Source organism: Cyprinodon tularosa, unplaced genomic scaffold (genome assembly GCF_016077235.1).
Source record: "Cyprinodon tularosa strain WSP-4 unplaced genomic scaffold, ASM1607723v1 ctg145, whole genome shotgun sequence".
NCBI classification, from domain to species: Eukaryota; Metazoa; Chordata; class Actinopteri; order Cyprinodontiformes; family Cyprinodontidae; genus Cyprinodon; species Cyprinodon tularosa.
Window position 1 is genome coordinate 380,867 of NW_024038276.1, and position 72,089 is coordinate 452,955.

General features: G+C 39.0%; 2 protein-coding genes across 2 annotated transcripts; both read right to left on the reverse strand.

Moving 5' to 3' along the window:
• Nucleotides 1–282: 282 nt before the first annotated feature.
• On the reverse strand, nucleotides 283–13,961 carry ednrba (endothelin receptor Ba). The gene is made up of 8 exons (XM_038278852.1): nucleotides 13,715–13,961; nucleotides 10,011–10,480; nucleotides 9,113–9,225; nucleotides 6,985–7,189; nucleotides 6,278–6,427; nucleotides 4,922–5,055; nucleotides 4,703–4,811; nucleotides 283–2,802 (listed from the first exon to the last, which is right to left on the reverse strand). Exons 2-8 carry the CDS (start codon nucleotides 10,413–10,415, stop codon nucleotides 2,668–2,670), a joined length of 1,251 nt encoding a protein of 416 aa, XP_038134780.1. The 5' UTR covers nucleotides 10,416–10,480; nucleotides 13,715–13,961; the 3' UTR covers nucleotides 283–2,667.
• Nucleotides 13,962–52,821: 38,860 nt separating this feature from the next.
• Nucleotides 52,822–66,836, reverse strand: LOC119779277 (kidney mitochondrial carrier protein 1). The gene is made up of 9 exons (XM_038278853.1): nucleotides 66,609–66,836; nucleotides 66,372–66,519; nucleotides 66,058–66,152; nucleotides 65,766–65,851; nucleotides 62,487–62,582; nucleotides 62,272–62,396; nucleotides 59,426–59,549; nucleotides 54,278–54,358; nucleotides 52,822–53,955 (listed from the first exon to the last, which is right to left on the reverse strand). Exons 1-9 carry the CDS (start codon nucleotides 66,670–66,672, stop codon nucleotides 53,914–53,916), a joined length of 861 nt encoding a protein of 286 aa, XP_038134781.1. The 5' UTR covers nucleotides 66,673–66,836; the 3' UTR covers nucleotides 52,822–53,913.
• Nucleotides 66,837–72,089: the final 5,253 nt, after the last annotated feature.

The window sequence follows — 72,089 nt, forward strand, 5'->3', positions numbered from 1 at the left end:
GATGAAAAGTCAGAAAAAATAAGAAAAAAAAGAAATGGGAAAGATCACAGTAATGTTCTGTGCTGCCGTCCACCATCACATGATGCTGCCTGCTGTCACATTTTAGTCAAGCTAACAAGCACAAAACCTCAACCATTAACACAGGAACAGCCACAAACACACAACAGCATCTGTACACAATGCAGTCAGGGACAGTGACAGACAAATATAACTTTCACTGCTATGATTTAACCGATTATCATCACCCATCCCATCACATATTGAGTAAAAGCACTCAACACATTTTCACTTTTGTAACTGTGTTTTTCTCTTTATTTGTCTGTGTTGGAAGAAAAACAGTTAAAGCACTGCATACCGGCTAAGGTAAGCAGTCCGATTAGGATAACAGAAAGTAAGATCAGCCATGGAGCAATTAGAGCCACATCAGCAGCCCGATAACTGTACACAATAACATAACATCAGTAGTTTAAGAACTGGTGAGACAATGCACATGTTTAAAGCATCAGTGTAGGGGTGTAGCGATACGTTCAACTCGTGAGACCAAAGAAAAATGTTTTCTTCAAAACAAGACAAGATCTTTACCCCTCTTTAAAACCAAGAATGCAGAATTAATCTGGGGAAAAAAGAAGTTATATGATGCATTTTTGGGTCAAGGTCATGTTTCACCCTTTGAGATGTTGGTTTGCTGCTGCCACTTATGGACAAATCTTTTGTGGCTGTGTTAACAAATCCTAACTCCTCCTAACATTGTGGCGCAGCATTGAGACCAGCCTGAAAGTCATTAGAATAAGTAATGTTTTCAGATTAAGATTATGGAGGTTACACCCCTAAGATGCTTTTACTTTCTGGATGTTTATACACCTGGGGAAATTAAGAAAGTTCAGTTCTTGTTTCTCAGAGTGTTTCTCAAACACAGGTCGGTATAATTTTTACAATGCAGAATCCCCTTCAGCGAGTGACACAGCAAAACGCTTCCAACCTGTTTGATTCTGAATTATTGATATAATTATTTAAATCTGGTGTTCATTGATCGGTTCTGATTCAGGGCATTTCAGCAACATAGCATCTATAAACCTTTCTGAAATTATTTAGAATACAGTAACCTCTCTGTATTTAGTAAGGTGTGCAATGTTTGTGTTTGGTGCTTCCAAAGTCAATATAATACTGATAAAAAAGACCCTATAATGTTTTTATATATTTAAAAACCTTTAAAAAAACTCTTTTTAGGGCAAAACTTTTTATTTCAGGTTGGATTAGTCATCTTATTTTATATTTAGGAGTGAAAAAAAATCCCTTTAGTTCAGTGCTGAAAGTGAGCTCTGAAAGAAAATGGTTTTAAGTTCTGCAATCCTCTCACCAGTTTAGCCAATTTTCAGTTTCACCTCCAAAATAAGACAACACAAGAGCTAAATTCCGTGTTTTTCCCCTCATCATTCTTCAATAAGCAGTAATTATTTATTATTCATAGTAAATGTGTATCAGAAGAGAGTTCCTTTTAAAAAATTTTTTCTTTTTTTTAAAGAAAAGCCAAAATAATAGCAGTTTCAAATTGTTACATTAGCAACTGGAGCATTTAGTTTTGCTAGCATTAGCCAAACATTAGCCTCTGGGTGTATTCATTACACTAAGACTGACAATTAAAAAAGACTACAGACATTTTCTCCAAATCCAGCACTTTCATGACTAACAGAATGAAAGTTAAAGAATATGCAATATGTTCAGCCTTCTTGTTACTTGCTGAAAGTCTTGCTCTCTCCCACTGCTGGAAATGCTGTAAATGTATACTTTTTGCTTTTTTTAAAGACCTGACAGCAACTTGAAATAGCTTGTTTAGAGTCTTCTTTGCTTATTCAGTACCAATGTAGCCAAATGTGTTAATGGCATGTATCTGTTGACTGTAAACAAAACACAAGGAGTCCTTTGCTCTTTCAAAAATAAGAGTAAAATCTAAAAAAGGTTAGTTTAAAAGCTCTTATCTTGATGTCTTAAGCAGATAGGAATAGTTCATGCTTACATAACCAAACAAAAATCTGATACAAACAGCAGCTAGATGCTGCAGAGCAAGACAGACATCATTCTGACAAAAAAATATTGCAGCATTTCAATTTTGCAAGAGCTCCTGCTGTGATCTCGTTACACCCCCAGTGACAAGTATGCAAAGTATGCAGAAGGACTGACATACATTCGTTAATTTGAATATACATTATACAAACAAGTGCAGCCTTAGAGCCACTGGAGAACCTTTCATGATCGTGTGTCGGCTACATACACACAACCGTCTATAGAATAAGAGATTCTTTTTTTTTTTAAAGTTACAACCTAAATCCATAGAGTGAGTCTGATTTGCTCTTTCAGCCTACTGAGCCGTAACCCCTTTTAAAGCAACACTCTACAGTTATCTTTTTAAGATTTGTTCATATTTACATGGTTCTAGCCTTTAAGAAAATAAAATATAAACTCACATCTTTCTTTGGTTTAAGAAGGTGTATAAGTTTCTGTTTAAGCTGATTTCCAAAAGGCACATCTGGACCACTTCATGAGAAAAGAATGGGGCTTGTTTCACTCAGTCGTACATCGATTCCTTTTTTTCTTTTCTCTCTGCTTCATTTCTTTTGTTTATTTTTCTCCTTGTACCACCTCTAGTCCCACCTCTAGGTGTGTGCCTTTTCAGGCCGTGCTGGACTTGTTGGTGATGCGGGAGTGGCTCTGGTCGGAGGCTCGGTCACTGACTTTGAGCTTCATGCATGACTGCTTTTCGTCCATCAGCATTTCGGCAGGTAGGCACCAGCAGCACAGGCAGGACTAAAACAGAAGAAGGGGATGCTCATGAAAAAAAGAGAAATACATTTTTTGTATTTTTTTTCTTGAAGAGAATAACTTTTGTATTTTATTAAGGAAACACCAAAAAAGTGTTCTATATATAAAACAGTATATGCAGCCCTTTGACTTGTTGAAATTTCTCCACATTAGAAAATGTCAAGGTATTGCAGTATGTGACAGACCAAAACAAAGCAGTGGTAAATTGTGAAATAAGGCATAAAGCTTAAATACTGTGAAATTAAATCCAGCAGAACCAACTTCCTACTAAGTAAACCCAGAGTGAACGGTGCCGGATGTTTTTTTTTTGTTGTAAAAGAACATTAGTGAAAAAACAGCATCAAGAAGAACAATGATCGTATTGAATCGGTCAGTGTATGAAGTGGTGGAGAATTTAGAGCAAAGTGAGATTGGAAAAATAATCCCAACTTTCAAAGATCCCACAGAGCTCTGTTCAACCCATCATTTAAACATGGAAGGAAGATGGACCAACATTTCCGTCTCCAAAATACCAGTCAAGATGGCCAGAGTTACTCCACAGATCAGGATTGACAAATTCTGGCCTATGTGAAACAGTGGGAAGATAAAGGCTGTTGTTTAGAAAAAGTGATGAAACAGCACATGCAAATTGGCGGAAAAATAATGCAGGAGACAGAACAAACGAGAAAGAAGAGATAGATAGTCAAATTAGGACCAAAGTTAACCAGTTGGTCAACAGATAGCTTCAACATCCTAGATTTGCTTGTCTGACGTCATGACAAGTCTTTCTATCTCTCTGTCTGACTCTCTATCTGTGCACATGCATGCATGTATCTATGTATGTAATATTTCATTAAAAAAAGCAAAAACCTTACAGGTATAGTAGAGGATGTTCTTTTTCCGGGTGGATCATCAAAATAAGTGGTTCTCCTAATTGTCAGTCATTCTGGTGATATGTTTATGTAAGCTGTCCTACGTGCTCGTCCCCATTTTTCACTTACCGGTGGCGAGTCTTTTGAAAAGTAAGCTTGTATGAGCGATGCAAACAGAAACTTTTAAACTGAGCGTGCACAAGGCTCGTGCATGCTCTTGCACCCGTTCAATAGGTGTTCCCTCTCATTAGCGGGTACAGGGTTGTGCATTTGTATTTTTTTTTTAAGTGGAGAGGGAGGGGTCTTTTCTAAAATTTGTGAAAATCATCCATGATACCTTTAAGCAACCCATTATCAACCTTCAGGCTGAGATGGAAACATCCTAAAATGTGAATGATAACTCAACATAAACTGTGTAGTACAACTGTTACTGCTTGAATCAAATATGGCATAAGCATAAACAATATATACTATAACCCTTAATATTTATATGTTATCCAGACATCACAATTTATCACCCGTACAGCAGAGGCAAACACAGTGGGAGGTCAGAGAAAGAGACCACGGAAATAAGCATAATCTGGGCAGATTCAACAGCTGCCCCACCCTCCTATAGAGCTCAGACAGAGAGAGCAGATCATTGCAACATCCCAATGAAAAGATAAAATATACATTTCAGCTAGCCCAGTCTATGATTATAATCAAAAGTAGTTGGAGGGATATTAGCAGGAGCTCAATTCAAGCAAGCTAAAGAAGAAAAGCTAAACATCTGAAACATAAAGCCAAAGTTTTGATTAAATAAATATATAATGGAACAGCCTAGGAACAATCCTACAATCCTACAAATAATCTGTTGAGGGAAAAGGAAGAGTCAGTTATATCAGTCTGTAGATGTGGACAATTGGTAGAAAGAAGCTCCAACGGACTATCATAAGTCCTTCTAACCCTCACTGCTGTTTGATATCAGCTCTGCTGCAAGAAAATCTAAAACAAAGCTAAAAACAAAACCCTGTTGTTTTAGAGACAAGACTTACCCTGAAGCAGTTCTTAAAGCGTTTGCTGACCATGTAGAGAGCAATGGGGTTAATACAAGAGTTGATGGAAGCCATGTTGATGCCAATGTAGTCCAGCACCAAAAAGAAACTGTAAAGATAAAAAAAAGAAAAAGAGACAAAAAAACATTTGATTGTTTGATTGTGTTTTGCTATTCTGCAAATCATAATTGATGGTGCATGTATTCCCTTCTGCCATACCTGAGCAGCTCGCAGCGGTTCGGGTCCTTCTCGTCGTAGATGGTGAGCTTCAGGATACGGCTGAGGTGTAGAGGGAGCCAGCACAGAGCGAACACCAGGACCAGACAAAACACCGTCTTGGCCACCTCCCTCCGCTGATTCCAAAAACACACATCAATCATTATAAGGTGTGGAAATAACTCTACCTCTATGGAGTTCTAGATATTTACATAGATATTCCTCTTTCAGATCAAGTTACTTTTCGAGAATTTTGCTGGATATACAAAAAAAAAAACAATATTTTGATGCATTCTTAAGGGTTTGATCAAATGAAGTCTGATTATATGATCTTTTTTTTTTTTTTTTGTTTAAGTTTTTACTTTTGGGTTCTCAAGTATGCTTTTTTTTGCTCTTTGTTGTCTATTTTAGATCCTTTTTTTTAATTCTTTGTTTTGCTGTTCCTGTTATCTCTTTTCTACATAACTGGTATTGTTTGTTCCCTGGTCTAGTTTGAGTTATTTATCCTTAGGTCATGTTTTCCATCTTATCTTGTCTTTTTCCCCTCTGGCCATTTCCTATGTTTTAGTCATTAGTCTTTTTTCTCCTCTAGCATCATTTAAGTGTTTTCTATTTACCTTTAGTTCCTGATGTTTCCTCTGGTTATTGTTTTTTGCCCCAAGTGCCCTTTCCTTTTCCCTGTAGCTCCTTGCAGTTGTTTCTGTCTACACCTGCTTTCTATCAGCTAATTAGTCCTCCTATTGTATCTGACTGAATCCCAAACCGCCCCCTAACCACTAAACCTTAACTATCAAGTGTCACTCCCAATGAAGTCTCACTCGCTGCTATGGAGGCCTTGATTAAAGGTGGGGGGGTGTAAAAGATAATGGGATGGCTTCTTCCCTCCAACGGAAAAGGAAAGCAGCCGTTGCTATGGCAACACGACGATGCCCAATGTGTGTGGCTGTAGCTCTGTGGTTCACGTTAAGATAACATCAAAAAAAGGTAAACCAAAGCTATTTTAAAGAGGACCTTCCATTTTGGAAATAATGAAATTTTTTTAATATAACTAACTTGTGATTTTCGGTCATTGTGATGAAGATGCAGTAAACCAGAGAATTTACAGGTGTTTCCTTCGCCACCAGGCCGCTGTTACACCTGCTGCTGAATTCCAGCAAGCCTGCAACTGATGCAGACTTGCTATTTAAGGACTTAACGTTCCACTGGCCGTACCCACTACGTGGCACTTAATGTGGCGGAAGAAATCAGCTCTGCCTCCTTAGCTCTGCATTTCGGTCCACAACGATATCCACCAACCTTAACAGTAGATCTGTTCAGATTTCACACACATATATCTGAAACTGATTTTAGTTATCAGACCTGTTTAATGTGGTCGCTAAGGGCAATCTGCACCCCGTTCTTCTTCCTTAGCATCTCGCAGGTCATCAGGGTGTAGAAAATGGCTGTGCAGGCAAGCGGCAAGCAGAAATATGTGCTGAACAACCACCAGTCCTTGGCTGATTTATAAAACTGCAGAAAAGAACAGAGGAACCAGTTTCTGTTGTGCTCAAACATCTGTGTGGGAGAAGTAAGTAAGTAATAAAGATCAAACATATAAGAAGCATATTAACTGGAAAGTGGCCTCCTTCTGACCTTCACTCAAGTGGAGGAACTTAGGGGTGTGCTTGGAGTTGTTCATGACATCTCTTTTTAAAATTGATTTATGAATAGTACTGAGTGGAGTAGAAGTTTTTAAATTAGGTAATGATGGAAAAACGTGGGACCTATATTCCAATAAGCTCTCAACCCTAAAAAAAAAAAAACAATCTTGCATCTGTGTTGTATGTTTTTTTATAATCTATGACCTCTTTCTAACCCCATAGAGGAGTCATGCTGTGGCTCTACCTGGTGTGTGCTGCTACATTAAGCAAGCTTCCATATTTTATCACAGCATGCACATCTGCGCCTTCGTCTCTCTGCATATTATTTGCACATCTGCACGTGTGCTGTCTGCACAGCTGAGTCAACACACTCATTTCTGCGTCAGACCAAAAAAGGCCTCAGAAGGTCGACGTGTCCAGCTTCACCTTCATAAATTCAGTTTTCTGCATGGGGTGCAGCAGACAGATCCTAAGGTGGTCTCCTTTGTAGGTCATGGTGATCATGTCAAAGGCTATTGCCTCTGGCACGGCAAAGATGATAGATAATATCCAGATGAGAGCAATCTCGATGGCCATCCACTTTGGAACTCCGATGCCTTTGATTCGACTCCAGGAGGCCACGGCACGATACCTGGAAATCAAACCGATATGCAATCCTTAAACAAATAAAATTTAAGGCAAATAAATAGCTTGATTCTTTAGGGAAACTCATAATGTGATCTCATATTTAACGCAGATGCCAAATGTGAATGAAAGCAGTTTGCTTTCACTGTCACACCTTAATAATGTATGTAACACCATCAGCTATTCCAAATTACGTCATGTGATAAACAGACATTTCAGTGTTTCCTGAAAGGACTTTACATCATGGATGAAGACTAACAAAAACCTGGTTGCAGCTGCAAGTCTTTGAACAGTTAGATCAAGCTCAGTCAGACTGGATAGCATCCGTGAGTTTCACATCTTTAAAAATATTGCTACATTTCCTCATTTAAAGTTTGATGGGGGGGGGGGGGGGGGGGGGGGGTTAGGGGCTATCCTAGCAGAAGAAACTGTGATCTATGTCATTCTGTAGCAGCAGTCTCTCTTCTTCAGTCTTAAGTTCAATCAGGTTTTCATTTCATTCAGGCTCTTAAGCCAAGAAAACTCTCAACATTCACACAAAATGACACTGCCACCACCATGTTCCGCTGCCAGGATAGTGTGTTCATTTGCACATGTCTTATCCTAGCTAAAAGCTAAAGCATCATCTTCCACATCTATTTTGTTTCTTCTACATGACTTGGTGCAAACAGAAAAGCTGACTCATTTCTTTCTCCTTTCCATTCATGCAAAGTGACTATTTATTCAGGATGCACAAGTTATAGGGGTTCCTAAGCTGTATATCTCTGAAGCTCCCCTGAGTTACTCTTCCTCAGAGATGGCAAAAGTACTCACTTTCCGTACTTGAGTAAAAGTACAGATACTTGTGTTAAAAAATACTCTGGTAAAAGTGGAAGTACTGATTAAACTTCTTTACTCAAGTAAAAGTAACAAAGTACAGGCCTGTAAATTTAATTAAAGTATAAAAGTAAAAGTAGAAACCACTTTTTTTGATGCCGTTGCCTACATTTTAAATGGATGTCTGCCAATAGGACTAGATCTCCGTTGTGTTCATTTTCAATCATCTCGTCGTCCATGCTACTATGCTAATGCCACCGCCACCAAGCTGCAATGATTTGCCGCGAATGAATACCGCCGAATCTGTCGATTCATCTTGTAGTGGTGCGTCAAATGCAACGTAGATTCCCATCCAATTAGATTGAATTTGGTATTGATGAGATGAAAAATAATAACAGTAACTCCATTGAAATTATTCAAAACTAAAGTAACGAGCCAATTTCTTAAAATGTAAGGAGTAGAAAGTACAGATATTTGTATAAAAATGTATGGGGTAGAAGTAAAAAGTCTGCATGAAAATAAGTAGTAAAGTAAAGTAAAAATATCAGAAAAATCTACTTGAGTACAGTAACGAAGTATTTGTACTTTGTTACTTCCCATCTCAGCTCTTCCTGACCTGCAAGGGTTACATGGTTGGCATTATCTTGGTGGGTTTGCTGGTGTGTCATACATGTTAGACTTAAGATGATGGATAAACTCTGCTTCAAAATGGTCTAAGACACAATCTCTGACCCATTAGCTCCTTTCCTTGGTCTTTATTAAGTTCTTTGGTTGTTTGGCCAACCTCTGTGGTTTTCACAGTATAGCTAATGTATGCTGAGACTGATTTCCAGATGTATTGATGCTAGTATTTACTACTTTGATAACTTTTAAAAGAAGTTTGATTACTATGGCTTTTATTTAGAAGTATCAGACTAACTGGGGATGAATAAATGATTAATTTCATATCTTTGTATTCATCTGTCAGATAAATTTCAAATATCTGTCAAAGGGAGGAAAAGTCAAAGAGGGAAGAAAATGGTTTCCAGTTACTAAAAGGAAAAAATAAGGGTGGAAAAAATAAACATGTCAGGAAGTGTGTGTTTGGGAAATGCATGGGTTTTGGGCTGCATACCTGTCAATACTCAAAGCGCAGAGACTCAACACAGTGATCCCCACGGACGCTTTCTGGACAAACGGCACGACCTTGCACAGAGTCACCCCGAAGGGCCAATCCTCTGCTAGAAGCTGCAGACAGATTACAACACAGGGAGAAGGTTGTTGATTTATGCAGAGACAGGGACTGATGCAAAAAGTGTTTCTTCAAGACAGATTTCTGCCACAGGAATCCAGCACACAAGGAAAGCACATGAACTTAAATTTACAGTTTTCTTTTAAAGCATTATTGTAATGTCTTCTGAAAAAAAAAAAAAAAAAAACATTAACAAAAAACACTGAGGCTCTCATGCCTCAGTTTGACCCTCTGGCCTTGCAACCAAATCAAGTGTTTAAGCTCCTGGAGCCCAAGAAAACCTAGAGAATCAAGTCCAACATGAGGCTTTTTGAGCTTTTCTTGGATGGGCGACAGGAATGTGAGTGAAAATCAATTGAAATCATATGTGACCCTGCATCTCTTTGTACCACCCTGTCTGGTCCTTGTCTCCACTCCGGTATGTAGCTGCAACCACCAGCTGTTTTAACACGCCTGGCCGCTTAGCCAAATATACGGATAACCTGGCTCTCTCTGCCTCTTACTCTTGCAAAACAAGTCAAACACTTAATAACAAGCTGTGAGACAGAAGGGGATATGAAGAGGCTCAGAGTCCACAGGAGTAATAACATTTCAGAGGCACTGGGGAGACCCCCATCCCCCAACCCCATCTCTAATTCCACTGTGTGTGTTTAATTAAGTGAACATTGGGTGTGGTTTAAGAGTTTGGAGTCCAAAGAAAGCAAAGATTTTTATATGTAAGATAGATGGTAATTAAATCTGTTTGGTTAGTGAAATGGAATGGCTGTATAGTTTGTCTTACCTTGTAGACATTGATAGGAATGCCGATGATGATGTGCAGCAGGTCTCCAAGCGCCAGGCTGCCAATGAGTATGTTTGGCCCGTTCCGCATGCACTTGTTCTTGTATATGATCCTCAGAAGGGTGGAGTTCCCAATGATGCCGACCACAAACACCAGGCAGGAAACCACTGTGTTGATGTATTTGAAAGTGTCCCTGATTTCGGTGGGCCCTGTGCACATGGGTGGCAGGCGTCGACGGGGCATGGTGATGTTGGGCCGCACCTGGTCGTGCATTTTCCTCTGAACCAGCCCAAGTCTCTGGGTTACAGACATTGTAGCCTGGGGAATTTGATTCCTTGGCTCTGTCTGCCCGCTCACAACAAGCAGGTGAGCACCCAGCAAGAGGAAGCAAAGAGGAACCATCATGTTTGTTTTCTTTAAAAAGATGGCTAATATCCAGGGAAAACTCTTATGGATGGTCTTTAGTGCTCCTGAAACACAGATTTGATAAAATGATGAGTTGTTTGCTGTTTGCCAACATGATCTCAAAGGCCTCTTAGAAGGAAAAAACATCTGCATTTTGTCAAATATTGGGGAAAGGTAGAATATTTTTAAGGAATTCTAGCATTTCTTGAAACTTATGAAACTGCAGAGTTTTCACAATTCTCTTAAATTGTGAAATTGTGGAGTATTAAGCAGTTCTTGCTCAAAACAAGCTGAACCAAAGCTAACATGCAATAAGAAACTGTTTAATTTATATATTCAGACTGTCTGTTTTGTTTAATCTCTATGTTGACCATGCAAACTATTTGGGCAGGAAGCACCCCAAAAAGGAATTAAAAGGTATTTTTTGAAAACGTTGAAACATCCTAATATATCAGGATTTTAGCTGCTCCAGCTACAATACAAACACTTCAACAGAGAATGCAATAGTTGTTAAGGTTAAAAGTTTGGCCAAAAAAATCCATACATCTGGAATATTAATGTAATGTTTTAATACTTTTATTGTGCTTCGCTAAGAAATATTAACGTTTTAAAGTGTCCCATAGCCAGAGATGCAACCTATTCTCATTATGAGTGCGTGTGAAATCGTACGAAAAGTTATGCACCGTAATTTCATACGTTTTGGAAGTTTTTTTCGTCGTATGCGCATGCGCATCTGACGCACCATTCACGAATATAGAATATAAATTACAATTAGTCCTAACCCTGACCTTAACCCTAACCCTAAGATATAAAACAGCAAGCAACGTAGTTAGAGACACGAATAAGTGATGATTGCACTGTTTTTCCCATTTTTACCTCTGTCCGCGGAGCTGCTTTTTTTTTTCTGTCTACCAGCGCATGCACACTGATGTGGTTTTTTGAGGAAAAACGTCCAAAACGTACGAAATAGTGTGCAGAACTTTTCGTACGATTTCATACGCACTCATAATGAGAATATGTTGCGAGATGTAACTAATTTATCAGAAACTTGGTGCAGGAAGCTAAGGATTACCATGGGAGGCACTATAATTTAAAATAATTGGAGCTTATTATAACCAAAGAGAAAAATATCAGAAAAAAAACATTCAAAAAAGCTCTCCAATTGTCACTGGTAGGTTAAAGCAGGGTGTATTGTGTATTGTACTGTGAACACATCAAAGATAGTTATATCAATTGCTGAAAAATGTTAAAGCTGTTCTCTTAAGAATTAAAAAAAACAACACATGTATAAAAAACTGTCAAATCTGCAATGTATGCTGAGACTAAATTGCTAATTGTACATAATGAACATAATGCTGGTTTATTAGGTATTAGGTATACATTTGATTATTTTGTATAAATATATACTTTTTATTTTAATTCTATTTCAGTTGTAGGTTTTAAGGTTCTGTTTTAATAAAGTTTTCATTTAAAGGTTAACTTTTGTATATAGAGAAAGTGTTTCATATAAGCAGTATATGAAAAAACTGTTCTATATACTAATATGATTATATTAAATTGACAGATGACATCTTAACACTTTTACATAGTAAACACTATATGGTTAAAAACAATCCAAAAAAAGAAAACTAGAAACTGTTCAATTTTGTGTTCCTCCTCTCATTTTTTTTTCACAAGAGGAGTGTTATTTACCCTTTCAGTTTGCACTGGGAGTCGCCTTGTTGCATAAACTTCTGGGTTGAGGGGTAGAGTTGGGGGGATTATCATATTATCTAATTTATTCACTTGTGTTTATATCATACATTATTTAAAAAGGTTTATCCTTATTTATATAACAAATTATTCAAGAGGATTCGTCAATGTTTAAAAAGTGTTAGGATTATTTTTAAGATCATGTATGTGCTAGTTAAACCCTGATAATACCTGCCTGTTATGTGTTAAGGCTCATGTTTTGCAAAGGAGTTTGTCTAATTAGGAAACGATTTGGAAATGAAATGGGAGTAGGCGGACGGAGTGGATTATACTTATCAGAGAGCTCTGAGTGTGCTTGATCCATAAAATTGTATTCTTTTGATATGGCTGGGGCCAGAAATGTCTCCTCATTTTATAAAGATGTGTATGTTGTATTGATCTGGCAGGCTGTGTGTATAAAATGCTTCTTTAACTGGTATTGGGGACTGACTGCCAATAAAATGAGCCATTTCTCTGGTCTGAGTTCGATTACAATTTTTGTAAAAACTGTTTTTCATGTCTCAAAGTAATTTAATAGATAAACTTTATTAAGTGTTATTTAAAGTTTTGGTTCCTAGTGATCTATTCTCAGGAAAGAATCGAGGACAGAAAGCTTAAAGAGCTTTCCTTTACATAATGGTGTTTTCGCCCACCTGAATGTAATATGACTTATGGAGAGCCACTGATTGACCAACGCACAGCATGAGGTGAGGGTATTTTTGAACAAATATCTCCAGGGTTTTTTGAGGGGTTGTGCTCGGGATTCTGTGCGCTTAGTGTTCTCAGGTTGCCAAAAAATATACCACAAAAATAATATTTCTGACTACTGACTCTCCCGAGGGACAATATGAATTTCTGACAAAATATGCTGTCCCACCTTGGGCATAAAAACCCAAACATTAAGTACTTTTTTACTTAGATTGCTTTAGATTTAAACCCATATCTAGACGATTTGATTCTTCTATAACTCTTAAAGATACTCGAATTCTTCCAGTTACAGGTATTAAAGTGTTCCCAGACAACATTTTACACAAAATACTCAATTATTAAATTACAGAATTACTATTTAGTAACGCAAAAATAATCCTGATGAAGGAAATAATGTAACATATGTGATCTATTTTTACTGTTTCCTAGTAAAACTAGGGTTGTTCTATAGCATCAACTAAAGCTATATCATAGAAACAACCTATAGGCTGATAAATTACCAAGGGGCCTTTAAGAGCGTTTTACACATATGTATTTTAAACTGAATGTTCATAAAAAAAATAATAATAAAAATCTGATACTTCTTTTATTTAGGTCAGACAACTCTGGTATTTTTTTTTTAGAATAGCAGCATAACTTGATGTTACTGGCTATAAATGAGTTGGTAGGTGGGGACATTTTCATTTGGCTGAGCTCTATGTCTAAGCAATAGAAAATAATCCTAACAACTGTCTCCCGTGGTTTTGGGCAACAGAAAAAATAAAATAAAAACGTTTTATAAAAAAGACTTAAGCTTTTATAACACCCCTACATTAAATTACTTATGTTTTCCAGCTACTTTTGTTCAAGCTTGTACTTACCTAACCTCAAACAGAGGCAGGAGCTCCCCAGAAAATGTCCTTTTAAATTAAAGTTACCCAGCTAAGTCTCAGGACTAGCAAGGATTCCTGAATCAAAGGAACATGGTTCCAGAAGCGACGGTCCGCTCATGTCCAACAGAAGTAGTCCTCAATATATTAGGCTCCTCAAGTTCCCCTCTGATTGTTTGCTCTTCTGCACTTCTGGCTGCTGAGTCTCAGAGTACACAGTCTCATGAGCCTGACTTGATCCCTGCCCTCCTATTCTTATGTAGAGGAGGGGGGCGGAGGACCACAGAAGCAGGAGGGATGTTAGTGGACTTGTTTTAATGAAAGAGGTGGTGTACTAATTTTACAAAAAGTGCTTCTGTGGGGTTGTTAAGGGTTTTAACCTTGCTTCACAAAAACATGTAGACCACTTATTATTCGATGATCCAATAACAAAAATCTGATTTATTAGAATTGTATCTGTTAACCCCCACATATTAAAGTAAAAAATTATAAGCTTTGACCAGTAGCTCTGTTCCTGTCAAAGAAATACGTCCCACTGCATGATAATTCATCATGATGGGCTCTTTATGGCTCCTTTAAATACAGGCTTTGTTCTAACAACTCGGTCTAAAAGACTAGATTTGTGGAGTGCATGACTAATTTAGTCATGTGAATGAAACTGAACCCCATTAAATACGCTGTTCTTTATAAGTAAAGCTTCATTTATTCCTTTACTGATTTTAATTTATCTCTGGTAAAGAAAATGATTTACTTTAAGAGAAAAAAACAAACAAATCCTCTTTTTGTTGCACTTACTTTTGTGAGACTTTCCCTGTAGACCTTTACCAGTCTAAGGAAAGTTTTCTCCATTTGTCTGAGATGTTTGGGTAGTTATAGCATGATTTTGTTGAAGGGATAGTCTTATAAGCATAGTTTTGAGCTTGAAAAAATGAATTTTACACGATAAAAGCCCTTTAACAATCTAGGCCATTGTCTAATAAGTGCAACTGTGGATCTTTATGCCAATGATTTAGTAATTCATTGCCATGAAAATCACTTGTTCTTGTTTTTAATTCCCTTTTCTGATTTTAGTTTCAACTGTTATAATTTAGGTTAATACAAAATGCAAAAAAAGACTAAGGAAATGTTGTTTCCAACAAGAAGGAACCCTATCTTATCCCTAATATCACTCCTGGTGTCCTGATAGAATTTGTAATATTCAATAAATACCTTGGGTAACCATTGATAAAAGTTTCCCTCCCTGGGCTGACAACTTATCGTGGTGGAGGGGTTTGAGTGTCCCAATGACCTTATGGAGCTATCCTGTCTAGGGGTTTTATGCCAGCATATGCTGAAGATGAATAGAACAAATGGTCCTAGTCTTCCCTTGCCCGGACGCGGTTCACTGGGGCCCCACTCTGGAGCCAGGCCTGGAGGTGGGGCAGGCTGGTGAGTGCCTGGTGGCCAGGCTTTTACCCATGGAGCCCGGCTGGGCACAGCACAAAGAGGAATGGGCTCACCACCTGTAGGAGGGGCCAAAGGGGTCGGGTGCAATGTGTGGTGGGTCCCAGTCGAGGGCGGGGACCTTGGCTCTGATCCTCGGATGAAGAAGCTGACTCTTGGGACATGGAATGTCACCTCTCTGGTGGGGAAGGAGCTTGACTTAGTGCGCAAGATTGAAAGGTTCCAGCTAGAGATGGTTGGACTTACCTTGACGCATGACTCTGGCTCTGGAGCCAGTCTCCTTGAGAGGGGCCTGACATTCTTCCACTCTGGAGTTGTCCCTGGTGAGAGGCGTCGAGCAGGAGTGGGCATACTTGTTGCCTCTCATCTTGGTGCCTGTACGTTGGGGTTCCTCCCCGGTGAATGACAGGGTTGCCCCCCAACAGGTATGCAGAGGGTTGCCTCCCTCCACATATATTTGGGGGGAGGGGTTCTGACTGTTGTTTGTACCTATATGCCAAACAGCAGTTCAGATTACCCCCACTTTTTGGAGTCTTTAGAGGGTGGCACTGGAAAGTGCACCCCCTGGGGACTCCCTTGTTCTTCTGGGGTACTTCAACGCTCACGTGGGCAATGACAGTGAGCCCTGGGGAGGCATGGTTGGAAGGAATGGCCCACCTGACCTGAACTTGAGTGGTGTTCTGTTGTTGAACTTCTGTGCTCATCATGAATTGTCCATAATGAACACCATGTTCAAGCATAAGGGTGTCTATATGTGCTCTTGGCACCAGGACACCGTAGGCTGTAGTTCAATGATCGACTTTGTCGATGTTTCATCTGAGCTGCGGGCCGCATGTCTGGGACACTCAGGGGAAGAGAGGGGTGGAGCCTTCCACTGACCACTACCTGGTGGTGCGTTGGCACAGATGGTGGGGGAGGACGCTGGTGAGACCTGGTAGGCCCAAACGTATTGTAAGGGTTTGCTGGGAACATCTGGCAGAGTCCCCCGTGAGAAAGAGCTTTAACTTCCACCTCCAGCAGAGCTTTGAACACGTTCCGAGGGAGGTGGGGGACACTGAGTCTGAGTGGACCATGTTCTGCGCCTTTATTGAGGTAGCTGACTAAGTTGGATAAGAGCAGGAGCAAAGAGAGGTGGAACATCTAAATGCACATAAAAAGTAATAGTAAGAGGAAAAAATTTATGATGAAAGTTGAAATCAAACACCTGAAAAAGCAGAATCGGAAAGCTTTCTGTCCTTCAGCTGCCTAAGGCTATAGCAGCCTAGTTAAACAGATAACTCTGGATGATTAAAGCTACAAGCTTTATCAAAGAGGAAAGGGAACCTTTAGTTGGGAATTAATGAAGCTTCATGTGAGAAAATAAACAATTAAAATTTTCAGCATCACTCAGAATTTCTCCATCCTCAGCACCAGGGCTTTTTTCCTTTAAATTCTCAGCTTCTCCGCTGTGGGTTTACTAGCACGTTTTAGGACATTATCATGTCTCAGAGTCTGGGTCTGCTCTTTCTTTGGACATATTCACATATTTTTGTGAACCTCTTGATACATTTTGTCATTCAGATCCTATAAAGTGAGGTACTCAGCAGCTGATGCAGCACTGCAGCTTGAAAGCCCCCCCTATGCTTCACAGTAGGTATGGGGTTATTGTATAATTTGCTGTAATACTATTATTATATATTTTTATTATATTATTGTTATTCACCTGCATTATTTCCTTTATTCTGGTGTCCCAATAAACAAATTTTGCATGTTCTCATCAAGTGCACGACAGGTCTCATGTCTAGACCTATCTTTTAGCCATTTCAAGTAGGAATGTATACTATTCGCCAGAAATAAACTTGTTTTTAATCTTTGATTTTTTAAATATAAAACTTGAGATTTAACATCCATCTGTTTAAATATGCAATAAAATAATTTCCTAATTTTGCGTACCAGCTTTGCCTATTTCCTCAACTTTGTATTGATGTCATGAAATGTCACCGAACTAATTTAAGTTTGAATAAGAAATGACAGAAAATGTAAAAAAAAATTGTAAAGTATTTAAAAATGTTTGAAATACACTGTTTACTGCTGTGAAACCTCAACCTGCTTCAGGCTGATCATTCTACTTGGACACATTAGGTCCACAGCTTATAAAATTCACACTACTTCTAATACATGCAGTAATGATGAGAGTAATAAATGGTGTGTTTATCTGCCATCTGAGATGACTGTCGTACTGTTGGCACTGGAAAACATGTTAAAGATATTACTATTTTCTCTACAATTAGGATCAGACAGCAATAAAGATCCCTTTGCCAGGCGTGCTTATGGTTGCTCCTTTTTTCATAGATGCAGTCTGCAGCACATTTAGTGGGATGCTCACATCCTGTCAGCTGTCTTCACCTAGCTGCTCCCTCCTCCCCCCAGTGTCTCCCCAGGTTTATCTGTCTTTTGTCTTTGAACTCCAGACAAGAAGAAGCATCTTTTTTCCTCTCTCATTCTTTCACCTGTTTAATCTTTCGGACTGTTGACAGTGTGCTGACATGTTTTGAATCACCATACAGGTTTAGTACTGTATAAGGCTCTCTGCTTGTCCCTATAGACCCAGGCTCTACCGGCCCACGGTTGCTCCTGCCTGGGAGGATCCCAGTCTCTGAGAAGGTTTATTCGTCAGCCAGATGTCGATGATCACCAGATGTGCTCCTCTGTCAACTGAGTAGCTTTAAGCCGGAGATGTAACCCCCCCCTCCCCTTTTTTTTCTTTTACTGAAAATCTATTGCATGTATCTATTTTCTTTTATTTGCTTTGGTAATCTTTGTTTCTATTTGATTTGGTTGAATTATGTGAAAGTAATCCACAGTTAGACCTGGAGCTGTTATGCCGCTCTCTGCAGTCATTTGGTTCTGGTTTTAAAAAAGGTCCATGTTGCCCTTTAAATTGCCCTGAAGCACTGTCAGGATAGACTAAATCGGTTCATTTTTTCCCCAAAACAACATTTCAGCAGCTTCCTCCATCTTTAAAGAAAAAAAGAATATAAATAAAAGAGGCAAAAGGAAGTAAAATGATTTTAATAAACAAAATCTAACTTTAAAGGTTTAGATCTGCAATCAGGGTGTTTTTATAGTTGCTTTAATCATAACTAATCATGGATGTGATGCTTAAGGGTAGGTTTGGTAACATTATGTTATATAAATACAGATCACTTAAAACATTAGAACATGATATGTACTGTCTATTTTCGAGTGTGTGAACAAAAAGAATTTCCCACACATCTGGACTTTGCCTGTGTTTACTTTCCAGGATTGTGGAGGGTACTGTTTGTTAAAGTTAACAGAAATTTTGCTGAAAACTTCAGGAACATTTTTTTTTGTGATAGATTTATGTAAGTGCAAAATAAGTTCCAGAAAAGCTCAATAAAGTTTAAGGAAAGTTCTTGGAAAGAACCTGGTATATTCTATTTAATTTGTAAGTAAATCTCTTGTAGGTTCCATGAAAGTTCCTGGAAACCAACTGGAAAGTACCAGAAAAATTCTTGGAAAGTTTAAACAATTCCTGGTAAGTAACATAAATAGCCTGACAACTTGTCAGGCTATTTAAAATCACTGATTCAGAAAAAAGAGCATGTACTATATAATGTAGTACCTGTTTTTTCCCCCATGCATTTTGAGAAAGTCTTATAGTGGCTATTTATTGGCACCAGCTTTAACGGGACAAATGTTCTCTTACCAGATTCTCTGATCAAAACATGGAAAAGTACAAACACACATTTCCAGAAGATGCAATGGACCAGAACAAGCGATCCCAGTGGGCACCGTTACATCAATTTGATGTTAAAAAATGGTCAAGATTTTGACTTCCATGATAATTATTCTACAGAAGCTTATAGTTGTAAAAAGGTCCAACCAATAAATCAATCTAGCATCCAAATACTGCCTCATATTGCTAATAAACATATTTGAACTTAAAACAATATCTCTGCACAAAAACTTAAAATCAAATTGACGTTGATTTGATGTCTGGGAATAAGGTATTGAATTGATGTCATATTGATGTCACAAAGCATCTTGGGATAAGGGACTTTGCAACAAGCATGAAGCTAAAATCTTGGTTGTGTTATTCATGCTGAAAATACATGCACCATTTGACCACCAAATGTGGGGAAATGCATTATATTTCAAAAAACATTTTTGAATTACCAATTATTTTATTTTGTTTTTTATAAATTTTTTTTTTTTTTTTGCAACCCGGACAAGCGCGGGTTGCAAATTGTCGGAAAATGACGAATTACCAATTATTTTCAAAGACCAATTCCTCACGGTTTATATACTTTGAAAAATAAACGTTTAAACGTAAGTGAAGTGTGATTGGACGATCGTTGTCACGTGAGTGTTGGACTTACGGTTGCCAGCCTACATTATTGAGAATCACTTCCAGCCAGAAGCTCCACCTTTTGCTGCAATTTTTGGTTTGAACGCGCTCTTCTCGGCTAAAAAAAGGTTTTTGTTGGTAAGTACATTATAGTTATATTTTTATCATTATTAGTGTACACTGACTAATCTTTCAAAACTTTCATGCTAGCAGTTAGCCAGCTAATGCGAATGGATATGCATATAGAGATAGAGATAGATTTTAATCTTCAAAGAAACAATTCAGGACACACCCCTCCCCTCACATTTATGTGGAGGCTGTGTGCAGTGTCATATGTTCATAGATCTCTGTGCATGTGTGTATTTATGTTTTCTTTGCACCCTCTCCCACACCAACACACAAATGAGAGTCACAAGAGGAACTGACAAGTCCTTCCTTAGGTGGGGCGCTCCTCCATGTTGATCTTATACTCAAAACTTGTACAATTTGCTTTTTTTTATCTTTTCAGATTCCATTCAGCTATCACAGCCTGGAGCCAGTGAAGCTGACATTGTTTCCCGGATGGCGGCCTATTTGCGTTCAGCGCCAGACAGGAAAGGTGGTGGCGGTCGCAAGACAGCTCAAAATGTTTAATGACTGCAAAATCTATAAAGTATTTCACTTTAGTTCATTGCTGTTGTTTGTGTACAATTTATAGTTCACATATTTGTAGTCAGTTGCCTGTTAAACTACACAGCTGTTGAAATCAATGTTTTGGAATGTTTTAGAATAAAAATGTTTTGTTATACTTGTATGTTTGATCTTTGAGAGAATGCCATGGGGGAATTTTTGTAGAAAAATAGCAATTGTAGAACATCAACTTAGTTTAGATGATCCAAAAATGATTAATATTAGAACTATTGACAATATACTTTACAGAATTGCTATTTTAAAGGCCATGCATGAAACACTGCAGAACTGCAATACAGCTGTCTTGTATTTCAAACACAATTGGGTTTGTTTAGGCCATTTCCTTTTCAAAGGAACTTTTTTTTAAAATCCTAATGAAGGTCCCGTGAGACCGCACATTTATCTAAGTAAATGAAGCCAAGTCTGTTTGCAATACAAAACGTTGCAGAATCTTTCCGTCTGTGCATATTTTTAAATGTTTTTATTTGCAAATGTTTGACATAAAAACAATGTCAAAATAACATCAATATCATTATTTGAGTGAAATTTTACAAAAGCTTGACATTGAAGTAATGCCAAAATGACATAAATAAAATCATTATTTGACATACATCATATTGATGTCAAAGGACTGATGTCAATTTGATTTACCTTTTTTGACCAAATTTTGATAACAATTTGATATCGGTTTTTGATGTCAAATTGATGTTTAATTGACATCTTTTGCCCACTGGGATACTGCTTCAAATGATGAGTAAGATTTCCAACACATGCTGAACAAACACTATTTAACTGGGGTGAAATAGAATAGAATAGAACTTTACTGATCTCAAAATGGAGAAATTCACTTTTGACATCAGTTCTTATAAACAAACAGGTGCAGAAAGGATGAAAAGGTGCATCAAGATACATACAGTGGATGGTCAAAATAAAGGAGAGATATAAAGTGACTTATATATACAGAATCTTATGTACAGTAAAGTGGTGGCAGGTACTGTAAAGTGTGGTTTCTGGTTTGTTAAATACATAAATAGTATAAGATACTTCACTGTTATTACACCAGGTTATAGTGCAGTGGTATTGTAAAGTCTGATGGCAGCAGGGATGAAGGATCTGCAGTAGTGCTCCTTTTTACACATGGGGTGTAGAAGTATGTTACTAAAAGAGCTGCTCAGCTCCTCTACAGTCTGGTGCAGAGGGTGAAACATGATGGATGTGAGCTTGGACAGCACCCTCCTCTCGGTCGGTTCTTCCACGGAGTCCAGAGAGCAGCCCAGGATAGAAGTGGTCTTTCTCTCTGTGTTTCTGACCAGCTTTGCGCTGCCCGGGGCCCGGCAGACCACAGCGTAGAGGAGGGCTGATGCCACCACAGTCATAGAAGGTTTTAACCAGGGTCCTGCTCACTCCAATGGACCTCAGCCTCCTCAGGAGGTGGAGGCAGCTCTCGCTCTTCTTGTTTAGAGCGTCGGTGTTATGAGTTCAGACCAGTTCATTTTTGACGTGAACAGGCAGGTATTTGAAACTCTCCACAGTTTCTATGTCCTACCCCTGGATGTTCACGGGAAAGTGAGGTGGATGTCTTCTCCTGAAGTCGATCGCCATCTCCTTGGTTATATTGGTGTTTAAACACAGGTGGTTGTTCTCACACTAGTCAACAAAGTCCATGACTAGCTCGTTCCCCTCAAAAACAATTCAATTCAGTTTATTTATATAGCGCCAATTCACAACACGTCATCTCAAGGCACTTTACAGTTCTTCAGATCATACAGTCAAATCGATTCAAAGTTTTCTATCTAAGGAAAACCCTTTGACTCACTAAATTGAATGCAATCCCTAACATTAAGCATGCTTGTGGCGACAGTGGGGAGGAAAAACTTCCTTTTAACAGGAAGAAACCTCCAGTAGAACCAGGCTCAGTGTGAGCGGCCATCTGCTGAGGCCCACCGGGGTTCAAGGAGACAGAAGCAGAGAAACAAAAAGCAGCTGTAAAAGGCGGCCCCATCCAGGAAACACACTGCCAGGAAGACTAGCTCTGAGTTAACTCCCATGTCAGAGGATAAAGAGAGAATATCCAGCCAGTCACAGTCAGAGAAACAGGACTACACTGAAAAACAAAGGTGTTGATGACAGCAGCACCGCTGATATTTCTCTCCAGGATGGAGTCGCAGCCAGACAGGAACAGACGAGGCGAAGCTACTATAAGAAAAAGCAGAGAGAGAACTAACAGATTCTGCAGAGTGGGAGAATAAAGAGAGAATGAAGCAGAATGATGAAATAGGCGTCCCTATGTCCTCCAGAAGTCTAAACCTATAGCAGCAGAACTATAGAGATAGCTCAAACAGTGTCTGCTGTAAGAAAACAAGAAGGTGCTTTAATTTGTTCCTTAAAAGGACAGGATACAATGATGGTCAGCTAACCAGTGACATTAATATTATGCGTGGCACATAGTGTGCCACATTTATCACCTCCTACCAATTTTGGTTTTTGTGATGATATTGAATAATATTTTAGGTCCAAGGAGCAGCCTACACACTGATAATAGTAAAACAGTAGCAGCAAGAGGAGGTGTCGCTACCAGGGGAACAAGAGAAGCAGAGACAGCCAGTTCACACTATGTCTATTTAGAGCTTTTTTATCATCTCTTTTTATCAAATCCTTTTTAGACACTTTACAGTGATTTTATGTTTAAATCATATTATCTGATCCAGTCTTTGCTTTTTGGGTTGTTTCCTCCCTTTTGATAACACCAGCTGCAAACCTTGTGACCTTCTTCGAAAATCGCCATCGGCCCTCGACATCCTTAGGATCTTTTTCAGCTTTCTTCATTGCTCTCTTTGTATTTGCTTTATTCATTTAAATTTCCGATTCTTTGATGTGCCTGAAACTGTTTTTGCCTAAGATCGTTTCTTATATTTTTATAATTGGGAATAAATAAGTAGGTCTCTCTCTGGGCCTATAGGCACCACTCCTGTAGCCTGTTGAGGCACGGATTGGCCAGATTCTTTAGGAAGTATTCCATCTACCAGGTGCTCATCCACCAGGGCTAGCTCCAGGGCGAGGCCCAATTTGCAGCATATTGGGCAAGGTTACTAGCCACAATGTCGTAACAATGTAATGTTAGACTTCTCCAGAGGCAGTGTAAGACATACTGATAGAGAAGATCCTTCCTACCTGCAGCTATTAACATCTATAACAGCCAGCTAAAAATATACATGAGTTATGGCAACATTTAAATTCCCTTTGCGATTTATAAAGTATTTTTGATTTAAATTCAACTAGCCTGGCCAGCCAGATTGATATGACATATAGACGGTATATTAGTCTGTTAAAGAGCTGGCAGAGCTCGATTTTAAAGACGGGACTAATAGGGTCAGCATCGTTAGGTTAGAAACATTGAGATAACTATGGAAGTGATGCAAAAGTACGAAAGAGGATTAGGGCCACTGAAAAAAAAAAAAAGTAAACTGATTTTTAAATTTTATTTCAGTTTAACATGGGAAAAAAGTCAGAATTCTGACTTTAATCTCAGAATTCTGACTGAATTCTGACAATAAAAAAAAAGTCAGAATTCTGACTTTTTTCCCATACTATACTGAAATAAAAGAAATCTGTTAACTTTTTTTTTTTCAGTGGCCCTAATCCTCTTCCGTACAAAAGCTCCAGGTGATGTGCTCAGTTTTTACAATTTTGTAGTCTGTGAAACATAGCAAGCTGTCGAAGAAATTCTCCAGTGAATGAGCAATCTCACTAAGGGCATCAGAACGTGCATCCATGAAAAATTGCTGTGTTTGGGACACCATCTTACTGTTAGCTGGCAAAAAACACTGCTGCATTAAGGGAAATTCTGGCACTGAGAGCACGGCCACAGGAAGAAAAATTATTAAAAATACTTTACACTATTTATATATTTCTTATTAATATTTTGAGAAATGATTTTGCCATTTTTATTTTACTATTACATGTATTTGGTTTTTAATTGAATTATTTTGAGGCCTAATCAACAAAGGTTCATGGAAGTTATGTTGTCATGGCAAAGTCAAGCAAGCTAGAAAGTGGTATCCGACTCTCGGCATAAGACTCGTAAATTTACATAGTGTAAAGACAGAAACAAGGAGGAAATATGGCACAGAAACGCATTTCGGATGTGATATGAAGGACTTCACGACCATGACCTAAGAGCGCACCTCAACAATTGGACACCTGTAACCATGGCACAAGAGCATAGGGTTGCTGCTTATTTTCATATCTATTCATGCATTTTAACTTAACCAGAGTGTTATTTTGATCTTGTGTTCTTTGTGCGATGGAGAACTGTTTAAATAGTATAATATATGTATTTTCTTGTGGATTGTGTAAAAGGATTTTAGAGCTAATAGAATCACGTGTGACATAAACAGAGTGACTCAGGTTCATGCCAGCTGACAAAATCTACGTTGTTATAGTGTTATTGTGAAGTTTAGTTAATAGCACATATGTTAATCTGTGTTACGACTCTGGTTGGATGTATATCAAAATAAAGTAGTGAATCTTAATCTATTTTCTTATTTATTTTTGATTGTATTTAAAATAGGCCTATAGGCTTTGTTTAAAAGCACTTCCAGCGGCCCTTGCTGAGAGTGACGTCAAGAACGCCTCCCGTGTTGTGATTGGTGCAGCGACATCTGGCTGAAGACAACAGGAATTTACCATTTACCAAATACAATAATCTGGTAAATCACTGTTTACTGGCCAGGCTAGAATTGAACTGTAGCCTACATGAAGCCTTTTGCCAAATTTCTAACCCGTCATTCTGAGCATGTTTGCTATAAGTGACCCCACCAGGGGCATTTAAACCCCAGGCAACATAATCTTTGTCCCCTAGACTTTGAGCCCATCTGTGCAGTGAAACCCCTTTACCTCATTAAGGTAGCAACTTAAGAAGATGCTGTAAGAGCCGACTCTCTAGGGCACAGCAGAATGAATGTTTCTATTACAAGATATCCCCATGGTGGTTGCAATTTGATGTGTGGTTGACACAAAATGTCTAATCTCAGACTTTTTTGTTGTTGATTGAAATATCAGAAAGACACCAGGAAAGCAAAATTAGAGTTCAACAAATTGGAATCACAGAAATCCTAAATAAATAAATAAAAGAATGTAAAACTCCAGAACTATTCTTAAGCAGAACTATCCAATGAAATTCATGCCAATCCTTCTTGCAACAGGCAGGCATCTACAGAATAACCAAAAATTGGGTCAGGAAGAATCTGCTTCAGATGGCTGGGGTGGGAAAAAAACAAAGTGAAAACAACTGGTGCTCCTCAACCCTTTCAGGAAAGGCCAGTGAAGGAATTTTGGTTTGGTGAGGGATCAAACAGCATACCACGGTATTAAGGTATTCTTTAGAGGTGAATTGAAATGCAAAACTGGAAACATGTGGGCCTTATCAACAATATAGGGAAGTTATTTTCATAGAAAAAATGAAGCTCTTTTAACATTTAATGCCTTGTTTCTTAACCACTAGATTATTTTTTTATCTATTGTTCTACAGTCTTTGTTTGTATTCATTGCATTTAATTAACTGTATGTCAATCATCTTTTAAATTGCAATTTTCTCACAGACTTCCATTCACACTGTTAGTCTTTTGTTTTCACCACCCTGCCACCCTGCAGCCTGTATCTTTTCTGCTCACAGCTATGTTCATTTTTAAAAGGGTGAAATGCTCTATCCACCATGTGATGATAAGGTCATCACAACATCATGCCAGAGATCACAGAGACAGCAAGAAAAGCCTTGTGAGGAGGGAAGCAGTCCCCTGGCTGTTCAAACTGCCAGAGGCAACAAAGACTAAAAGATGTAAGACTGGACCGTATAAAGAGACAATGTAGTAAGTTTAACATTGTCACTTTGAGATGTCATTACAGAAAGAAAAAAAGGATCACTTGTTCAAGAAATGTTCATCAGAAACCCAACAGGACAATAGTGACAAAACAGTTTAGAGACTTCTGGATAAAACCTTTTTCAAAACATAATAATAAAAGCTAAAATTAAAAGGGATCTGCCTTTAGTTTATTATTATTATTAGCTATAGCAGGAATGGGAAACTTATTTTTATATAGGACCATTTCGGCATAGTAAAGGTTAAAAGGATCGCAGCTGTATAAATTAAGCATTTAATGTAATAATTTAATTGACAAAGACCAGGCTGCTCTGATATTATAACTCCCATTTATACATATTCTCATTTATATTGTAGTTATACCCACTTTGTACACTTTAAAAGGGCCACTTTGACCCAGTTTAATAGCAATGATAGGCTTCCTCATTTCTGGCCATTAAGTGTTATTGCACAAATTTAATTACAATACTACAAATTAAGTTGTTTTTGTTAAGGTCATTTTTGAAGATAAAAGGCAAGAATCTATGGCCACAGGACCACAGAAGAAAAATAGCCTTTGGCTAATTCTGGATTTTTTCACTTGTCATGTGTTTTATTAAATTGCACTGTCCTCTTTCATTTAAATAAATCACAACTAATCATGTTAATAGACTTTTCTGTGTTTTATCCTCTTAAGCTGCACCCAGCAGGGCATGGCCGTTTAAACCTCTTGACTTGCCTTTGCCTTATTTCTTTATACACCAGCTCAAATTTAAAGTGTTGATGACATTATATTGACACTTTCTAGTACTGTTTGTAGACCAAAACATTATTAACAATGATCGGTGCAATAATTCCAGGGGAGTGCAGAGAAAATAGTTTTTTATCAAAAAACACTGCCATTCAGTGGACTCTAGCTTAGTGACTTTGGAAGACAGCACATATGAAGAACAACTGAGTGTTGGAAAACTGGTTATGTTGTGCACAGCTGCTGAAGTTTACATGCCCCACCAGTGGAACCCTTTAGCTTATCTGGTGCTTTAAAAACCATCAAGCAAAGGGACTTGATGAGAAGATGTGGACAATGGTCTTAAGCACGAGAGGAGCCTCGCTGGGTACACTCATTTTCCTTTTTCTTATTTTAAAGTCTGGTTTCTAACAAAACTTAAAAAGTTACTGTCTTTAGAAACAGCATAACAATTTACAAACTGTTATTATGTTCACAGTGGACCTGAAACCAAGCGAAGGAAAACCATCAATGCTTAACACCATAAAGACCAATGGCTGTGGACTTTAGGAGGACGAGGTCCTTACCAATTAGAATAGTCTTTCAACATCTGTAGGCCATTATTTTGCTATTTCTACATTGTTGAATTGCTAGAGGAAAACACCTCACATAGCAGACATGAACAGGATAAATAAACTGATACTTAAGTCAAGCCACACACGTTGGACAGAATTTACTTTGCTCAGTTTAAAGGTTAGAGAGTTGAAAATGTTCTGTAAACTTAACCAAGTCATCAATAACACCTCCAACCTACCATGAGCTTTAGAACTGTTACAATAATAAACTTCCAGGGACAGGCTGGTCCTTCTAAGGTGGACGATTTAACATGGCAGAGACAATTTTCTGCTTGCACCCATGAGGCTTTTCAGAAATATATAATAATTAGATTAGTTTATTATTTGTTTTACTCCGTATATATTCACACAATATAATGTACAAATGTTGAATCTTTTCTCCTTAACCCTATAATGCCAAATGTATCATATTTGATACATACGGTTTCTGAAATGTTTTGCGTCTGACACCTTTTGCATAATTTAATGGTAAAAACTTTGCTCAAAATCCTATTGTACACAAACAAATATACCTGATAACAGAGGGCAGAAAACTACACAAAAAATAATCTTGACTGATCGAATAGTAATAAATTATTAATATCAAAAATTTATTTCTGTTTTTTTCTTTTTACATATTTTGTTAAAAGGCCAAATTAAGTACTTCAAACCAAAAAAAAAGTAATTTTCTGTTTTTTTTTTTATTCTTGGATCGGGCTTTAAAGGGTTAAAATATACACTGTTACCAAGTAGGAGTTTAGATAGTAATTTAGATAATGTCTGTTTGGCTTTATCTTTTATTTTTTTATGATGCTGTTGTAACACTTTAATTTCCTTTGTAAAACTAAAAAAGAAACAATATAATAACAACTGCCTACCTACATCTCTTTCTACCCACCTGCCTACCTACTTAAAGCTGTAGTAGCCTAGAAACATATGGTCCAAGACGTCTTCTCAGTTGTGTGCTGGTCCTTTCTTATGTTCATTCTGCACAGAAAACCCTCTGCTCTCTCAGTGTACATCACCTCTGATGAATCGCCAATCCCTGGATTCTGTATCACTAGCTGCATTTCCATTAGAAATATTCACAAAATCAGTCAATATTTTGCTAATTTCGAAATTGCAAAGTCTTTCAGTTGCAATGTTTCATTTTATAATTAATACATTTTCTCATGTGATAACTCTTTTTTTTTTTTTGGAGTTTTTACGGCACTAGTGGCTCGTTTTTCTGACAGTAGGCTGACAGGAAAGGAGGTATGAGAGCCGGAGAGACATGCACCAAAAGACTACACTAAGGTCCCCGAGAACGGACAACTCTTCTCTGATGCATACTCAGTAAATATGAAGGGGTGACAACAACATCCGGGGACTGTCCGTTCTCAGTCTTGTGTTCTTGTGAATATGAACAGTACTAGGGCTGAGGCTGATGAAGTTTTACGAGTACACGAGCACATGAGAATGCGCAAGTACACATATTGAGAAACGGCCAGGGATATTTGGCAGAACAAGCAGTTCCTCACTAAACCAGAGGGTGGCAGCAGTGACTATTGACTGCTGCCGCATCAGACTCAAAAAGTCCGAAGGTATTTTACTGAAGACATAAACACAAGAAAAGGGGCGTTATTGGTAAGTTAGGAGGGTCAATTGAAAACTTATAAATGGATTTTATGGAATTTTGTTTTTTACCATTGTGTGCCTGATAACAAGAACCAATTCATATAAATTTGGCAATGATTTACAACATGTGCCAGTTTTAGCTTTAGTCGTAACTCATAATTTGGGGCAAAATGTTCTGCTTGGCAGAGGTCTGCGCTCTTTAGTGCTTTTCTGCTTTACAGTTGTTTTAGAAATTTAACAATTAGTCAGTGAATTAATTTAAAACATTTTATATTTTATAACTTTACCCACAGTTTTGTTCAAACTTATGATTACATTATTGTGATCCAAATTCCTCAACATTTTAGATAATAGAAAGCAACTGAATAATTACCAATACGATACATTACAGACTTAGTTCTAACCCTAAAGTGTGGATCAGAACATTGTCCTCACCTTTGAAAATTTAACTCATTTTGCAGGGAAATGCAAACAATAATTCTGTCTCAATACATATCATGACATGCAACCCGCTTATTCAAAGTTAATACTGGAGGATATAGAATAAAAATATACTGTGACCATTGGCTATGTTGCTAAAAAGAGGTTAATTTTTTGTTGTTTTTGTAAATGCAGCAGTTAGCAAATACCTCTGGTTTCATGTTTTGCTTGTGGAACACTGTCATGTTAGGCTTGATGTCATTCCAGGTCCGTGCTGTTGCTTTCAATGTAAAAAAATTTCTGTTTTGGTATTTCATTGCTTGAAAAAAGTTTTGTGAACTTAATAGCTACCTCTACATTCTGCAGTCCATCGGCGTTCTATCCCCCTTGGTAATAGGGGATTCTAGTACTTTCTATATCATCAGAAAAGCCTATTCAGGTGCCACAAGTGGTTCTTATGACCACTGTTTGAAAACTAGGGAAAAGATGTAAATCACACATGGCCTTAAGCCTTGTCTGTAGAAACTAGCAGGAGTAACTGAGGTCCTAGTGTCACTCTGCCTCTAAGGGCTTCTGTTTTATTGTGTCAAATTAACAACAGTCTTTCATCATTATGCTCTACAAAGTGCCCCTCTCAAAGCTGCAATAAAAAGTGTTAATAATTAAAATGCAAGAACGTAACTGCTTCGGCTTCATCCGTCCTTTTCTTTTTCTTGTTTATTAACTGGGGTGCTTTGTCCCGCCCTGGTTTACCTACAGGACCTCCTTCCACATCTCCTATACCACCTTTCAAAGTGTGCTGATCTGAAGGCGCAAAATCACCCTCAGTCCATGTGAGCACAAAGAGCAAATTGTCTCACACAAGTGGGGATTCAAAGCATTAGTGTCAACATGAGGACATCTAATAGACTAAGAAAAAGCACAATGAGTCCTCAGAGCTTTCCCTGTTGGAAGCAGTTCATATAAATTTACAGCTTAACTAAGTCTTGTAGATGCATGTATGAGTGTCTACTTCCTCTTCTCTTCTCATTGGTCAGAAAAGTTGAAAGGCCTATGCTTTGAAGCATTGTGAATTGAGCAGCTAGTTAATAGAGGCAGTTAACTGCTTTTTTTCATCAGCTGTAGAAAACAAATATTCTGGTCTACTCCTGAAACCCTAATGTTTTTTACTCAGTCAAATTTATTTTTTCACTGCTTCTCTACTCAACAATAAGTTCACAAAGTCCTCATTGTTTCCATTGGTCCAGTTTTAAAAAGATACTTTATGGTATTAGTTAAATTCTTAAAATACTCTCCAATATTTTTTTCTTTAATTTCTCTTTGTCCACTTAATTAAGTTTTCAAGGTTGACCTACTTTCTGTTGATAATGAATTGTATTAACTTCAACCTGCTTAAAGTATTTTTTGATAAAACAGAAGTGATGCAGGATTTGCAGCTATCGATTTCTACGTGAAAATAAATGCAATGACATTAATTTGTTCTGGCCAGTTTAGAAGTTTTTTTCCTTAGTAATATTGTTCCACTAATGTTTCAGGCAGTCAAAATATGTATACATGTGCAGAGAATCTCTCCTCATCACCTTGCATCATACCATATCATGCTTTTGCTGTGGCCAAAATGACTGCGGATATTTTTGCATGTAAATTTGCAGAAGTGCTGAAAAAAGGCATAAAAATAGCAGCGGCAGTTGAAGTTTGCATTTGGGAAATTCCTTTTTATAACGTTAAGGTTTACATTTGCATATCCTTCCATCTTCCTAATATGCATTTTAATAAGGGTACCCAGATTAAACAAGGTTTAAACAAGGTGTCTGCTGAACTGGAAAAGCAAATAATGTTGCATATTTGAAGGTCTGTTCTGCACGTACAGAATTGTTTGCATTTATTTTAAGGCAAACAAACCCTCTAAAGATCAGGACATCTAGCTTAAGACTCCTTCTTGAACAGAAAATATCTTCCGTAGGACATAGCTGGCTTAATGCAGCAAGCACAAATGGAGTTGTTGGCTTAGCAAAGAGATCTGTTAGAATACCAGTACTCACCCGTTGTTCAGCCTTTGCTGTAGGTTTAAGCCCCCACTTTTTAATCTCTTTTAGGATTCAAGATCGCTCCTTAATCCGTCCTTTATTGACCATTCACAAGAAACTCTATACCGCACTCGTTTCAGCAGGAAGAAGTAAGAAATATATATTATCTTAATTTTTTAAGATTCACCTTCACCACAACTTTCATTCAAAAGATAAGAGTTTATTGACAAAATCATTCAGCTCCAAGTCAAACATATTTCAGTTAAAAACTCTTGACTAAAACTAGTGAAACTCAACTAAACTAAACTACTATGTACAAAGAGGAAGGTGAAAACAATAATATAGTTTAAGATGGATTTTGTGTTTTAAAAAAACAAAGTTTGTCTGGATGAATTTGGGATGTGATTGAATTAGCTTTTCTATTTAGTAAAGATCTGAAACTCAGAGTAATGTGTTGCAAATGGCTTGTTTTGCAGCAGTTTGGTTATGGAACGTGACTTATCATGACTTAGCCTTGTTCATTCTGGAGATCTGGGCCTTGAGCCTGGGTCTCCATGGTGGTTGCCTATTCCGATGTGAACCCTGAGGCAGCTTCATGGAAAGAGAGAGAAATCTTCTGTGCTGTGTTTTTTTTTTTTTTTTACTGTTCTCAGCTTAGGGGTCCTGCCGAGCCAGTTGACTTATAGGGGGTTGCAGAGTAGAGAAGAGAGGTCTCACAGCTGTTTTATGAGCAAAACTGCAGCCTCTTCTCCAGTAATCATGTTAAGATGAAACATGGACATTGGTTCTCAATTTCCTAAATTATTATCACGGTTTATGGCACAACATGATGATGTGGCATACTGGAGTTGTATAAAATGCAGTTAGAAGCTCCATGAGGATGGTATGAGGGCCCCACATCCACAGGTGGGGGTGGCTCTCACAGTCAAACACCATGCAGGATGCTGGAAATTTGCAAGAGAGCACCAGGATTGGCAAATTCCTTACTGGCACCCTGTGCTTTTCACAGATGAAAGCTGGTTCACAGTGAACTCATGTGACAGGGTCTGGGAAAACAAGGGAGAATGATCTGATGCCTGCAACATCCTTCAGCAGTGGGTCAGTAATGATGCAGGGGGTTGCTTTGGAGGGTCGCACAGCCCTCCATGTGCTCACCAGAGGTAGCATTACTGCCATTAGGTACCAAAATGAGATCCTCAGACCACTTGTGAGACTATATGCTGGTGTGGTTGCCCTTTGTTTTCCTTCTAAGGCAAGACAAAGCTGGACATCATGTGGCCAGAATCTGTCAGGAGTTCCTGAAAAATAATGGCACTGAAGTTATAGACTGGCCCACCCATGCGACAGACCTGAATCTGACAGAACAAATTTGGGACATCATGTCTCCATCCATCCACTGTCACGTTGCACCACAGACTGTCCAGAAGTTGGTGGATGCTTTAGTCCATCTGCCTTAGGAGACCATCCCGTTCCCCAGACTTGAATCCAATTGAGCACATGTGGGACCTCATGCCTTGATCCATCCACCAACCTCACGTTGCACCACACTCTGCCTCAGGAAACCATCTGTAACTTCATTAGCAGGATGTCATGATTTTACAAAGTTCAGACCCAAATGCAGAAAAGCCAAACAGAGAGACCAGGGGAATGGTTTAACAGGTTTTATTGAAGTGGTTAAACAGCGGTTAGTTCAGGCTCAGTGGGGAATTTGACTCGTGATCTTGGAGAAGAGGATTTGGTTGCCGACTCACGTTTCCAGAGAAGTTGTTGAATCCTTGACCCCTGTCTGTGTGTCGTGGTTCTAGTGTTTGTCTGATTCGGTGGAGGGCAGAACAGGGTTTACCCAGAATGCGGTTGATAGTTGATGAATGGAGAAACTGACTGCCGTCAGATTTCCTGCAGTACTTGAACGGGTCGTAGTGGAGAATAATCCCTTTCTCAGTGAGAAGCTCGAACGATCTCTTGGGGAAAGTGGATCCAAACCTCCTGTTTGAACCCCAGCTAAGTTTGAAGCTCAGTTGATCCTTCCAGGCAGTGAACGTCCGAGAAATCCAGTTTGCAGGATGACTTCCTGCCGAGAAGCAAAGACAAAAACAAAGTTAAACTCAGGTTGACAAAAATTAGGTTTGACTGAACAAAAACTCAGCTTGGCTAGAGTACCCTAAACTGGCAAACACTCAGCCTCGAGGTAGTGGCAGGCAGCAGCTTAAGAACACTCCACGGGTAATGAGGCAACGAGCTGCAGGTGTACAGGGAGACCCAATGAGAACGGGGCACCACCTGGTGGAGGAAAAAAGGAAACACAGATACAACCCACAAAAACTGGATTCCTGACACAGGATGCCCATGCATTGTAGGGAAGACATGGGGGCAACACACAAAACTGAGTCTCATTTTGAACTGTTTTAATGACATTACATTAAAACTGGATCAGCATCTAATGTGTTTTTCCACTTAATATGTAAGTGTGACTTCAAATCTTGGCCTCCATTGGTGAATAAATTTGATTTCCATTGATATTTGTATGATTTTGTTGTCAGCATATTCAACTTTGTACAGAACACAGCATTAATTGAGAATAATTCATTGATTCATATCTAGGATGAGTGTTTTCTTTTTTTGAGCAGTGCAACTTCATCTGGCAAAGGAAAACTATATTCCTAACAAAAACACAAAAACTTTGCTAATATAAACTTCTGTTTGTATTGGCACTCTAAGCCATAAGACCGCTAATAAATTATGATAACAGCCAGGCTAGAGAGCGGGCTTGTCTGCAGCTGAGAGCGATCAGAAGTTAAGCTCTACCTGCAGTTAGAGGCCATTCTGAAGTTGCTGTAACATTTCTGCATTTCTCCCTTGGAGGGTAATATTCAGGCTCTGTTTCTTCCTGGCCCTACTGTATGTGTAGTGCAGCGACCTTTTTGTATTTTACGGGGAAACCTAATAAACGTTAAGGAAGCTGTAACAGCAGCTAAACCCTTTGGTTGGAATTAGAGGTGAAGGTACTTCCTTAATTAATGCAATGAAAGATTAGAATAATATAATAATAGGAAAATATTATTATGTAACTTCATTATCAAGCATATTTAAAGGGTTTCTTTACGTGTTTTTTATGTGTTTTTTTTAATAATAATGATATAAAAAAAGCATTTTGGCCATAACCATGAAAACTGACCTGGTTGCCCCCGAAACCCGAAACACAACCCCCCCCAAAAAATCCCCCCCAAACTCCGTATTGCAGGCGTTGTAGTAGTTAAACATAATAAAACAGGCACTGTTTCAACATGGGATGAAGGGGTGAAGTCCATAATCATGATATGTTTTCTTTCTCTCAGCTTACCTTCTCTCATCATCCTTTTCCCTTCCTCTTTCATCCCATTCCTTTCTCCTCTGTCTTATCTCTTGGCCCGTGCCTGTGCTTTACTGTTTCTGTGCTTTACTCCCTCAAACCATCCCAAGGGTCTGAGTCATTCCTTTTTGAAGTGACAAAAACAGAAGCTGTGACCTTCTGACACTCCTTATTTCAACACAGAAATCAGATGAAGTGACTAAAGTGCACCCTAGAGCAATCCTGAGTTGTAGCAGGTGTACTTGTCTGTATTGTTTTGCCATTTCCTCCTGTACAAGGTGTTTGTGTGAGCACGCATTTCATCCCCCTTAAGCCATCTACCTCTTTGTCTTCTCTGCTCTTTTTTTCTTTTTTCCCCACTTGATATCAGCGCAATGCACTCCTATGTGTGTCTCTACTGTTTGAAGCTCAATTTGAGAACAGCATCACACATAAGTGAAAGACTTATGAGGGCTCAAAAAGGATCACAAATAAAGATGTAAGCATGAAGTGCATGTGAAATGAATTGTCTATAATGTTACTATGTTGGTGTTGGAAGTAATTGAGAAGGAAACCGCTAACATTGAACATTAAAAGGCACAAAAAAATCACCACATTCAGGTGCTGTTGCCAGCCTGACATATCAGCAGCAGTTCACATGGGGTTTATTCTTATGACCAAACCTCAAAAAATACTGAATGGAGAATATGCAAACCTAAATAGCATCTACAAAGTTAGAAAGTCTGGTGCAAACTCACACACTAATATTTTTTACTGTAGGCTTTTAGGGCTACAAGGTTGGGTTGATATTATGCCTGACATGATAACAATTTTTGATGGACGATAAATTGTCGCACATATTATTGTGATAAGAATTAATATTGTCATTAACTCTCATGTTACACTTTCAATGCTAAGAAATCTGTAAGGGGAGACCCATGCACCTGAGTTCGACCTTTCATCATTTAGAATATTTATCAGAAAGAAAAGGAAAACAAACAAGTATACATACATAAGTTATTGAGCTCATTTTTTTAAGCGATCATTTGGTGTATTGTTTATTTTGAGGCCTAATCTATATAATGACACATGATGAAAAACCTGTGCATATGTTAACACATCTGGACTGTCAGAATAATCAATAGTGGAATAATTTTAGTAGGGAAAAGGTCATCAGGAAAGGCCAGCATGAATTAATTTCTTTATTCAATTAATCCAAAACTTAAATAATGTGGCAAATTTCTAAAATAAATAGCTGACTATTAAGAGTGACAGGAGACAAAAGCATCTTGGACGATGAGGAAGCCATACCATATTTGAACTGTTAAGATGAGCTGCACACTTATACAGTACAATGGCTGATGAGGAGTGGCCCCTCATTGGACCTGACCTCTGAAGAAGGAGCCACAAATCATGAGCCTATAGAGTAATATGGGGAGTGAAGCTCCAGCAGTCCAGCAGAGTGGTATAGCTCTCTCTTTCCCTTCCATGAAAGTTACATAAACAGATTCATAGCCTGTCGCTGCGTTCTGGTATGATGGTTGATTAATGTTAGGAGGGCGACCGTGGAGGAGACCCCAAAGTGCTCGCAGGCAGTTCTGTAAGTAGAGAAGAAGTTTGTATAACAGAAGCTTGACTTGAAACTTGGAGTGAAAAACAATTTCACCTCTGAGTAAGAGGTACATTTTAGGACATCCAACTGAGCAGATATTAAAATTTCACAAAGCAACAATTGTACCTAAAAACTTCTTAAAAGTTTATTCTGGGTTTGCAAGCTGATTAGGTCATCCCTCTGTAATGAAGGTTGTCCAAATTCCAGATCCCCCCCCCAATTTCCAACTCACTCTAAGACTCCGTCAAATGCAGCTGATAAATGCATCTTTCTTTTCCGGGATTTGAAGGATGGGTCCCAAGTACCCTTCATGAGCCATTTTTCATGATATATCGTGGGTCAAAGCAGGTTGGTCAAGCTTGAACAGAAATGATGGATGACAGTGGCTAAAATTGTGTTTAAAAATTATTAGATTGCACGTCTTTAAGCGGGGATGCAGCTATGTAATAGTCATATAGTATGTCTGGCTCTGTTGTTTTTCTGATCCCTAAAAGCTGAGAAGTTGTTTCCTAAGACCAGAGAACAGTACACTTTTTCCTGACAGCTGAAGATGCCCTAAAATAAACGACTGTGGCTATTTAGTTATTAGAATAATCATCGAGACCAAGCAAAACATGATCAAAACAAACAAGAATATACAAAACATGAGTCCGAGTAAGAACCAAAACCAATCACTTTGAAATTATGACTAATCATGACTATATATTTTATAGAAATATTCTAATTACGATCTCCAACACCATTGCTTAGAACTTCAACTCTCCTTTATGACAATTTTATTACCGGTACACAGACCAGTTTTTCACATCTTATCCATAGAGCACACAATTTCATTTCGATTCGTTGAAGATCAGACCCTACAGTATGTGCATATATCTGGTTTGCTTCCTCCTTTGTCTTCTGAAGGTAAATTATTTTTTAATCTCCATTGCTTCTTATCTCACTTGATACAAGCTTTAACACTTATGACACGAATATGAGGCCCTATAACATTTATTAGCTAGTGTATGACAGATCTGCACCTTGACCTAGGTCAGGACCACCGCCAATGTCATTCTGGGGATAATGAAGTACTCTTATCCAGCCCAGGGAGAGCAGCAGAAGAGTGATTCTTTCCCTGCTGTCAAGTTGTTTTCCAGACCTTAAGGCCTGCTAAGAGGGGAGCTACAGCATAAAGAATGCACTGTGAGAAAATGTGATTTCGCACTAATTAAATTCCTCCCTCAGTCCCCCTTCTACATCTCTTGTCCTTTAGTAAAACCTTCATGGATACTAAATCGTTTGAAAAGAAATTATTACACTAGTTATCTTCTTTGCAGAGAAATTTAACACATAATGGTCTTCCCGTGGTGTAGAGCTCTGAAGGAGCCACCGTCCCAAGTTTTTCACAGATTATCAGTTTGGTTTGGTTTTCATTAAAGCAGGAATGAGAGAGCAGATGGTTTGCTACACATTTATCTTAGAAACAGTTTAGGATAATGTGGAAAAATACAGAAAGAATCAACAGAAATGAATTGATTAGCTCTACCACCTGCATGTCTGAAGGTAGGTAATCTGATTGATGCAGCTAAGACATTTTATTGTTAATTTATCCCTGCTGAAAACGATAAAGAGCAGACTTCAACAATAAAGGGATTCCCTTGAAAGACAAATAACTCTCATGCCCTGATATACCTAACTCTCACATCTTAGTCTGAGCCCTAAGGAACCAGAGTAGTTGGACAGACCATGTCCCATCCATATTCATGGTAAGCAGTCTGAATATGCTGAGGGGTATGTTGTGGTTTATTCATCCTGGGAAAAAAGAACTGAATGGAAAATAAAGTCACATTTTATATTAGCTTTTCGTTGCAGGTTGGAAAATCTGTAAGTTTTCTGTTTGCTTTGGAGCCAACTGTGATTAGAATGTAAGATAATTATACATTTTTAAATTCTGCGAATTTCTAAAAGATCTACAGACACTGGTACTGTTGTGAAAAAACTTAAAAAAACAAAACAAAAAACTACTCACTTTTTTTGGGAATGACTATATCCTGGATGACTGAGAATCTTCACCAGCATATTGCACTCCATTTCGGGAAAAACACCCTCGGAATAATGCGTGAGTATGAGAAATTGCAGGGTGTGACAGTAATAGGAAAAACTACTATGTGTGATAACGCTGCTTAATATTGCGCTGACAATGTTATTTGTGATATATGAATACATACAGAATTTTAAGGAAAATGAATAATGTGCACACGGGATTGTTTTTTACAAAGAATTTCTAAATAATTGTGTGAAGAAAGATATTTTGATCAAAAAAACGTATTTCTTTCCTTTTTTTTTATCTGAACCAACTGACTTCTGGTTGCATTTATTTCAAAGTAGGGTAAGGTGACAGCCTTTACTGAGTAAGATCAAAAGGTTTTTTATCATGATGGATTCCAGTTTCCTAACCCACATGCAAAAGACCATCAGAAGAACAAGAAATAAGATAAATAAGGTTTATTTGAACAATATTATAATTTGATGAAAGGATCTGGTCCTACAACTAAATTGGGCCGGAGCTCCAAATAATATATTTCTCATTTCAATAAAACTTCTAATTTTGTTTGTCTTTTGTGTGAATCTTGAAATCTTCCTGGGTTTTGCCGTCCGGACAACAACCTGTCCTGCAAAGCAAGTGGTATAGACCCCTTCACTGCCTCCTTGCCTGCCCAATAAACAACACACTCACTCTCTCAGATCAATGAACAATGATGTAATGTAAAGGAAAGTAGAATAATTTCTGCTTAATGTTGAGAGAAAGTGGCTCTTTGAGTACCTCTTCTGCACAACCAAAACAACTGTTCTTTTTAAAGCTGGTGTCTTAGTTGTAAAAAATGTTTTTTTCCTATTCGGATGTGAGAGTTCTTGGTTGTTTTTGCAGCCTTCCGTATGAAGATCCTATGCTACAGCAGCTTTAAAGTGATGTCATGAAATGAGTGGAACTCACACAGGGAGAGGCTGTGTCACACTGAAGATGTCTTTCTTCCGAGGTGGAAGAAAACAAACTAATATTTCATAACAAATTAATAATTTTTACCAAAGGCAATATTTTAATCAGGCTAACTTGAAGACTGTATCTCTTATTTCTAACAACATGTAGACAACTCAGGGTCAAAACATTTGAGATTTAGCCAACTCCAACATGAAAGATGCATTCAGAGCAGCTCCCCATCCCAACCTTGGTCATCAGAACACCTTTCTGTCATGCTAATTCCTGCATAAAAGTCCCGGCTAATCAGGGTGAAACGGGGAGTTAAAGAAGTCAGAGTGTGGTCTGAGGGGGCCATAGAGACACTCCAGGATTGCTTTGAATCCTCTGACCGGAAGATGTTCAAAGTTTCAGCATCCTATGACAACAAGATAAATATAGATGAGTATGCCATGACTGTGTCAGCTGTGACAATGAACATCACCACACGAGCCAACCAACGAACCTGTATGAATGGGGAGGTTCGGAAATCGCTTAAAGCAGGGAACTTAACTTTCAAGCCTGGTGATAGAGATGCACTGAGGATGGAGCGTGCCAACTTGATCTGTGCCATCAGATCAGCGAAGCAGATCCACATTCGGAAGATCCAGCTGGCTGATCTCCTAACAGACATTTTTAACACCTAGCTGGACCAATCCATAGTCCTTTATATCCGCCAATATCATTCTGGTCCCAAAGACGCCTCAGGTCAACTCAATTAATGGCAACCGGCCTGTCGCACTGACTACCATCATAATGAGGTGTTCCACTGAGGACGCCAACTTCTCTGCTCTTCACCTGATCCTTGCTCACCTGGAGGAGAAGAACATCCAAGTGCAGATGCTATTCCTGGACTTCAGCTCAGTTTTCAACACCATAATCCTAAAGCATCTGATTAGCAAACTGGAACAGCAGTTCTTCAATACATCCCTCTGCAATTGGCTGCTAGACTTCCTCACCAACAGACCAACAAGAACACTTCTGATGTCAACGCCCTAAGCACAGGCTCCCCTCAGGGCTGAGCCCCCTGCTGTTCACACTGATGACACATGACTGCGTCCCCAGGTTCACCACCAATCACATCGTGAAGTTTGCAGATTACATCACGGTGGTGTGCCTCATCAGAGACGACAATGATGGGGACTACAGAGAGGAGGTGGAGTAGCTTGTGGGCTGGTGCAAAGATAACAGCCTGATCCTGAACAAGGAGAAGACAAAGGAGATTATCAACAGCTCAGCTGTAGAGGTGGTCAGCAGCACCAAATTCCTGGGGGTTCATATCACAGACAACCTCACCTGGACTGGATTGAACATCATCTCACTGGTCAAAAGGGCACAAAAACGCATGTACTTCTACTACTTGGAGGATGAGAGCACTCAGACCAGCTGTCCTACTGTGCGGTGTGGAGGCTGAAAGGAAGTGAGAACAGCAGAGAGGATAATTGGGGTTCCTCTTCCCTCCATTAAAGACACCCCGCACACCCCCACCTTGGACTGTTCTCCCTGCTGCCCTCTTGGAAAAGGCTTTGAAGCATTGGATTTAGTGTCAGGGTTTGGTGTTTGATTGAGGACCCAAATGCAGAGGCAAGTAGGCAGAGGTGAATTTAGGTGGGTTTAATGAGGTTCACAGGAGCTAAGGCAGGAATCAAAAATCCAACAGAAATTAGAAACGAACCAGAACCAGGGAGACATAAGGGGGAAAACCAAAACCTAGGAGCCAGGGAGAGACGAGGAAGGCAGACAGACGTTTGAGGAGGATCCAGCAAACAGGAACTGAAGAGAGAGGCTTTTAAAGGGGACAGAAACAAAGAGAGGGCTAACGAGGGGATTGAAAACAGGTGAGGGCAGAGCAGAAAACAGAGCTAGGGAAAGAGGACACAAGACGGCAGCAGAGGACAACAAATGGAAAACCAAGACTGTGACATTTAGGTCCAGCAGATTTTTCACCACCGCTATCAGACAGCTGAACTGTTGAAAAAAAACTCTAAATCATGTCACAAACTCTGTAACACAATAAAAATGCATATTTGCACCACATATGTTAATGCTCTGAACTTCCATATCATATACATTTTTTGCCCCATGTTTTTTCTCTCACACCGCTTATATTTGATCACTGCTGCACTTTATGGAACGGAAATGTTGATTTACTGTCTGAAAGCTGTATTAAGTGAAATTTTGTATTGTATACACTCTGTCTACGCAAAATGACAATAAAAAATGTCTTCGCCTAAGTCTACAAGTGACTCGAAGGTTTAACAAAAAATGACTTATGACTATAGAAATGGGAAAACAAGTTCTTTAAGTTTTAGCTCATAGAAATAGGTCCCGGGTGTGTTTTTGGAAGTGTTTCCCTAAATGACAGTCCTACTACAGCAATAATTGCAGGTAAGATCTCATATAACCTTTCATTTTTTATTCTCCATTGCGGGAATCTTCAGTTTCCTCCCTGTTTTTTCCCTCTTTATTTCTCCTTATCTTTCTGTTTACCACAGATGGCCCCTTTTATATCATCATCATGACACTTTAATTAACCAGTTGTTTATTCCAGATTGTGTAAATTTGACAAGTTAACTGGGGTTTTAACGTGATCAATAAAGGGTCTAAATTCCTTTAAGCTGAACCATCTTAAAAGGTTCACATCTTCTCAATGAGTTAATCATCATTGCAGGTTTGACAGAGTGGTCTTTATACTGTCTGGCTGAGGGCATATTGTTTCAATGTAATTAGAGTGGCGACCTCGATGACAGTTTCCATAAATGGCTTTGCTGTCAGCGTTTTTCTTTTGTGTTATGTTTTTTTTTTTCATTCATCTTCTCCATGTTTTACAGCACAAATTCAGGCTCCTCTCCCCTTGTGACGATTTTTATCTTTATGGGTTTTTTTCAGTTTCACATGACTGTTGGTATTCAACAAATGACGCCTGCAAACCAAGAACATTTGCCATAGGAGAGGAAGGTTATCTGTTTCAAAGCAAGAATAAGGATTTTCCCAGAGGTAGCTTCTGGAAGATTTCAATGTCCTGGTACAGGTTGTTTTGGCATTGATCTGAAGTCTGGAGGCACTCAGAGGAAGGCATGGTGTGATGAACTTAACACTCTGAAAACAACAGTGCCATGATTGTTCCTTCAGCAGTTTACAGTGTGATGTGAAGCCTCATGCCTTCAGAGAACATGTGATTCGTATTGGTTTGGAAAGGAGTTATAGTGTTTCTCTTGCCCTCTAGTTTCTGTACTGTGCGTGCTTATTACCACCCTCACAGAGCTCATTTAACACACCAAAATGACCTCATGGTTCCATGAAATCACAGACTACAAAACTGTGAAAGTGGGAAATTTACCGATGTAATATCTTTATTTGCTAATCAACAGAAAATATATTGCTAACTCAAGTGCAGATGCTTAATAAAACAGCTACATTTGGAAAAACCACAGCCTTTAACATCCATCCATCCATCCATGCGTTCAGCTGCCCTTAACTTCACCTGCAAACACGTGATAAAAACTCTTTGAAGTACCAGATTTTAATAATAAATCCTGTAGAAAACTAACAACTGGAGATCATGTGTTTTCTTTATGCTTTGTTTCAATAATTATCATAAAACAGTGAATTTTACAAGGTAACAACAGATATAATTTAAAAATATTGATTTTCTTTAACAGAAAATTAAACATTAATCATTTGGATATTGTGCTCCCTATAGAGAGGAGTAAGGACTGTAACTAGATTTACTTTATTAAAGTACTGAAATGTTGTTTTTAAGGCTTGGCAATTTACATTGGTGACATAAAAACTGAACTTTTCCTCTTTATCTTGAAAATCTGAGACTGTCACCCACTACAAATTAAATGTGATCATGAAAGGATTTATGTATGTGGAATCAGGATGTGATCAGGAGAAGAACTGCCCTCTGTTCATCTGGTCCTCACTCCGTAAAATCCAATTAGTTATCATTACTTTAAAAAAGCATGTTAAATGCTTGTGTCAAGTTGGGTGGATGTTTGAAGGACCCAAATGCAGAGATGGAAGGAGGCAGAGATGAGTTTTTGCTGATTTAATGCTGACCCATAAGGCGACAAAAGCCAAGTCCAAAAACAAAATACAGAACACCTAAAACAAGAAGATGTCAGAGAAAACACACATGAGGAGCAAAGAAATAACGAGAAACCAGGAAACAGCAACTGAAGAGAAGGATTATATATGACAAACAGGACAAAGACTATAGGGTAATTAACTAATTGGGAGCAGGTGTGGACAGAAGGATCTAGAAGGGAGCTAGGGCAAGGAGACTGACACAAGGGGGCAGCAGAGATTAAACAAGAAATACATAAGAACTCAAATACAACCAGAAAACGAATCAAAATGGAAATAAAATCAATGAAAACTGAAAAAGAAAACTTAAACAGAACCAAAGAGTGCGAAACAATGACAGCTTGCACTTACAAAATAAGCATGATGAATTTGTTGTTTTAGGTTGCTCTAACTATGGCTTTATTAGATTAACCAACTAAAATATTCACATAGTATCTACTTTATAAAGTAGATATCATATTATCTACTTTATAACTACTTTATAACTTTAGATGTGCCTTTGTCAGACTACTCAGAATAAACATTTGAATTTACTAAATGATCGCATGGAAATCTACTGTTTAATCCATTGATCCATCTTCTCCCACTAATTACAATCAGGGTTGTAGTGGAGCCAACAGTCTCTGGGTGTGAGGCAGTCCATCACAGGGCGACACAACTAAGGACAAGACAGAAGACCGCCGTGTTGAGCCTGGTCCCTTCTTCAACATGAGGTTTATTCATTAATGTCTTCTAACAAGGCAGCTGCACTCATACTCAGATTAAATCACACTCGTTATGAGGATGAATGCATTCTTTGTTTTGTTTCTCCAGTTGCTACTTATTTGACATCAGCTCTCCTGTTTCCTCTTATAAATTCACGCAGTACCGACTCTGCCTGGTTTTCAGATTTGTTTGTTAATGCCTCTAGCTATTGCATATTCACGTTGTACCTCAACTTATCAAAGCCATTTGGACCATAATTCTGTCTCTGGTCAAATATTTTTCCTGAAATTTACCAACATGCTAAATTATTTAAAAAAATCCAAAATCAGGGTTTGCAACATATCAATTTACTTTTTTACAGACATCAGTGAGGTAATTTAAAGAGATTCCAAGCAGGTTCCTTAAGCAGCAGCGTACCTGATCATTTACTTCTTTGGACCACCTTGATAAAAGAACCATTGCAGAAATCCCTGCTGGATATAAAAGCATCAATAGCTCTCTCTTTTTTGCGGAAAAAAAAAGCTGTTGTACTTTGGCTGAATTTTTACATAATGAAGAATAGATATGCAGAACACACTGTAGCCAAATGACAAATTGCATAGATTTTCCTGCCTGCTGGCTGCCATGGGAAAGTCATAAGAAATACATTTTGTGGATCTCAGAGTTTCTGTGTTGGTCACGGTTGAGTTGGAAGAGCTTTTACAAAAGGCATGCACCAGCCAGTATGTTAGCAGCAAAGTGGAAAGGGTGTGAAGTAGCTCTGTGCCAGATGAGAAAACATTACTTGGAACGCCACCATGGCAACAGCCCTTCCTCTTCAGTTTTAGAACATAATAAAGCTGCAGTCCTAGGCTCGAGAGAGCTTTTCTTTTTCTTAAATTTATTGAACAACTTTTTATGTAATTTGTCTCATCCACACCAAAGTATTTTATTAAAATGTAAATAGGTTTTTTTTGTTGAAAATTTCGTCAAGTATTTCAGTTCGGTTTAAAAAATTTTTACGTTTGGAGATTTTAGTCAAGATTTAAGACCTGTGAACTGCTTTTAAATCAAATTTAATCAGATTTTAGTCATTAAGAATCTTGCTTTGAATGAAAATATCACAAAATAATGAAGTTTACGCAAAAATTCAATCCAGAACACCCGCATCAGACTCACCTGGACCACCTGCTGATGTACACATTCAGGCACCAGCTAATCAACGAGGGGATCGCAGCGCCCCCAAAGTCAATCACCTTTTAATATCCCCTTCATTTAGCTTGTGGCCCAGCTTCCCTACTGAACGCCATTATAAATTTCACCCTGTCATGATCTGGCCTGGTAGCTTCACCCTAACTGTGAATTTCATTCACCTGCCTAGTTCTGCCCTGTTCCTAATTATCACTCATCTTTTGAACCTGCGTCTGTGCTTTATAGTCGGTTCAGCCAGAGCGATCAAGGGCCAGATCATTATTTGTTTTCCGTTTGTCTGTTTAATAGTTTTAGTTTATTCCATGGTTCATGTCCTGATTCCTGGTGGCCAGCGGATTGACAGAGGCTGGGTTTGTCCTGTCCTCTGAACGTGTCCTGCTCCTTCTCCACGGAGCCCTCAGGGTTTTGGCTCAGAACGCAGAGAAGGTCAGTTTTATTCTTGTAAGCCTGGCTCCTAGGAGGAAACCAGTTTAAAGTCCTGCTGAAATCCTGGTACACTGTCTTGTCTCTGTTCCCACAACCACTGAGCCTGCCTGTCTGCATCTGTGCGTGTCTGTGTGGGCACACTTCTGCACCCGCCTGACTCTGGACCCGCCTTGAACGCTCTGTGGATTCCTGGAGGTCTGGATCCTTCTGTTCCTGTTTGGGTCGGACATTTGGATCAGCTGTTGACTCTTGGATTCCTGGACTTTTCTCGCCTGCTCTGTTTTCCCCTGACCCGGATCGGCCTCCTGTATGTTCTCTTAGTCTGCAACATCTGGGAGACTCTGGGTCAATGGCGTAACAACACAACAATAGGCCCATAAGCAACATTTTCTGGGTGGGCCCCATATGGAGTACAACAGGTGATAAAGGTTCAGGTCCATAAATCGTCCAAGAAGATACATTATGCAATTCTCAGTAGTATATGATCACAAACAGAAAAATAGTGACTGCGCACCTTTAAATGAAACTATTGGTGACAGTGCACCACCACATATTCCAGACCTCCCAAGTTCCAAAAACTAAAGCTATTCTCAGTGCCACTCCTCCAGCTTATTCCACCACTAGTGTCTGGGCCCGGGGGGGTGGGGACTACCTTAATAATTTTCCGAAGTTACTCATCAAAGCGAATATAGATTCAAAGCATCAAATTCTTCTAGCAGGGCCCAAGCACCAAAAAAATTATTTCATTCATGCCAATAATTGCATCTTTTATTTGTGTGAGTCTCTTCACGTTGCATTTTAGTTGACAAAATATATATTTTTTTATTTACCTGCAGTAGTATCACCAGCAGTGAGGTTTACACATGGCAACTGGTAAAAACTAAGTATAAAATCCCCATTCAAAATGTGAAGCACTGATTGATCAGACTGTTTGTATTTTAACAAGACAACAAAAAGATTCAAGCACTTGAAATGTGGGCCATTTTTTCAAATGTATTTAACTGTTCATATTAAATGAATTGCAACCGCAAAAAAAAAACAAACCAAAGAAAAACTGATATTGGATCCAATTTGGTACTACAGATGGAAGTGGTGCAGCTCAGTTTTTTTCAGAGGGGAAGGGATCAGAAATGGGTGGTTCAGCCTGACATAAAAAGGTTGGATATGAGTCACATGCATATGGCACGTATATGCCTTAATCGGCTCTTAACCTGGTTATATCAACTGGGCCAATTGCCATAGTAACAGAGTTAGACTCAAACCAGCTTTATGAAACCTGAGTGATAACTAAATAAACCAGACTTCTCAAACTAAGACTGGCTGGCAGGTTTATAAAACACCCCTCTGGTGAAATGCTATTATGGTAAAAACACAAAACCTTTAGGTTTAATGTCAAATTAAGCAAAAAATGCGAAAAATAAAAAAAAATGATAAAATAAAAATTAAAAAAACAGGATACTATTATTTAATCAGAAAGCCTTTATATTCAACCAGAATGAACTCTTGAAGTAGACATTTTTAAAGTCTTAGAGTGTGACTAAGCCACTCTGAATGTCCTTGTCAGCTCCAGAAAACAGTTTAAATATAACTATATTATCTCTAATGATCTATGTCCCAGAAGTCTTTGATGGAGAAAAGCAGTATTTGAGCTGCAACTGGTTGTATCTCTATAATCTATGAGACGACTGGAAATATTTTGATTACCTCACTAAATCAGAAAATACAAGAATTCCAAGCAGCATGAGATAGTGGTACCTAAGTTGCTAGAATAAATAAGATGAACCCATGACAGTAGCACTTTTCTGCTACTGTCTTCAGGGCGTTGAGGGAACAATATAAGAGAAGGGAATCAGGACATGTGTTGCATGCTCCCCTCTCTGCCACCGATCCCTGCTCTCCCTGTCATCTTCCATTCTCTTTCTTCACACACATCACAGCTTCCACGTCGGACGAGTTCTTATAAAGTTTTCTCCTGATCTCCCTGCTGACTCCGTCTGGCGTGACATGCCATCAGTACATTTGTACCCCCTCCTCCTCCTCTTCACACTAGTCTTCCTCCTCTCCTGCTTTACTCTCCGACTATGGAAAACATCAGCATTGGAATAAATGGATGTCGGCAAACAACCACACACATATCACAGGGCTCTGTGGGAGTGGGTGTAGTTTCTTGCCTGCAGGCAGGGAATTTTTAATCAGGAGTCCAAGAAAACTAATACCAAGGAATATTTGAATGCCTAATTCTTATCAGAGGGTGGGATGTTAATGATGCAGCTTTGACTGGGTGGGTTGCACAGAGGGAGATGGAGTGTAGAGGTTGGGGGTATTTTAATGTCTCAATTCTCCTGCTTGAGCAGAACGAAGGCGCTTGGGCTCTTCCTGGTGTTCATTCACTAGAATTACATTTTCATAACCTATCTTGCATCGGGTCCTTGAAAGGGAAGGCATCTCTGGGAAAAAAGGATAAAGGGAAATGTCAACCTTTTTAAAAGAAAACAGTAAATCACGTTCCCTTTTATCTGCATCTCACACCACACGAACACGACTTGTTTGATCACGGAGGCAAAGGATCCAGAATGTCAGATTGTAGAACAAATATTCTCCCTTTACTTTATCTCCTTCAACATGCGCCGTGTTGGCCTGCTCTCATCTTAATGAAACAATGGAGCAGCATTACCAGCGGCTCATCCTTGTGATCCTGTCTCCCAGGGGTCCCAGTCCTCTGCCACTATGGTGAGCAAATGTAGGTCGACTGTTCTGTGAATAGGGGGGGCGGCTGGCTGTTTGTTTGGATAGATGGTGGGTGGAAGTTGGGTTTATCAAGCAAAGTTAGGGCAGGTAACTGTAATAAGAAGTTTTATCTGTTTCTAAAAAGTTGTTAGTTAGAACCTAAAAGTACAGGAGAATCATCTACTGCTGTAACCAAATAAAGTTTACTTCACATCTGGTCTCAAAGTGGGGAGAATTTCTAACTTACATTTTTACAATGTCTTTTTGGTATCAAAAAAGTGAAATAATCACCTAATGTGTTCTATGGTTTGCACCAAGAAAAAGCAAATTAATCATGTACACGTCTTTAAAATCTTTTCCTTAAATGTCAAATGAAATGTAGTTAGTAGTTAGTTTGCTGTATAAACATAAGTGCATGCAGGGAAACACAGCTGGGCTTTATTTTTAGTCCTTAGCTAATATATGTTTCTATATAATGAACCTCCTACACAATAAGAATTAATTAAAAGGACTTATAACACCAGCTTCATCTGAAGCAGATTAATCATCCATCTTGTTCCTATAGGTGTTTCAATCCCATCATTTACTAATAAATTTGTATTTATTTCTCGTTTTTTGTCTGTTACAGTCCAAATTCTAATGCATTCATCAGAAACATATATTTTTTATATAAAATGTTTTGTTAGCTTGCAGAGCTCCTGCAGCTTATGCTCTGATTTCTGTCAGATCTTTCTTGTCTAAATATCTCACTTCAGCTCACTTTTTTCCCCCCTCATAAACCACAAGCAGCTATGCAAGGTGTCGGTGTGTTTACTGTAGAAACAGGGAAGAGCAGAAATCTGCACGTTTTCCCCTCACAGAGTTGTGGTTGCTTTAAACAGGCTGTTCTGATGTTCTCCTGCATGTTTCGCCAACATCAACATCTATTTTCCAGAGACTGTAAGATTTTATTTTTCTCCACAAAAGGTGGTAATTTTTTTTTTAGGTTAAAACATTTTTATCGTTATGAAAAACATAATTATTTGGAGAAAAATGAAATGATGAATCTCGATCGTTGCCATTAATAAATTAGAAAAATTAAATGAAGCCTGGATAAAAACTTAGAAAATTAGCAAAAGAAAAGGCTGGAATCCTGTGCTATATTTCTCTTTATGTCAGCATTATATGGTCGAAAGCCAGTCCCTCCAGTGTTAGTTAAACTCTGGTAAATTTATCTCCTTGTTTGCACATCCGCTTTGTCTCCAGCCTCCATAAATGAAAGAACAAAAACCCCCAAAAGTAGATAAAAAGGCTGGGGTGTTTGCAGCGGAGTGCAGCCTTATTCCTCAGACACAAAAGCTTACTTACTCTGATCCCTGCAACACAATGCAGCCATTTCCCTCGTGCCCCTAGGCAAGGCAACAAATAACACCCATAATGGAGGATGTCTGACTACTGCAATCCCCTGTGGACAGACTGGTCCAGCTTGTGGAGGACTGTGCCTGAGACGGGATGCCAGGCGGAAAGCTGCAATGCCTATTTGTGGATGCCCAATCTGGGCACACACATTTGATTCTGATTCCCTTGTTTTTTCAGCTCACCTCATTGTCTGCATGAAGTGTTCTTCTGCCATTATTTGACACAGTTCTCACCTGGAGTTGTAAACTTGTTTAAATGTGGATGATTTGAGAGTCTCTGCTCCCCAGCAGTAGTGGAACCCATGGGGGTTTGGATGAGAAATATAAAACAGTAACAGCTCACACAGATAAAAGTATAAATCCCAAGCTGACACCCCCCCACCACTCTAAATAAAAGAGATCTCAGTAACATCTTCTGCTCAGCAACCTGGATCTCCTCATCATCTCCTCACATGAAGGAAAACCGGGAATTAAGTCATAGAATGAAAACAATTACATCTTGAATTTCCCTGAAAAATTAATGTTTGAGCTTTGCTACATGAAATATGAAGGGGATTGAAGAAAACTGCAGAAAAAAAAAAGAAAAAGCAATCCCCTCTGAAACACAACTGTGCTAGATTTGTGGCCTCAAAGTTGAGCGCTGGGAATATGGAAAGCTTCAAACAGCTCCTGGTGTTCATAACATCTGGGTCGAGTCATGGAGGCGTGTGGCCCCACAGCGCCACACTGTGGTGACTGTAAAGTCAAACAGGCAGCAATGTTTTTGTTTACAAGTTTCTTTTTTTAAACAGCTGTACGCTGCAAAAATAACCTATAAATGAGTAAAATTCTTAAAATAAATGTATTTACCCTTAACTTCAGCAGGTAAATGAGATGATCTGCTAATAGAATGATTATTTTCACCCTTAAAATTAGACAGATTGTATGCACCTGAAATAAAAGACTGCAGTTGTTATTTTTTTTGTGGCACTAGTGGCTCTTTTGTCTGACAGAAGGCTGACAGGGAAGGGGGTATGAGGGAGAGACATGTGGCAAAGGACCAAAGGCCAGATTCGAACCCGGGTGGGCCATGTCGAGGACATTGGTCATGTGCACTAACCACCTGCATGTACAGGTGTTTTTATTTTTAAATGTAAATTGTCTAATTCAATTGGCAAAGTGTGTCAGTTACCTGCTCAATTACGAAAAAAAATGCAGTTGCTTTAAGAAAAATGACTTACTTAGAGATTTAAATTTTTGCAGGACATTTAAATAAATATTTAAATGAAACTGACAAAGTAACACTGGGCAGCTACAACTAACATCTTTTAATGGAGGTCAATATCAAAGCACAAAAACATAAACTTGAGTGGAAGGAAGAAAGGAAAAGAAGGAAAAAAGACATTGTAACAGGAACCTTAGCAGACTATCAAATCAATTTAATGTCAGAGTATTGAGGAGCTTTAAAAGGAGAGGACTAAGGGCTCCATCAAGAGCCAACCTACAGCAGATTACAAGATGTGAGAAGTGCCTTACCCGGGCAAACGAGAAAATAAGCTGGACTTACTTAATAAGCCAAAGTATTACGTTTATTTAAATGAAAGGAAATTCTGCATTTCATTTGGAAATCAAGGCCCCAGAGTCAGACTGCATGGCGGCTCAGTTAGAAGCACTGTTGCTTTGCAGCAAGAAGGTTCCAGATTCAATTGAGTCTGCATCAAGTTAGCATGTTTTTGTTCTCTCCAGGTACTCCAGCTTCCTCCCACAGTCCAAAAATATGGCTGTTAGGTTAATTAGCATCTCTAAATGCATGATTGTATGTCAGTGTTTCTCCTTGAGGAAGAGCAGAGAAGTTTTGAATCCATGTTGTTGGATTTCCAGTGTGAAATTTCCAGTGATTTAACGCCACATCTAAAGAACTCCATGCTCCCCTGCGCTCACAAGCTGTATGGAGATCCTGATTAGATTTTCTGGCAGAACTGGAACAAGTTTAGTAACCATTGTGTTCCTGTTCTTGATTGGTCTGGTAATCAGCCGTAAGCTAGAACCCAAAGAGAATCATTGGCCTATTGTGAGAGACATCAGACCCAACAAGGCAGATGACACAATGGTGGCTATCAAGAGCAAAAGATAAATAAAAAAACACCTCTCACAAAAAAAAAAAGCTTAATTTTTGATTGGCCTAATGCGGGGGTCAACAAACTTCGCAATCAACAGATCCATTATTTATATTCAGTCCAGCTATTAAAAGGTCATTTGCAGCTGATAACATTATGTGACTTTTTTTTTTTTTTTTAAATAGAGCAAAAGAAATGCATCCCCTTTTTAATTAATCACTCTTTCATTTCAACTTTTAGGTTTTAAAATGAATGGAATAATTAATTCCCACTGGGTTGCTGTGGTTTTTAGAAACTTGTTTAAAGAAAAACATTTTCCCATTTAAGAAAGATAAAAAAAAAGTTATTTCTTTAATGTTAATTCAGTTGAATAAATAGACTAATTTAATGGAAAATATCCTAACCAGGACACACTAACCTACATTTAAAACCATATGTTTTTTTTTAAGTGTTGGAAGAGTCATTGTTGAGTGTCTAAAGAGCCGCATGTTGCAGACCACTTCTCAAATGTGATATTCTATTTTCCTCAATTTAAATTTTTGTAACCTAAAGTCATAAATATGAAAAGAAATATAGGCTTAAAATAGTTTCCACCAAGTGTAGCAAATCTCTTTAAAATACTCTGAAAGGACAGGCAAAAAGAATATAAATTCCACTTAAACACAATCCTGAAATCAACAAAATTGCCACTGCAGTTGCCGGAAAACAAGAAGTATTCAGATATCTGGTGAGTTTGTCCCTTATGTTGCTCAGACATGCAATGAAAAAACCCAAAGATGGATGTAAAGAAAATAGCAAAGTATTTTAAGTCACTCTTTATTTGGAAATAAACAAGTCTGCAGCTGTGTTTAAATAAACATAGGTAGTATTACAAAATGACACTGGCATACATTTTGGCAGAAGCAACTTCAATGTACTCGATTTCTTTCCAATGAAAGCTAAAAGCGAGCAAATACAGTACAAAAGAATAACAGCACTGAACGGTTGCTTTAGTGACGCAGTAATAGGAGATGCCCGACTCGTTCCTGTCAAGCCAACCATGATGTTTGTGAAATGTATACAAGTTTACATTATCGTCTGCGTACGTGATGAGTTGAGGCGACAGCTGAAAGGTAACTGAGGCATCACCAGGCAGCTAGAGGATATAAATATATTTACTGCTCATGCACGTGATGAGGCCCGTATAGAACTGATGATTCACCAGCTTCTATTCGCGGCTCTTTACACTGTATACACACAACGGAAGCCAAGTAACTCAAAACTTTCCGTACACAAGATCTCCTTTTTGGGAATATAGATATAAAATCCATTATATCAAACATTTTTTTTTTCAAAAGGGGAATGATGCCGATTGTCACAGCGGCTGTCCAACAGTCGGAGTCCACATGCTGCTCAAGTTTTCACAGCCTGGAACACAAAGGGCTTTAAGGCACACATTTTACAGAGCACTTTGAGTGAATAAGCTTTAAATAAAAACAGGCTGCATGCATTTTCCCCCTTCACCTTCATTAATAGAGGCGTTTCACGAGCAGCAGCCTCAGAATGAAATGCAAAATATTGCAGTCTCTTTCCAGAATTGAACAATTTCACAGTTTATAAAGCAGTTGGTTTGAGTCTGAGCAGAAACGTGGCGGTGTGACGCCTTAAAGTGGCATCCGGATGAGAGCGAGAAGCCATGGGATTATTCGTGTAACAGTCCTTTTCACATTTCCTGCAGGCTTTTTAGCAGACGCAGAGCCTGGAGCGGCGCAGGGATCGGATTCCTTCTGCGTACTCCTCTCGGCTTCCCTGCTGCTTTTTCCTCAAGGATCCACCATAATTCCAGACATTCCTGATTTTGGTCCCCCTCGCCTCCGAGTGAAAGCTCTTTTCTTCTTCTCATTTACATTCAGTCACACGTTGAGCTTTTTCAGCTGCTCATAAGTGAGGAAGAACTGAAGATGGAGTGAAGGAAAGTATGAAAAGTAGAAGAAAATTGAGCTTTTTCACTTCAGATGTTTGTCACCCCATTATAAGTTAAACCCCACATTACTTTTTTAGACCCAAGGAGTGTGACCTAATGTCAAAACATTCCTGTTTTAGATGGAATGCTGTATTTGCTCAGAAAAGCAGTTATTTCAGCTAGAATTAAATTAATATTTACGATCAGAAAGTTTCTGAATGCAGTACTTTAAAACCTGCCAAATCCAGGAATAACTTTCATCTCAGAGGTCGTGCAAAGCCAGAGCAGCAGCCAGCTGATGGCTGAAAGGATACGATGATGTTCCATGGTCCCAGGCGCAGCCAGTTTGGAAAGAAACCCTTGTAGAGCGCCATGAACCCCTCTGACCGCCATGTCTGTTAGAAAAAAAAAAGAAAAGTTGACCCTTAATTTAACCAAATGATACTCCTCTGATCACAGCACTGAGCATTTATTTCTTTACACCAAGTTTAGGGACACCTGATGATACAAACTACAAACCTTAAAATATGTTGGGAAAATCAAATAATGTTTTTGGAATAATCAAATTTTTAGTAGAGTTTCAGCTCAATTAATGTGTCAATTCAATGTCAATGAATGCGCTTAAGTCATTAGAAAGATATAACATCTTTGTGTCTGGACATGTGGGGCGAACGCTATATCACACAGATGATCGCATGACTGCGGTGTGCCATCGCAGAAAATGATCAACAAGAAAGGGCATCACTAGGTCCGCATGGACAAAATAAAAGGCTATGTGGCGTCTGCCCACCGCGCATGCAAAGCAGGGTGAGAGGATTTGATATTTATATAAATCTGTGTGACAATATTAGATGCAAGCTGTATATTTTTGGTATTTCAATTAGTTATAATGTTAGTCTGTTATAGAAGCCTTCAGTCCAAAATGGTAGACTTAAAAAAATGTATTAAATCATGCATAAATAGAAGATTTAGAGCATGAACTTGGTAACTTTACCGCTACAAAACAAGGATTTTTAGCCTCCAGCAGCAAAATTTGGGGCCGGGTCTCATGCATGTGATGTCATGCTTCAACGTGCCTATAGGTACCAAATTTTTTTGCATTGAACAGTGGAGCGCGATGATGTCAGCAACCAAAGGTACTCAGCATAGCAAGCATGGCTAAAAGAAAGAGCTCAGAAAGGTGGCTCTGCTTTTATAAATAAAGCCAATTACCCTAATCCAAGGCCAGAGTCAAGCATACAAACTTCAGCTTCTTTTTTGGCATTCACCAGTTATCTGATGATGTTGCTCCCTCAAAGCTGGCCTTTCTCCCCTGTAACTCCTTTTTTTTTGTTGATTGCATTAGAGCAGTGGACAATATTATCTTCCCACATGTAAAATGTCTTAATATTTATAATCCGAGGAAGCATCTGGTGAAGTCAAAGCTATTTCTCAATGCTCAAGAGTAAAACATTTTAAACAGCCTTCACAGCCACAAATCGTGCGTCTGTAAGGGGCTCATCCTCTGAAGCCAGCATCATGGCTGAAGAGACGTTTAAAACAAATACGGTTAAAGATTTGGATTCAAACTAGCTTTTAGAATATCAGATTAACCCAAACGTACCTTTCAGATTATCATACATTCTTGCTGATGATATGATGTTCTGTTTAACCTTTAAAGATACTGAATAAAGTAGGGCTGCAACTAACGAATATTTTGCAAATCGATTAATCTGTAGATTTTTTTTTTATTACCGTACTTTCGCGACTTTTAAGCTTATATAAACATCTTTTTTTTCCCTCAAAATGTGTGGCGCGCCCTATGTGTGTCGTTACTGTGGACGTTGTTGAGACCATGAGAATGAGAACGTTAAAGGTGGAAGTGTGCGTCGTTTACTGTTGTGCTTGGCTGCCACGCAAATGGAAAGAAACTGCCGCCTATGGTGATTTTTAAGAGAAACACTTTGCCTAAAGAGACTTTTCCAGCTGGAGTCGTTATTAAGGCAAATGAAAAGGGCTGGATGGATGAGGAGATTATGAAAGAGTGGCTGAGGGAGGTGTATGTAAGGAAACCAGGTGGTTTTTTTCCACGCATCACCATCGCTGTTAATCTGTGACTCCATGCGTGCCCATCTCACAGCCGATGTGAAAAAAAGGTGAAACAAATGAACGCTGTGCTTGCTGTTATCCGGGAGGTCTGACAAAGGAACTTCAACCGCTCGACATCGGTGTGAACCGGCCGTTCAAAGTAAGGCTGCGAGTAAGGGTGCTCCGATCAGGATTTTTGGGGCCAATCACCGATTGCTGAAAGCAGTATTGGTTGATACCGATCACTGGGTCTATCTGAAGCCTTCTATTTATCATGTCATATATTCAGTTTTAATAGTCTTACCAAAAAAATGTATATGTATTAAAATTAACTGAAGATAATGTATTGTGAATTGTCAACTGTATACTTTTATTGACAGGAAACGTTCAACATTTTACTTCCTTAGAGACATCTTAAACAGCTTAGAGCTTAACAAATAAGCCTTATTTCTAAATAAGATACAAAAAATCTGTCATTGTTAATTTACACAAACTTAAAGTGTACTTAAACTTAAAGTGCAGAGCAAAGAAAACAAAATCAAATATTTTGGGATGCCATGATAAAAAGGCATAAGGTATGTATTTTAGGCTTGTCCTGCGGTAATTAACTGAAAATAGAAGCCAATATTATATATCAGTAATTTTTTTGGCTTTTTGTCCTAGCTCAAAATCTAAAATGTCCTTTTAATCACTGCAGACATTTTTCAGTAGTAATAAAGTTTTGTAAATTTCAAACAAATGCTAACTTTAAATGTTCTTTTAGCTCCTTTAAATCTACATACATTTAAAGTGCACAGCATGGAAATCATGAGTCAATGAGAAAGAAAGAAGAGGAATAGAGATTAGTAAAGCCATTTCTCTTAAAGCTTACTTGTTAAGCATCAATGGCAGATTTTTCTTTAGAAATATAAGCATCTCTGCATTTTTGGCAGACAGCTTGTTCCTCTTCTCATCTACAATATTCCCTGCTGTGCTAAAAAGTCGCTCACTATCTACACTTGTGCATGGAGCACAGAGGTAGGCTTGTGCTGCTTGTGCGAGAGCGGGGAAACGACTTTTATTGTCTCGGCAAAAAAAAAAGCGGCTGTCCGCTCCGTGGGATGACTGGCTCTGATAGGTAGAGGTTCAGCTGTGATGATGTTGAGCTGCTGATGTCACCGCCACCATGTTCCCTGTCTTCATCCAACAACTCAGCATACATAGCGTGTAAGGAGCCAGCTCGTGGTACTTTCTCTGGGGGCTCGGTGCTAGTCGCTTCCAAACGTGCCTCACCACAACAAAACGGACGACGGCACCGGTGGCCTTTATGGAGACCGCCGATCAAGCTATTTAAAGCCTTTATCGGCCGATAACGATCGGTGACCGATCAATCGGAGCACCCTTAGCCTTAACGAAAAGTGGAAGGCAGCGCCGGGCAAGTTACGCCACAGTTTGCGGATGGATTGTAGATGCTTGGGCTAACGTATGTGCTGGCACTGTTGTTCGAGCTTTCGCAAAAGCCAGCATTATTTCCGACGAGCCGCACGGCACGGAAAGTGACCCTGAGAGCGAAGAAGGGGAAATTAGCATGTCTGATTTAGCGCAGCTGTTTAATTCAGAAACAGAGGATGATGACTTTGATGGGTTTGATTAATACTTTGTATAAATACATGAATAAAGCACAATCATACTCAGTTTTGCTCCCGCTCTATTTTTAAATACGCAGTAGAGGTATTTAAACGTAGTAGAGGACATGTACCTGTATATAAAACCCGCGCCCTATAGTCTGGTGCGCCTTATGTGTGTGTTAAATACAGTAATGACACACATAACTGAGACTGCACCTTTTAGTACGGTGCGCCTTATGGTCGTGAAAATACGGTAATCAAATAATAATAATCACATAGTGAAAGGTTCCTGAAAAAAAGATTTTTTTGCAAAATTAAACCAGGATAGAGCCTACTAATACACGATTTATTTTTTTTAATCTTAAATGCAAAATTATTTTATTATAATTACTGCTCTAAGTGGGTTTCTCTGTAAACAAAAGGCATGTTTTAGAGTTTCTATACTCCAGTTAACAATTAATCAATTATTAAATTAGTTGACGATTTTTTCAATTTTAATCACGATTAATCTGATTAGTTGTTTCAGCCCTAGACTGAAGATGATCAGCTTTATATTAGTTGTTCTTTTTCAAGTATTCTCCATGTCATGACAAAACAGCTGCTCCAACATCATATTTTCCTCAGAGTGCAGTGGATTACACAGATACCACCAACAGAATGTACTGTTTAAATCTAAAATGTCATTCAAATGTGTTTGAATGCAAATATATAAAAGTAAAAAAGCAGTTAATATTTCCTTGTTGCCAGCAGCAATGTGTTCATCAGTAGTGACGGAGCTAGAGTTATGTTCAGCTACTAAAACTGCCTGAAGCAGCAGAATGCACCATACAAGATGAAGGGACGACAGCTTTCTTTCAGTTCGAGCCTGAAAATATTCTCTTATCATAATGCATTTTACTGAGCTGATTTAGCACCAACTTCAGATCAGATTAACAGACCACCTCTGTAAACTGATGGGTGGATAAAACCTGCAGTGCATCCAGATAAAACAGACTCGTTAAACACGTCGCTCTTAAAAGGTGGACTGCAACCACCCTTTAGAAAAAAGACACGTGTGGCCCAAATACCTGGTCCAGTTTGTTTTTTGTTTTACTGGTTGATCTGCCTGTTAAACATAAACCTCCCAAAGATTCTAGGCCACCGTTCGGGTTTTTCCACTGAAACAGATTCAGTTCTATGCAGATTCTAAAACCAGTTCTTAACTTGACAGAATAAACTGTATGTAATGAGCTCCTACTGACTTTCCATCTTTTAAATGTTTGATTCTAAACATTGTAACTGGGATCGAATCTCGCTATATAAAGACCTCCTTTGTTTAAAAAAAAAAGAAAACAGCACTTCTTGAGGCGGAAGACTGACCTACTTATAGTATGTGGCACAAGGAACGAAAATAAACACTAGAAGATAGAAGGGCTTGTTTCCTTCCAGAACTAACAGCTTTTTAATCAATATTAAAGAACTTTATAATAATGTTAACATTTGATTAGTTGTTAGCCTTTAGGAGCCCATCTCTATCTCCAGATAAAAGCTGTTCCTTCCCTACTGTGGTTCAGTTTTTTCCCCCCTCGCCAAAGTGGAAATGAAAGGTAACTAAGTGCTAGCTACAGAGTTTTTATAGGATATTTGGACGTACATTTGATATATCAAACGTTGGAAGGCGTTCCAGATAAAATCTGACTGTAGTCAGCGTCTCTTCTAGCTAAACTAGTTTGTTTAGTGATGATGTGTGCCCTTCTACTGAAATACAAACTGAGTGGGACGTAAACCAGGTGCAAATCTCTGACCGACCTGCAGCAGGCAGTCCAGAGTTCCTTGATAGAGAGCCCCGCCCCTCTGGTTCATCATGCGCGTCCGGACCACATCTACTGGATTCGAGGCCAAAGCTCCAGCAAGGCCACACACGAAGCTGGACCTAAAGGACAACAAAGACTTTTTTTAGTGACATCATGGTGTTGGTTAGAGCTTCAGCACCTGAAAATCTGATCTAAAAAAAAAAATTTAAATTAAAGCTGCAGAACTGAACACATCACTGCTGATCAAATGCAGATGATTGGTACTTAATACAAACCTTTTAACCTTTCCTTACAATATAATGACAAGTCAAATCTACATTAATGTTATAAACCCAGGATTAGCTTGGAAGCGTTTTAAATGTACAGTTTTATCCCAGATATAGCATTTTGCATTCTGGCAAGCGGTTTCATTTTCATCACATCTGTCCAGAGTGCCTCATTCCACAGTTCTGTGTCTTACATTACTTTTAATGGATCATAAACAGAACTTTCAATGTTTTATTCAATCTAGATTTGCACAACTATAAGCAGCAATTAGAATAAATGATAGTGTTTATACGGTGTCTAAGGTGGAGCAGGGCATCAGCAAGCGGACATGACGCCGGCAAAATTGGATTCAATTTTCAGCAGACACTGCAGCAAGTCCAAAATAAATACTCAGAGATTCCATCTCGCCAACTGTTTAGTTTACCAGCTTTAGCTTTCTTTGCTTAAACACCTGCAATATTGAGGCATTTGAGAATATATTTGAACTTATACAAACACACTGTGATATATGTAGATATTTTCAACCATTAGATCAGTTGCTTGCCTACATATATAATAGGGATGGAACGGTTTATGAAAACCATCCGAACCGTTCGGTTCGATTCGCGTGTGTTGCGTTCGGTTCATGTGCTGCTCCTTTTTCTCATCGGTGAAGCGCGTACACTCCAGAGCAGAAGGTGGCGGTACTGCGACCAAAGCCAACCACCAGTAGTAAACAAGAAGAAGAAGAAGAAGCGAAGCAGCGTATCCGGGTATAGCAGAAAAAAAATCAGTTGTTGTGGAGAATTGTGTGGGTATGGCGAGTGGAAAAGAACAGGAGTTGGAAGATGCGCCAGCAGCACTTTATAGGTCTGCTGTATGGGACCACTTTGCATTTAGAGTGACCTACGATGACGGCGGAAAGAAAGTTGTGGATAAAAACAGTGTGCAAGCATTGCGCAACACGTTTTGTTTATGCTAACAGCAACATGACCAACATATCAGGCTAACAATCAACAACGAAAACCGTGACCACGAAACCGTGAACCAAACCGTGGATTTGTGAACCGTTCCACTCCTAATATATAATTACGAAGGTAATAAAACTCAACAGATGAACATTAAACTGTAAATATAGCTACAGTGCACTCAGTGTAGTCTCCCATTTTTCAATATCTTTAAAAAAAAAAAATGAAAAACTGAACCATTTTAGAATCTATGAGAGGAGTTGTTCTTTTGGTCTGACAGTTGACTAACTCGTGGGCTTTTAATGTGTGATCTGCTCGTGCTCCTAGGAGCTCCTGCTGGCTTCACACCGCAGCAGAGTGTGCTAAAGGTAAATTTAGGAGGCTGGAGAAGTCTGCAGAGCTGAACCAAGTGTTAACTGGGAGTGTGCAGATTCGTTCATCTGAGCCCCTCAGTTCTTTGATTGACGCTCCCCTTGTCTCATGTCCCAGTAGGTTAGCCATTGTTCTATTCTCTACCAGTTTTCAAATGCTGTATGAAGAGAGCTTAGTAAATATTTAATGATCCACAAACTTAGAACTGCCTGCTTCTTAAAAATCCCAGCATCCTTTTAAATCCACTTTAGATTTAGCCAACATTTTTTGTTGTTCTTTCAGATAAAATCCCAATAAAATGCAGTAAACAGCCTGGATTGAAGCTGGAACAGGACCCATTTAAGAGTAAAAGGAATTGATGCATAGTTTAAAAACAAAGTTGTATGGAAGCGGCTGTTTCAACCTTTGCAGTTCCGAGTTCTCCTGATCGGAGCCGAATTTACACGACTGAATAAAGTGAATGTGATTGGTCGTTTATCAAGGAGGCGGGATTGTTATGGCGGAAGGTTTGCAAGCAAGTTTGATTGTGGCCGGTTTGTCAGAAGCATCTTGCTAACTAGTTAGCAACTTAGTGCTACTTGGTCCCAATGGGAAATTCCATTGGGACCAAGTAGCACTTAGCAACGACACTGTCAAGGAACGCTATGGAAAGTGGAAACATGCAAGAGGAGGAGAGCTTTGTGTCGGAGGTTGTGGATCAGTCTCCTCCGTCATAAATTTTTTATTTAGAGGAGGAAAGCGGGGACGAAGATGTTGTGGAAGAGGACGCCAGGGCGGCAGAAGCTTGCTTTGGTGTAGAAGGCTTACAGCCGTACATGTTTGAGCCCTTGCCTCGCAACGCTGCCAGTTCTGTTAGCTCTACGCCTGCCGAAGACACAGACGTCCATCCCTGTGAACACTGGGACGGAACTCAATGGGAAAGTAAATGATTCTTATTTCTTATTTCAACCGTTGCGTATATTAGCTGCGACCGAAAAAAATTTTATAACGCAAATTAAGATGACAAAGAAGAACAAAAAACCCCCACAGATTTTAAGATTTAAAAAAAAAAAAAAACTTTTGGGACAATATGGTCTGATAAAGAGTACATTTATATACATGTTTAAGCCAGAATCGTTTGACATTTAAATGTCAATTTCCTACAACTTTAAATGTTTCAAACAAAACAGAAATACCCCAAAGAACTCTGGAATTTACAAGAATTACCACAATTCATTAGAGAACAGAAGAACTCTATTAAGCAGGTCAAACTCACAGGAAGTGTGTGTAAACGGTGTCCCCCATGTAGCCAGACAGGATCAGGTGCTTCTTGGTGATATCGTAGACGGGGAGCTCAACCCCGACCACGATGGCGGCTCTCTGAGCCGTTAGAGAAACACCCTGACACAAACACAGAAGGAATGTTTACCAGCCGAAGGTCTGACATCTGAAATTCACCTAGATTGACAGATCAATCTTTGTTCTTTTTACCTTCCACAATCCTCTTGTGCCCTCCTCCTGGTAGATATTGATGAAGTTTCCCATCATGCTGCCCTGAATCACATTCCCCTGAGCTTGCATCCGGATCTAATAGAAGACAGAGATAAGGCATCAAATACGACAACAGTCTAAATGTTCATCACCCACATATCCTCTCCGTCGGACCATATTTACACTACAGGTATGATGAACACCACGAGTTCATTCCTTTCCTCCTTGAAGATTTGACAGGGACACACCCTCATAAAACACGATGTTCCAAACCTGCAGCTGCACGCGTCGGTGTTAATCCTATAAACACTGACTGCAGACAGGAGGTCACTGCCCCAAAGAGCTCAGAGAGTGTAGATAAGCATTGGCATTCACCAGCTGCTATCATTTACAGAACACCGAGACCTTTAAGGGTCGGTCTATAAATAAACCAGGTGTGAGGTCGGGATGGCCTGGGCTTGACTTTCGCTCTACAACGCTGCCTTCCAAAAGTATTTATATCTCTTGGTCACAAAGAGCCAACCTTGGGATTTTATGCAATGGTTGTTAAATAGCACCAGATTAGTCAGATTAGATTAGGAATGTCTGCATGCATGTAAGTATGACCAAAGACTACGTAACAAATTCCTATCTGGACTTTGACTATGCCATTCCCCTACATTAGATTTCTTTTATGTTAGGTTTCAAGGGTATAGGGTTCCTACAGCATAAGGCAAGTTAAATTCAAGACTTTTTAAGACTTTTTAATGCCACTTGAAATAAAAATTTAAGACCAAATTCACAAGAAAAACCTGCTTGCGACAACTTAACCCAAATGTTTATTTTAACATAAACCACTGCACTAATGTTTCCAATTTTGAAAAGCTTCCCATACAGGAAGAAAGCTAAAAACACACAAATGACAGATATATTTTAACAATTATTTAACTGAATTCACAAACTTTGTTTTAGCAGGGAACAAAACAAATCCGTTTTAAAGCCACAAGTGTTTTTTGGAGCTATTTTCTTTGTATAGTTTTCTTAGTATGTTTGATTTGGTGATAAGTGGAGGCGTTGCAGAGACAAGGGTGGAACAAAACTGAGAAATACCGGCTGTTTCTCGGTAACTCGATTCTGACAATTTGTGTTTCGTTCTTCGCATGTGACTCCACTGCCTTAAAGGAATAGTACACCCAAAACATGATTAGCCTTCATTTTCTACTCACCCCCATGCTGAACAACACTCTGGAGTACTTTTTTGATATCTCATAAGCATCTGGAGATCTGGGAGGCTTCTTGCTGTCTGCTGACATTCAAATAATGGAGGTCTATGGTGCCCGAGACAGAAAGGTCCACAAAAGTCCACAAAAACGTGTCAATATTCCTCCATACTGCTCGTCCAATGTAATCCAAGTGTCCTGAGTGGGTAGCATCCAGAATTTACTCGAAACGAAGTCATTTAGAACATTTTAGAGCCTAAACAGTAGTGTATAGGATTTCCTAATAGCGCCCCCATGCGCGCTCACGATTCTACGGAAGCCGGCAGACCAAACCGGAAGAAAGTGCGCATTCAGCGTCTGCTCTGCCGATAATGCAAGCGTAGAAGAAGAAATGTGCTGTTTACCTGTGCAAAGAAAGAAACAACGAAAGAAAAATGTCTGAGGACTTCAGTGTTGAGGAAGAGCATGAGTTCTTTGCCGAGCTGAATGCGCTGGTTTGGTCTGCCGGCTTCCGTAGAATCGTGAGCGCGCATGGGGGCGCTATTAGGAAATCCTATACACTACTGTTTAGGCTCTAAAACGTTCTAAATGACTTCGTTTCGAGTAAATTCTGGATGCTACCCACTCAGGACACTTGGAATACATTGGACGAGCAGTATGGAGGAATATTGACACGTTTTTGTGGACTTTTGTGGACCTGTCTGTCTCGGGCGCCATAGACCTCCATTATTTGAATGTCAGCAGACAGCAAGAACCCTCCCAGATCTCCAGATGCATTTGAGATATCAAAAACGTACTCCAGAGTTTTGTTCAGCATGGGGGTGAGTAGAAAATGAAGGCTAATCATGTTTTGGGTGTACTATTCCTTTAATTCCCATCGTTCCGAGCTTGAATGAATTCTTGCACAAAATCCACTGAGCCTCATGTATGTTCTCTGGTTTTAGCCATGGAGAAAACTCTTGGCTGGATAGACAATTTTTGTTACATTTACACTTGCTCATATTTTCCAGACAAAAAGTAAATGGCGCATCTCCCAAATGTCCCGGCCGCAACAAAGCTTTTATTGGTTCCGCTATTGGGACGGAACCAATAATCGTGAGCCGTTATTTTTTTAAATATAAAAAAAAAAATTGTCAATTTTAAGGTTTTGTTTAGATTACAAAATTAAATCGGAATAAAAATGATCCTATTTATGATGTTTTATTATAAATTAAGACCTACGAAAGACTGATTTAAGACGTTTTAAAACCAATTAAGGCCTTAATTTTATTTTGAAGAATTCCATGCCTTTTAAGACTCTTTAAGGACCCGCGGGAACCCTGAGAGTAGGTATTTGGGCTGTTAACAGAGGCCTAAAGAACTAGAAAGCTTCTCATTTCATTCTGGTGGAAACAAGCATGGAGGACTAAAGTTTCAGACAGGTGACCTAAACCAGCACTTCCTGCATTTGCAGGTTCTACTGTCATAAGTTTTGGGTGCTTTCTTTCTGCCATATACTTAACTAAAACAAGCTGTGATTAATATGCTTCCACGGCACTTGCTGGTGGCAAAGGAGCATTTAAATCAGGTTTGTACGGTGGCAAACAGGTGCAAACGTGCAGTGAATGACGAAACGAGCCGCAAAAACGTGTGTGATGCAAACTCCAAACACACAGAAAAACGCAAGAAAAAAATCCGATAAAGAAAATGCATTCAACACAGTATGATGGAGCCACCAACATGTTTCACAGCTGGCACGATGTTGTCCGGATCAGTTTTACCATATACCAACATTTCTGATCTCATCAGACCTAAGCACCTACTTAAACGTTTCTTTATTCTCACTTGAGTCAGCCATGAAAAAATACTTTTATTTTAAAGAGATAAAAGGCAAGGTTAATAAGGTTTACTGAGGGCTATGAATTATACAGAGTGGAGTAAAAGCCACACCTCCCAGGGTTTCTCACATGGACCGTGGTTTTTCAAGGAAATATTTTGCCACACTTCTCGGCAGGCCACAAAAACTTGTCAGACTCGGTCTGTTGCCTCTATAACAGTAAACAAGATCAGACACAACCTCAATTATATAGAAATCTCATACCTTCAACACATCAGTGGGGTTTGCAATGGAGGAGGAAATGACTCCAGACAGAATGCCGCACAGCACATTAGTCAACAAGGTCTCATCTGGAAGAGAATCAATATATTAACAGTTGATCAACTTGATTCTGCTGAGAAACAGCTTTAACTTCCAGGTGCTGCTGATTTCATGATGCATCGACCTAAAGAGGAGGCGTGTTTGAAGAGGTCACACTCATAGCTGTGACCTTCAACAGGAATGCACATTCATGCAAGTGTGTGTGAGAGAAGGACAGCAGCAACTGAAACCTCACCTTCTGGTCTGTCAACAAACAGCCTCTTAAAACTCTGGTATGTGCCAATTTTAATGGTCCCATAGGAGGCCTGACGTAGCATGGCGGGAGCAATGCTGCAAAAATGAGCATTTATTTCAGTAAAAATGTAGTATTGCATTCCTTGCATTGAATAATGGAGTTAGAATAAAATGCACTTTAATGAAAACACAAGAATGCAGGAAAAAAATAGTTTATGGAACAGGAAGTGGGAGATAATTGTGTGTATAAAACATATTTTACACTTTTATTTTGCTTCCAGTGAAAACGTGCAATAAATAAATGAACCCACTGACCCTGAGTAAAGCGCTCGGAGCCCCTCCTCTCTTCCTATCCTCATGAGAGCGTGGAGCATGCCTCTGTAGCGGATCTCACGGTACTTGATGTCCCCCACCTGGCCCTGGACCTGCAGACGCGTCTTGGCCAGGTCGATGGGAAAAGTACCTGCAACACACAGCATGAAATAAACGAAAATAAACAATAAAAAAGAACGCTAAAAGCACGGCCTGCCCACACATCCCTCACCCACTCACCGCATTCCGCCGTCACAGAAGCAAGCCCGCCGAAAACGAAAGGCTTCCAGTTTACCGTGGACATTTTTTTTCTTTCCCACGACCGACTACCGAGACGCGGCGAGAAGCTTCGGTATCGGACAGCTGGTGCTGTTTATGTTTCGGCCGTCGTCGGAGAAGTTCTGCCCCACGTCGCTTCTTCTGTCTGGCAGCCTGAAAGACGTTGGGAGCTCCGCCTCCCTGCCGCCGCTCCTTCCAGAGCATCTGTGTTCTCTGGCTCCGCCCACTGCCCGCTGCCTGGCAACCGCGCCAGCATGTCTCGTGACTTTAAATTCAGAGGCATAGCCCAATTATAGAAGCAAATCGTTACCATATTTCAAATTAAAAGGCATTTTCAAAAATGGTTTTTCATTTTAAGAATATGGCTGCATTGTTTGATTCATAAATGAAATTAGTAATCAATCATCCTATTTGCATTTGCATTTTCTTCTTTAAGACTGCACATTTTACATTTCAAATTGAATTTTGGTATCTATTTGCTGGGGTACATTTTGAAAAAGAAATCTCAAATGTCTTTTTCATTTTAATTAAGTAAAAGGATGAGCAGTCTTGAAGAAGAAAATTAAAATACAAACAGGATTATTGATTACTAATTTCATTTATGAGTCAAACAATAGAGCCACATTCTTAAAATGAAAAAGCATTTCTGAAAATGCCTTTTCATATGAAATATGGTAACGATTTGCTTCCATACATACCCCAATGGCGTAACTACACATTACACAATACCAGAATTCAATGTTAAAATTAAGAAAAGAATAAGTGATGGACTTTCAGTTTAGACAGGAGAAATGATTGCAATATTATTAGCTATTCAATGGGTTGAAGAAGTTAAGCCATTAGCCATTGGGTTATTGTATTGTATTTTATAATATTTATTATATTTTATCATTATATATATAAAAAAATTAGAACTGTAAATTTACAGTCATATGTTTATGTTAATGTTTTTATATTTTTTAAAACTATTTTTCAAGGCTGAACTTTTAAATACCCTGCAAAATGATCCTACTATGGAAAAAAAAGGTGTCAGATGTGGATGCACACTATATACTGTTTATATCCCATGCAACTTTTTATTCATTTGGTACATTCTTCTTCAATCAATCAATCAATCTCACAGTGGAGAAATTTATCTCTTCATTTAACCCATCTCCTTGGGGAGCAGTGGGCTGCCATTGTGCAGCACCCAGGGAGCATGCACATCTGACTGTTTTTTTTCCATAGTAGGATCATTATGCAGAGTATTTATATTGATGGATGTTTATAGTTATTGCACTGGGTTTCAAACCCATTCACATGCACCTAAGGAGAATTTAGGGAAACCAGTTAACTAAACATGTCATGTTTTTCGGCTGTGGGAGGAAGCTAGAGTACCCAGAGAGAACCTACGCATCTCAGGAAGAGAGACCTTCTTGTTGCAAGGCAGCAGTGCTACCCACTGCACCACTGAGCAGCCCTTTATTGTATGGGGTATCAAATGCTAAATAGCACATTAGCACAAGTTTTTCCTGTTGTTGTGTAGCATTGCAGCTTCTGGTTGCAGCTGGGATGAATGACCCGGGTAGCGCTTCTTTTTACAGAAGGGTTGTACAGGTGCTGGTCATAAAATTAGAATATCATGAAAAAGTGGATTGATTTCAGTAATTCCATTTAAAAAGTGAAACTTGTATATTATATTCATACATTACATACAAACTCATATATTTCAGATGTTTATTTTGTTTAATTTTGATGATTACAAATGACAACAAATGAAAATCTCAAATTCATCATATCAGAAAATTAGAATATTGTGAAAAGGTTCAAAATTGATGGCCCCTGGTGCCACACTCTAATCAGCTAATTAACTCAAACCACCTGCAAAAGCCTTTAAATGGTCTTTCAGTCTAGTTCTATAGGCTACACAATCATGGGGAAGACTGCTGACTTGACAGTTGTCCAAAAGACGACCATCGACACCTTGCACAAGGAGGGCAAGACACAAAAGGTCATCGCTAAAGAGGCTGGCTGTTCACAGAGCTCAGTGTCCAAGCACATTAATAGAGAGGCGAAGGGAAGGAAAAGATGTGGTCGAAAAAAGTGTACAAGCAAGAGAGATAACTGCACCCTGGAGAGGATTGTGAAACAAAACCCATTCAAAAATGTGGGGGAGATTCACAAAGAGTGGACTGCAGCTGGAGTGAGTGCTTCAAGAACCACCACACACAGACGTATGAAAGACATGGGTTTCTGCTGTCGCATTCCTTGTGTCAAGCCACTCTTGAACCACAGACAGCGTCAGAAGCGTCTTGCCTGGGCTAAAGAGAAACAGGACTGGACTGCTGGTGAGTGGTCCAAAGTCATGTTCTCTGATGAAAGTAAATTTTGCATTTCCTTTGGAAATCAAGGTCCCAGAGTCTGGAGGAAAAGAAGAGAGGCACTTCATCCACGTTGCTTGAAGTCCAGTGTAAAGTTTCCACAGTCAGTGATGGTTTGGGGTGCCATGTCATCTGCTGGTGTTGGTCCATTGTGTTTTCTGAGGTCCAGGGTCAACGCAGCCACATACCAGGAAGTTTTAGAGCACTTCATGCTTCCTGCAGCTGACCAACTTTTTGGAGATGCAGATTTCATTTTCCAACAGGACTTGGCACCTGCACACAGTGCCAAAGCTACCAGTACCTGGTTGAAGGACCATGGTATCCCTGTTCTTAATTGGCCAGCAAACTCTCCTGACCTTAACCCCATAGAAAATCTATGGGGTATTGTGAAGAAGAAGATGCAATACACCAGACCCAACAATTCAGAAGAGCTAAAAGCCACTATTAGAGCAACCTGGGCTATCATAACACCTGAGCAGTGCCACAGACTGATCGACTCCATGCCACGCCGCATTGCTGCAGTAATACAGGCCAAAGGAGGCCCAACTAAATACTGAGTGCTGTACATGCTCATACTTTTCATGTTCATACTTTTCAGTTGGCCAACATTTCTATAAATCCTTTGTTTTTATTGGTCTTCAGTAATATTCTAATTTTCTGATATGATGAATTTGAGATTTTCATTTGTTGTCATTTGTAATCATCAAAATTAAACAAAATAAACATCTGAAATATATGAGTTTGTATGTAATGTAAGAATATAATATACAAGTTTCACTTTTTAAATGGAATTACTGAAATCAATCTACTTTTTCATGATATTCTAATTTTATGACCAGCACCTGTATAGTTGCTCAGCTCCTCTACAGACTCTTGCAGAGGGTGGAAGGTGTTGTCAATGGTGGATGTAATCTTGGACAGAACCCTCTTCTCAGCCACTTCCTCCACTGAGTCCAGGGCACAGCTCAAGACAGAAGCGGCCTTTCCAGAGCTCTTTTGTCCAGCTCTGCGCTGCCAGAGGCCCAGCAGACGACAGCGTAGAGGAGGGCTGATACCACCAATAAAGTTAAATGATTTACTATTATTATAAGGAAAAGGAAAAAGAAAGTACACATTTATTGATGGAAACATACTACTGTAACTGAAAAATAAAAAAAATATACAGTTCTTGATAAATATTTTATGTGTAAGAACTTGACTTTTAGATAGAGATTATAAAAGTTTTAAAGCACAGCAAGGGGTTGCATCAAACACCTCAGCATGTTGTTAAAGGGGTCATAGAATGCAAAACCAAGTTTACATTGTTATAGATGAATAACTATAGTTCAGTGGGTGAAATGGACGTACAGAGAAGTTCAAACCCCATTGACACAAGTTTCTTTAGAATGTCTGAATTGATAAAGATCTTGGAAGAAGGTTTCACAGGTGCAGATCTGAACAGGGCTTTCAGCTATATAATGCTGCTAATGGTGTATTTTTCTCCAGCCTAAGAAGCAACAAGAATTGTTTTCTCCCTTTTTGGTATCAATCAAATGTAAAACCTCTCTTAGCTTTAGAAATGTATTGTAAGAGTTCAGTTTTAACTGATTTAATCTAATCTTTTGCTTGTCAAACATATTTCTATGTAGATTACTTAAGGTGAAATATATATTTTTTTATTTGTCTGTAGATGAGGTTGCAGAGGCCATTGCGTCTAACTGCAGCACAATCCTCTTAGCACTGGTCCCTCATGGTTCCCCTCTGCAGGGCGAGGGCCCACTAGTGGATGGCCTTTAGGCTTGGCCCTAACCCAAACCCTGGGCCTGGCTCCAGGGGGAGATCTAAGCTTAGCTGTACTTGGGGACGTCCCGTACCTTGATTTTATAGTGTGGGCGGCTGCTGCCATAGTGCAGACACTGACTGCACCTGTTTATTATGTTGAAGAGAGAGCTGAGCCAAAAGACAAAGTTCTGTATTTACGGGTCATTCTACAGGGGGTGTTAGTTTGGCAAAAGCAAACCTGCATCCTGTTCCATCAATGTTCAAATGTAACATCATGGCTTTGGCACTACAACACACACGTCATCATTTTTAGCTAGGAGAAATACGATAGGCACTCTGCTTTGGTATGTTATATATAATATAACTGGTCTGCAACAGTAAAGCTGCAGCTGTTTGAATCATAACCCTTCATCTCAGTGTTTCTGAAAAGTTCTTGTTGCATCCATTCTCCTTTCAGGAGCATGGGACATTTTGGTGTTATCTATTTGGATTGACATTGGACAATGATTAAGGGGGGGCTTAATGGGACCTGGATAATGGATAGGGATGCACTGGCCCATAAAAGTTTGAGAACCACTGATCTAGCTGGCCTTCGAACAAATAGTTCATGTGAACAACTCCAAAGCCTTCTGCCAACACATTCACCACCGTGTTGCAGTGGTCTATAAGGGGCACATGAGTAAAGAACAAATATTCTGTTAAACTGAACTGTAGTTTTGTTTTAAGGGTTCTTCCTCTAACTCTGAACCAGCTGCACCAGCTCTCCTCTCTCAAATATCATGTCATGTCATATTATCTTCCTTTTCTTAATCACTGGAAATTCTAGGAAGCAGCTTACCTGACAGCAATTACCTGGCTGACATCCAGCTTGATTTCATGTAGCTGAGCTTTAAATTTTTTTTAGCAACTACTTCATGGAGTGCATTTCCATTCAAGTTTATACTGGTGGCGATAGGCAGCATGAAGCTGCATGATAATTTTATTGATCTTCTCTATGTCCTCACAGGAAGAGTTCCAGATCTTTGATTCAAAATACATCCTTTGTTTGTTTACTAGCAATATATGGAAACTATGGCAGAGTCAACTTTGACAACTAACAAGTAGGTCAACCTACGTGGATGATGCGGGAGCTGCAGTCAACAAGACTTTTGAAACATGCAAAAGAGACAACAGAGTAAAGCTCAGTAACTTTAGAGATTAAATGCACTGGATTGTAATTACATAACAGCAATCAAAAGATCATTCTTTTTTTATTAAAAAAAAGTTACCTTGACAATAATTTTTAATCTGAAATTAAACAACCTAAAACATTTTTACCCAT

Bases quoted from the DNA above. Each gene is read 5' to 3' on its own strand.
- ednrba (XM_038278852.1), bottom strand. From the start codon at position 10,415: ATGATGGTTCCTCTTTGCTTCCTCTTGCTGGGTGCTCACCTGCTTGTT. The intron at 5,056-6,277 runs GTCTGATAACTA...TTTTGGAATCAG, and splicing joins TTAGCGACCACATTAAACAG to CGGAGGGAGGTGGCCAAGAC. The intron at 4,812-4,921 runs GTATGGCAGAAG...TTATCTTTACAG, and splicing joins AACCGCTGCGAGCTGCTCAG to TTTCTTTTTGGTGCTGGACT.
- LOC119779277 (XM_038278853.1), bottom strand. From the start codon at position 66,672: ATGTCCACGGTAAACTGGAAGCCTTTCGTTTTCGGCGGGCTTGCTTCT. The intron at 66,153-66,371 runs GTCAGTGGGTTC...TCATTTTTGCAG, and splicing joins CTCCGAGCGCTTTACTCAGG to CATTGCTCCCGCCATGCTAC. The intron at 62,397-62,486 runs GTAAAAAGAACA...TGTTTGTGTCAG, and splicing joins GCACAAGAGGATTGTGGAAG to GGTGTTTCTCTAACGGCTCA.